Genomic DNA, 72,089 nt, shown 5'->3' on the forward strand with positions numbered 1-72,089 from the left:
TATTTGAAGATAAAATCTTTTTTCTTTGAAGAAGAAAGATCTAGCTGACTGAAATAAGTTCATGAGATGAAAACCAACAAAAATTGACAAGAACCACGAAAAGTTCTTGTATTTCAAGATAAAATCTTACTCTATTAAGGAAAAAACTTCCAGCTCGCTGAAATATGTTCATTTGCTGAAAACCATCAAAACCACGAAAAGTTCTTGTATTTGAAGATAAAATGTTTTTGCTTTGAAGAAGAAAGATCTAGCTGACTGAAATAAGTTCATTAGATGAAAACCAACAAAAATTGACAAGAACCACGAAACGTTCTTGTATTTTAAGATAAAATCTTACTCTATTAAGGAAAAAACTTCCAGCTCGCTGAAATATGTTCATTTGCTGAAAACCATCAAAACCACGAAAAGTTCTTGTATTTGAAGATAAAATGTTTTTGCTTTGAAGAAGAAAGATCTAGCTGACTGAAATAAGTTCATTAGATGAAAACCAACAAAAATTGACAAGAACCACGAAACGTTCTTGTATTTTAAGATAAAATCTTACTCTATTAAGGAAAAAACTTCCAGCTCGCTGAAATATGTTCATTTGCTGAAAACCATCAAAACCACGAAAAGTTCTTGTATTTGAAGATAAAATCTTTTTGCTTTGAAGAAGAAAGATCTAGCTGACTGAAATAAGTTCATTAGATGAAAACCAACAAAAATTGACAAGAACCACGAAAAGTTCTTGTATTTTAAGATAAAATCTTACTCTATTAAGGAAAAAACTTCCAGCTCGCTGAAATATGTTCATTTGCTGAAAACCATCAAAACCACGAAAAGTTCTTGTATTTGAAGATAAAATCTTTTTGCTTTGAAGAAGAAAGATCCAGCTGACTGAAATAAGTTCATTAGATGAAAACCAACAAAAATTGACAAGAACCACGAAAAGTTCTTGTATTTTAAGATAAAATCTTACTCTATTAAGGAAAAAACTTCCAGCTCGCTGAAATATGTTCATTTGCTGAAAACCATCAAAACCACGAAAAGTTCTTGTATTTGAAGATAAAATCTTTTTGCTTTGAAGAAGAAAGATCTAGCTGACTGAAATAAGTTCATTAGATGAAAACCAACAAAAATTGACAAGAACCACAAAAAGTTCTTGTATTTTAAGATAAAATCTTAGGCTATTAAAGAAAAAACTTCCAGCTCGCTGAAATATGTTCATTTGCTGAAAACCATCAAAACCACGAAAAGTTCTTGTATTTGAAGATAAAATCTTACGCTATTAAAGAAAAAACTCCCAGCTCGCTGAAATATGTACAGTTGCTAAAAACCAACAAAACCACGAAAATTTCTTGTATTTGAAGATAAAATCTTTTTTCTTTGAAGAAGAAAGATCTAGCTGACTGAAATAAGTTCATTAGATGAAAACCAACAAAAATTGACAAGAACCACGAAAAGTTCTTGTATTTTAAGATAAAATCTTACTCTATTAAGGAAAAAACTTCCAGCTCGCTGAAATATGTTCATTTGCTGAAAACCATCAAAACCACGAAAAGTTCTTGTATTTGAAGATAAAATCTTTTTGCTTTGAAGAAGAAAGATCTAGCTGACTGAAATAAGTTCATGAGATGAAAACCAACAAAAATTGACAAGAACCACGAAAAGTTCTTGTATTTTAAGATAAAATCTTACTCTATTAAGGAAAAAACTTCCAGCTCGCTGAAATATGTTCATTTGCTGAAAACCATCAAAAACACGAAAAGTTCTTGTATTTGAAGATAAAATCTTTTTGCTTTGAAGAAGAAAGATCTAGCTGACTGAAATAAGTTCATTAGATGAAAACCAACAAAAATTGACAAGAACCACGAAAAGTTCTTGTATTTTAAGATAAAATCTTACTCTATTAAGGAAAAAACTTCCAGCTCGCTGAAATATGTTCATTTGCTGAAAACCATCAAAACCACGAAAAGTTCTTGTATTTGAAGATAAAATCTTTTTGCTTTGAAGAAGAAAGATCTAGCTGACTGAAATAAGTTCATTAGATGAAAACCAACAAAAATTGACAAGAACCACGAAAAGTTCTTGTATTTTAAGATAAAATCTTACTCTATTAAGGAAAAAACTTCCAGCTCGCTGAAATATGTTCATTTGCTGAAAACCATCAAAACCACGAAAAGTTCTTGTATTTGAAGATAAAATCTTTTTGCTTTGAAGAAGAAAGATCTAGCTGACTGAAATAAGTTCATTAGATGAAAACCAACAAAAATTGACAAGAACCACGAAAAGTTCTTGTATTTTAAGATAAAATCTTAGGCTATTAAAGAAAAAACTTCCAGCTCGCTGAAATCTGTTCATTTGCTGAAAACCATCAAAACCACGAAAAGTTTTTGTATTTGAAGATAAAATCTTTTTGCTTTGAAGAAGAAAGATCTAGCTGACTGAAATAAGTTCATTCGATGAAAACCAACAAAATTTGACAAGAACCACGAAAACTTCTTGTATTTTAAGATAATATCTTACGCTATTAAAGAAAAAACTTCTGGCGCGCTGAAATATGTTCATTTACTGAAAACCAACAAAACCACGAAAAGTTCTTGTATTTGAAGATAAAATCTTTTTGCTTTGAAGAAGAAAGATCCAGCTGACTGAAAAAAGTTAATGAGATGAAAACCAACAAAAATTAACAAGAGCCACGAAAAGTTCTTGTATTTTAAGATAATATCTTACGCTATTAAAGAAAAAACTTCTGGCTCGCTGAAATATGTTCATTTGCTGAAAACCAACAAAACCACGAAAAGTTCTTGTATTTGAAGATGAAATATTTTTGCTTTGAAGAAGAAAGATCCAGCTGACTGAAATAAGTTCATTAGATGAAAACCAACAAAAATTGACAAGAACCACGAAAAGTTCTTGTATTTTAAGATAATATCTTACGCTATTAAAGAAAAAACTTCCAGCTCGCTGAAATATGTTCATTTGCTGAAAACCAACAAAACCACGAAAAGTTCTTGTATTTGAAGATGAAATCTTTTTGCTTTGAAGAAGAAAGATCCAGCTGACTGAAATAAGTTCATGAGATGAAAACCAACAAAAATTGACAAGAACCACGAAAAGTTCTTGTATTTTAAGATAAAATCTTACTCTATTAAGGAAAAAACTTCCAGCTCGCTGAAATATGTTCATTTGCTGAAAACCATCAAAACCACGAAAAGTTCTTGTATTTGAAGATAAAATCTTTTTGCTTTGAAGAAGAAAGATCTAGCTGACTGAAATAAGTTCATTAGATGAAAACCAACAAAAATTGACAAGAACCACGAAAAGTTCTTGTATTTTAAGATAAAATCTTATGCTACTAAAGAAAAAACTCCCAGCTCGCTGAAATATGTTCATTTGCTGAAAACCAACAAAACCACGAAAAGTTCTTGTATTTGAAGATAAAATCTTTTTTCTTTGAAGAAGAAAGATCCAGCTGACTGAAATAAGTTCATTAGATGAAAACCAACAAAAATTGACAAGAACCACGAAAAGTTCTTGTATTTTAAGATAAAATCTTACTCTATCAAGGAAAAAACTTCCAGCTCGCTGAAATATGTTCATTTGCTGAAAACCATCAAAACCACGAAAAGTTCTTGTATTTGAAGATAAAATCTTTTTGCTTTGAAGAAGAAAGATCGAGCTGACTGAAATAAGTTCATTAGATGAAAACCAACAAAAATTGACAAGAACCACGAAAAGTTCTTGTATTTTAAGATAAAATCTTACTCTATTAAGGAAAAAACTTCCAGCTCGCTGAAATCTGTTCATTTGCTGAAAACCATCAAAACCACGAAAAGTTCTTGTATTTGAAGATAAAATCTTTTTGCTTTGAAGAAGAAAGATCTAGCTGACTGAAATAAGTTCATTCGATGAAAACCAACAAAAATTGACAAGAACCACGAAAAGTTCTTGTATTTTAAGATAAAATCTTAGGCTATTAAAGAAAAAACTTCCAGCTCGCTGAAATCTGTTCATTTGCTGAAAACCATCAAAACCACGAAAAGTTTTTGTATTTGAAGATAAAATCTTTTTGCTTTGAAGAAGAAAGATCCAGCTGACTGAAATAAGTTCATTCGATGAAAACCAACAAAAATTGACAAGAACCATGAAAAGTTCTTGTATTTTAAGATAAAATCTTACTCTATTAAGGAAATAACTTCCAGCTCGCTGAAATATGTTCATTTGCTGAAAACCATCAAAACCACGAAAAGTTCTTGTATTTGAAGATAAAATCTTTTTGCTTTGAAGAAGAAAGATCGAGCTGACTGAAATAAGTTCATGAGATGAAAACCAACAAAAATTGACAAGAACCACGAAAAGTTCTTGTATTTTAAGATAAAATCTTACGCTATTAAAGAAAAAACTCCCAGCTCGCTGAAATATGTTCAGTTGCTGAAAACCAACAAAAACACGAAAAGTTCTTGTATTTGAAGATGAAATCTTTTTTCTTTGAAGAAGAAAGATCTAGCTGACTGAAATAGCTTCATGAGATGAAAACCAACAAAAATTGACAAGAACCACGAAAAGTTCTTGTATTTTAAGATAAAATCTTACTCTATTAAGGAAAAAACTTCCAGCTCGCTGAAATATGTTCATTTGCTGAAAACCATCAAAACCACGAAAAGCTCTTGTATTTGAAGATAAAATCTTTTTGCTTTGAAGAAGAAAGATCTAGCTGACTGAAATAAGTTCATTAGAAGAAAACCAACAAAAATTGACAAGAACCACGAAAAGTTCTTGTATTTTAAGATAAAATCGTACTCTATTAAGGAAAAAACTTCCAGCTCGCTGAAATATGTTCATTTGCTGAAAACCATCAAAACCACGAAAAGTTCTTGTATTTGAAGATAAAATCTTTTTGCTTTGAAGAAGAAAGATCTAGCTGACTGAAATAAGTTCATTCGATGAAAACCAACAAAAATTGACAAGAACCACGAAAAGTTCTTGTATTTTAAGATAAAATCTTACTCTATTAAGGAAAAAACTTCCAGCTCGCTGAAATATGTTCATTTGCTGAAAACCATCAAAACCACGAAAAGTTCTTGTATTTGAAGATAAAATCTTTTTGCTTTGAAGAAGAAAGATCTAGCTGACTGAAATAAGTTCATTAGATGAAAACCAACAAAAATTGACAAGAACCACGAAAAGTTCTTGTATTTTAAGATAAAATCTTACTCTATTAAGGAAAAAACTTCCAGCTCGCTGAAATATGTTCATTTGCTGAAAACCATCAAAACCACGAAAAGTTCTTGTATTTGAAGATAAAATCTTTTTGCTTTGAAGAAGAAAGATCTAGCTGACTGAAATAAGTTCATTAGATGAAAACCAACAAAAATTGACAAGAACCACGAAAAGTTCTTGTATTTTAAGATAAAATCTTACTCTATTAAGGAAAAAACTTCCAGCTCGCTGAAATATGTTCATTTGCTGAAAACCATCAAAACCACGAAAAGTTCTTGTATTTGAAGATAAAATCTTTTTGCTTTGAAGAAGAAAGATCTAGCTGACTGAAATAAGTTCATTAGATGAAAACCAACAAAAATTGACAAGAACCACGAAAAGTTCTTGTATTTTAAGATAAAATCTTACTCTATTAAGGAAAAAACTTCCAGCTCGCTGAAATATGTTCATTTGCTGAAAACCATCAAAACCACGAAAAGTTCTTGTATTTGAAGATAAAATCTTTTTGCTTTGAAGAAGAAAGATCTAGCTGACTGAAATAAGTTCATTAGATGAAAACCAACAAAAATTGACAAGAACCACGAAAAGTTCTTGTATTTTAAGATAAAATCTTACTGTATTAAGGAAAAAACTTCCAGCTCGCTGAAATATGTTCATTTGCTGAAAAACATCAAAACCACGAAAAGTTTTTGTATTTGAAGATAAAATCTTTTTGCTTTGAAGAAGAAAGATCTAGCTGACTGAAATAAGTTCATTAGATGAAAACCAACAAAAATTGACAAGAACCACGAAAAGTTCTTGTATTTTAAGATAAAATCTTACTCTATTAAGGAAAAAACTTCCAGCTCGCTGAAATATGTTCATTTGCTGAAAACCTTCAAAACCACGAAAAGTTCTTGTATTTGAAGATAAAATCTTTTTGCTTTGAAGAAGAAAGATCCAGCTGACTGAAATAAGTTCATTAGATGAGAACCAACAAAAATTGACAAGAACCACGAAAAGTTCTTGTATTTTAAGATAAAATCTTACTCTATTAAGGAAAAAACTTCCAGCTCGCTGAAATATGTTCATTTGCTGAAAACCATCAAAACCACGAAAAGTTCTTGTATTTGAAGATAAAATATTTTTGCTTTGAAGAAGAAAGATCTAGCTGACTGAAATAAGTTCATTAGATGAGAACCAACAAAAATTGACAAGAACCACGAAAAGTTCTTGTATTTTAAGATAAAATCTTAGGCTATTAAAGAAAAAACTTCCAGCTCGCTGAAATCTGTTCATTTGCTGAAAACCATCAAAACCACGAAAAGTTCTTGTATTTGAAGATAAAATCTTTTTGCTTTGAAGAAGAAAGATCTAGCTGACTGAAATAAGTTCATTAGATGAAAACCAACAAAAATTGACAAGAACCATGAAAAGTTCTTGTATTTTAAGATAAAATCTTACTCTATTAAGGAAAAAACTTCCAGCTCGCTGAAATATGTTCATTTGCTGAAAACCATCAAAACCACGAAAAGTTCTTGTATTTGAAGATAAAATCTTTTTGCTTTGAAGAAGAAAGATCTAGCTGACTGAAATAAGTTCATTAGATGAAAACCAACAAAAATTGACAAGAACCACGAAAAGTTCTTGTATTTTAAGATAAAATCTTACTCTATTAAGGAAAAAACTTCCAGCTCGCTGAAATATGTTCATTTGCTGAAAACCATCAAAACCATGAAAAGTTCTTGTATTTGAAGATAAAATCTTTTTGCTTTGAAGAAGAAAGATCGAGCTGACTGAAATAAGTTCATTAGATGAAAACCAACAAAAATTGACAAGAACCACGAAAAGTTCTTGTATTTTAAGATAAAATCTTACTCTATTAAAGAAAAAACTTCTGGCTCGCTGAAATATGTTCATTTGCTGAAAACCAACAAAACCACGAAAAGTTCTTGTATTTGAAGATAAAATCTTTTTGCTTTGAAGAAGAAAGATCTAGCTGACTGAAATAAGTTCATTAGATGAAAACCAACAAAAATTGACAAGAACCACGAAAAGTTCTTGTATTTTAAGATAAAATCTTACTCTATTAAGGAAAAAACTTCCAGCTCGCTGAAATATGTTCATTTGCTGAAAACCATCAAAACCACGAAAAGTTCTTGTATTTGAAGATAAAATCTTTTTTCTTTGAAGAAGAAAGATCCAGCTGACTGAAATAAGTTCATTAGATGAAAACCAACAAAAATTGACAAGAACCACGAAAAGTTCTTGTATTTTAAGATAAAATCTTAGGCTATTAAAGAAAAAACTTCCAGCTCGCTGAAATCTGTTCATTTGCTGAAAACCATCAAAACCACGAAAAGTTTTTGTATTTGAAGATAAAATCTTTTTGCTTTGAAGAAGAAAGATCCAGCTGACTGAAATAAGTTCATTAGATGAAAACCAACAAAAATTGACAAGAACCATGAAAAGTTCTTGTATTTTAAGATAAAATCTTACTCTATTAAGGAAAAAACTTCCAGCTCGCTGAAATATGTTCATTTGCTGAAAACCATCAAAACCACGAAAAGTTCTTGTATTTGAAGATAAAATCTTTTTGCTTTGAAGAAGAAAGATCTAGCTGACTGAAATAAGTTCATTAGATGAAAACCAACAAAAATTGACAAGAACCACGAAAAGTTCTTGTATTTTAAGATAAAATCTTACTGTATTAAGGAAAAAACTTCCAGCTCGCTGAAATATGTTCATTTGCTGAAAACCATCAAAACCACGAAAAGTTCTTGTATTTGAAGATAAAATCTTTTTGCTTTGAAGAAGAAAGATCTAGCTGACTGAAATAAGTTCATTCGATGAAAACCAACAAAAATTGACAAGAACCACGAAAAGTTCTTGTATTTTAAGATAAAATCTTACTCTATTAAGGAAAAAACTTCCAGCTCGCTGAAATCTGTTCATTTGCTGAAAACCAACAAAACCACCAAAAGTTCTTGTATTTGAAGATAAAATCTTTTTGCTTTGACGAAGAAAGATCTAGCTGACTGAAATAAGTTCATCAGATGAAAACCAACAAAAATTGACAAGAACCACGAAAAGTTCTTGTATTTTAAGATAAAATCTTAGGCTATTAAAGAAAAAACTTCCAGCTCGCTGAAATCTGTTCATTTGCTGAAAACCATCAAAACCACGAAAGGTTCTTCTATTTGAAGATAAAATCTTTTTGCTTTGAAGAAGAAAGATCTAGCTGACTGAAATAAGTTCATCAGATGAAAACCAACAAAATTTGACAAGAACCACGAAAACTTCTTGTATTTTAAGATAATATCTTACGCTATCAAAGAAAAAACTTCTGGCGCGCTGAAATATGTTCATTTACTGAAAACCAACAAAACCACGAAAAGTTCTTGCATTTGAAGATAAAATCTTTTTGCTTTGAAGAAGAAAGATCCAGCTGACTGAAATAAGTTCATTCGATGAAAACCAACAAAAATTGACAAGAACCACGAAAAGTTCTTGTATTTTAAGATAAAATCTTACTCTATTAAGGAAAAAACTTCCAGCTCGCTGAAATATGTTCATTTGCTGAAAACCATCAAAACCACGAAAAGTTCTTGTATTTGAAGATAAAATCTTTTTGCTTTCAAGAAGAAAGATCTCGCTGACTGAAATAAATTCATTAGATGAAAACCAACAAAAATTGACAAGAACCACGAAAAGTTCTTGTATTTTAAGATAAAATCTTACTCTATTAAGGAAAAAACTTCCAGCTCGCTGAAATATGTTCATTTGCTGAAAACCATCAAAACCACGAAAAGTTCTTGTATTTGAAGATAAAATCTTTTTGCTTTGAAGAAGAAAGATCTAGCTGACTGAAATAAGTTCATTAGATGAAAACCAACAAAATTTGACAAGAACCACGAAAACTTCTTGTATTTTAAGATAATATCTTACGCTATTAAAGAAAAAACTTCTGGCTCGCTGAAATATGTTCATTTGCTGAAAACCAACAAAACCACGAAAAGTTCTTGTATTTGAAGATAAAATCTTTTTGCTTTGAAGAAGAAAGATCCAGCTGACTGAAATAAGTTCATTCGATGAAAACCAACAAAAATTGACAAGAACCACGAAAAGTTCTTGTATTTTAAGATAAAATCTTAGGCTATTAAAGAAAAAACTTCCAGCTCGCTGAAATCTGTTCATTTGCTGAAAACCATCAAAACCACGAAAAGTTTTTGTATTTGAAGATAAAATCTTTTTGCTTTGAAGAAGAAAGATCCAGCTGACTGAAATAAGTTCATTAGATGAAAACCAACAAAAATTGACAAGAACCATGAAAAGTTCTTGTATTTTAAGATAAAATCTTACTCTATTAAGGAAAAAACTTCCAGCTCGCTGAAATATGTTCATTTGCTGAAAACCATCAAAACCACGAAAAGTTCTTGTATTTGAAGATAAAATCTTTTTGCTTTGAAGAAGAAAGATCTAGCTGACTGAAATAAGTTCATTAGATGAAAACCAACAAAAATTGACAAGAACCACGAAAAGTTCTTGTATTTTAAGATAAAATCTTACTGTATTAAGGAAAAAACTTCCAGCTCGCTGAAATATGTTCATTTGCTGAAAACCATCAAAACCACGAAAAGTTCTTGTATTTGAAGATAAAATCTTTTTGCTTTGAAGAAGAAAGATCTAGCTGACTGAAATAAGTTCATTCGATGAAAACCAACAAAAATTGACAAGAACCACGAAAAGTTCTTGTATTTTAAGATAAAATCTTACTCTATTAAGGAAAAAACTTCCAGCTCGCTGAAATCTGTTCATTTGCTGAAAACCAACAAAACCACCAAAAGTTCTTGTATTTGAAGATAAAATCTTTTTGCTTTGACGAAGAAAGATCTAGCTGACTGAAATAAGTTCATCAGATGAAAACCAACAAAAATTGACAAGAACCACGAAAAGTTCTTGTATTTTAAGATAAAATCTTAGGCTATTAAAGAAAAAACTTCCAGCTCGCTGAAATCTGTTCATTTGCTGAAAACCATCAAAACCACGAAAGGTTCTTCTATTTGAAGATAAAATCTTTTTGCTTTGAAGAAGAAAGATCTAGCTGACTGAAATAAGTTCATCAGATGAAAACCAACAAAATTTGACAAGAACCACGAAAACTTCTTGTATTTTAAGATAATATCTTACGCTATCAAAGAAAAAACTTCTGGCGCGCTGAAATATGTTCATTTACTGAAAACCAACAAAACCACGAAAAGTTCTTGCATTTGAAGATAAAATCTTTTTGCTTTGAAGAAGAAAGATCCAGCTGACTGAAATAAGTTCATTCGATGAAAACCAACAAAAATTGACAAGAACCACGAAAAGTTCTTGTATTTTAAGATAAAATCTTACTCTATTAAGGAAAAAACTTCCAGCTCGCTGAAATATGTTCATTTGCTGAAAACCATCAAAACCACGAAAAGTTCTTGTATTTGAAGATAAAATCTTTTTGCTTTCAAGAAGAAAGATCTCGCTGACTGAAATAAATTCATTAGATGAAAACCAACAAAAATTGACAAGAACCACGAAAAGTTCTTGTATTTTAAGATAAAATCTTACTCTATTAAGGAAAAAACTTCCAGCTCGCTGAAATATGTTCATTTGCTGAAAACCATCAAAACCACGAAAAGTTCTTGTATTTGAAGATAAAATCTTTTTGCTTTGAAGAAGAAAGATCTAGCTGACTGAAATAAGTTCATTAGATGAAAACCAACAAAATTTGACAAGAACCACGAAAACTTCTTGTATTTTAAGATAATATCTTACGCTATTAAAGAAAAAACTTCTGGCTCGCTGAAATATGTTCATTTGCTGAAAACCAACAAAACCACGAAAAGTTCTTGTATTTGAAGATAAAATCTTTTTGCTTTGAAGAAGAAAGATCCAGCTGACTGAAATAAGTTCATTCGATGAAAACCAACAAAAATTGACAAGAACCACGAAAAGTTCTTGTATTTTAAGATAAAATCTTACTCTATTAAGGAAAAAACTTCCAGCTCGCTGAAATATGTTCATTTGCTGAAAACCATCAAAACCACGAAAAGTTCTTGTATTTGAAGATAAAATCTTTTTGCTTTGAAGAAGAAAGACCTCGCTGACTGAAATAAGTTCATTAGATGAAAGCCAACAAAAATTGACAAGAACCACGGAAAGTTCTTGTATTTTAAGATAAAATCTTACTCTATTAAGGAAAAAAACTTCCAGCTCACTGAAATATGTTCATTTGCTGAAAACCATCAAAACCACGAAAAGTTCTTGTATTTGAAGATAAAATCTTTTTGCTTTGAAGAAGAAAGATCCAGCTGACTGAAATAAGTTCATTAGATGAAAACCAACAAAAATTGACAAGAACCACGAAAAGTTCTTGTATTTTAAGATAATATCTTACGCTATTAAAGAAAAAACTTCTGGCTCGCTGAAATATGTTCATTTGCTGAAAACCAACAAAACCACGAAAAGTTCTTGTATTTGAAGATGAAATCTTTTTGCTTTGAAGAAGAAAGATCCAGCTGACTGAAATAAGTTCATTAGATGAAAACCAACAAAAATTGACAAGAACCACGGAAAGTTCTTGTATTTTAAGATAAAATCTTACTCTATTAAGGAAAAAAACTTCCAGCTCACTGAAATATGTTCATTTGCTGAAAACCATCAAAACCACGAAAAGTTCTTGTATTTGAAGAAAAAATCTTTTTGCTTTGAAGAAGAAAGATCCAGCTGACTGAAATAAGTTCATTCGATGAAAACCAACAAAAATTGACAAGAACCACGAAAAGTTCTTGTATTTTAAGATAATATCTTACGCTATTTAAGAAAAAACTTCTGGCTCGCTGAAATATGTTCATTTGCTGAAAACCAACAAAACCACGAAAAGTTTTTGTATTTGAAGATAAAATCTTTTTGCTTTGAAGAAGAAAGATCGAGCTGACTGAAATAAGTTCATGAGATGAAAACCAACAAAAATTGACAAGAACCACGAAAAGGTCTTGTATTTTAAGATAAAATTTTACTGTATTAAGGAAAAAACTTCCAGCTCGCTGAAATATGTTCATTTGCTGAAAACCATCAAAACCACGAAAAGTTCTTGTATTTGAAGATAAAATCTTTTTGCTTTGAAGAAGAAAGATCTAGCTGACTGAAATAAGTTCATCAGATGAAAACCAACAAAAATTGACAAGAACCACGGAAAGTTCTTGTATTTTAAGATAAAATCTTACTCTATTAAGGAAAAAACTTCCAGCTCGCTGAAATATGTTCATTTGCTGAAAACCATCAAAACCACGAAAAGTTCTTGTATTTGAAGATAAAATCTTTTTGCTTTGAAGAAGAAAGATCCAGCTCACTGAAATAAGTTCATTAGATGAAAACCAACAAAAATTGACAAGAACCATGAAAAGTTCTTGTATTTTAAGATAAAATCTTACTCTATTAAGGAAAAAACTTCCAGCTCGCTGAAATATGTTCATTTGCTGAAAACCATCAAAACCACGAAAAGTTCTTGTATTTGAAGATAAAATCTTTTTGCTTTGAAGAAGAAAGATCTAGCTGACTGAAATAAGTTCATTAGATGAAAACCAACAAAAATTGACAAGAACCACGTAAAGTTCTTGTATTTTAAGATAAAATCTTAGGCTATTAAAGAAAAAACTTCCAGCTCGCTGAAATCTGTTCATTTGCTGAAAACCATCAAAACCACGAAAGGTTCTTGCATTTGAAGATAAAATCTTTTTGCTTTGAAGAAGAAAGATCTAGCTGACTGAAATAAGTTCATTAGATGAAAACCAACAAAATTTGACAAGAACCACGAAAACTTCTTGTATTTTAAGATAATATCTTACGCTATTAAAGAAAAAACTTCTGGCGCGCTGAAATATGTTCATTTACTGAAAACCAACAAAACCACGAAAACTTCTTGTATTTTAAGATAAAATCTTACTCTATTAAGGAAAAAACTTCCAGCTCGCTGAAATATGTTCATTTGCTGAAAACCATCAAAACCACGAAAAGTTTTTGTATTTGAAGATAAAATCTTTTTGCTTTGAAGAAGAAAGATCTAGCTGACTGAAATAAGTTCATTAGATGAAAACCAACAAAAATTGACAAGAACCACGAAAACTTCTTGTATTTTAAGATAATATCTTACGCTATTAAAGAAAAAACTTCTGGCTCGCTGAAATATGTTCATTTGCTGAAAACCAACAAAACCACGAAAAGTTCTTGTATTTGAAGATAAAATATTTTTCTTTGAAGAAGAAAGATCCAGCTGACTGAAATAAGTTCATTAGATGAAAACCAACAAAAATTGACAAGAACCACGAAAAGTTCTTGTATTTTAAGATAAAATCTTACTCTATTAAGGAAAAAACTTCCAGCTCGCTGAAATATGTTCATTTGCTGAAAACCATCAAAACCACGAAAAGTTCTTGTATTTGAAGATAAAATCTTTTTGCTTTGAAGAAGAAAGATCTAGCTGACTGAAATAAGTTCATTAGATGAAAACCAACAAAAATTGACAAGAACCACGAAAAGTTCTTGTATTTTAAGATAAAATCTTACTCTATTAAGGAAAAAACTTCCAGCTCGCTGAAATATGTTCATTTGCTGAAAACCATCAAAACCATGAAAAGTTCTTGTATTTGAAGATAAAATCTTTTTGCTTTGAAGAAGAAAGATCTAGCTGACTGAAATAAGTTCATTAGATGAAAACAAACAAAAATTGACAACAACCACGAAAAGTTCTTGTATTTTAAGATAAAATCTTACTCTATTAAGGAAAAAACTTCCAGCTCGCTGAAATCTGTTCATTTGCTGAAAACCAACAAAACCACGAAAAGTTCTTGTATTTGAAGATAAAATCTTTTTGCTTTGAAGAAGAAAGATCTAGCTGACTGAAATAAGTTCATTAGATGAAAACCAACAAAAATTGACAAGAACCACGAAAAGTTCTTGTATTTTAAGAAAAACTCTTAGGCTATTAAAGAAAAAACTTCCAGCTCGCTGAAATCTGTTCATTTGCTGAAAACCATCAAAACCATGAAAAGTTTTTGTATTCGAAGATAAAATCTTTTTGCTTTGAAGAAGAAAGATCTAGCTGACTGAAATAAGTTCATGAGATGAAAACCAACAAAAATTGACAAGAACCATGAAAAGTTCTTGTATTTTAAGATAAAATCTTACTCTATTAAGGAAAACACTTCCAGCTCGCTGAAATATGTTCATTTGCTGAAAACCATCAAAACCACGAAAAGTTCTTGTATTTGAAGATAAAATCTTTTTGCTTTGAAGAAGAAAGATCTAGCTGACTGAAATAAGTTCATTAGATGAAAACCAACAAAAATTGACAAGAACCACGGAAAGTTGTTGCATTTTAAGATAAAATCTTACTCTATTAAGGAAAAAACTTCCAGCTCGCTGAAATATGTTCATTTGCTGAAAACCATCAAAACCACGAAAAGTTCTTGTATTTGAAGATAAAATCTTTTTGCTTTGAAGAAGAAAGATCCAGCTGACTGAAATAAGTTCATTAGATGAAAACCAACAAAAATTGACAAGAACCACGGAAAGTTCTTGTATTTTAAGATAAAATCTTACTCTATTAAGGAAAAAACTTCCAGCTCGCTGAAATATGTTCATTTGCTGAAAACCATCAAAACCACGAAAAGTTCTTGTATTTGAAGATAAAATCTTTTTGCTTTGAAGAAGAAAGATCTAGCTGACTGAAATAAGTTCATTAGATGAAAACCAACAAAAATTGACAAGAACCACGTAAAGTTCTTGTATTTTAAGATAAAATCTTAGGCTATTAAAGAAAAAACTTCCAGCTCGCTGAAATGTGTTCATTTGCTGAAAACCATCAAAACCACGAAAGGTTCTTGTATTTGAAGATAAAATCTTTTTGCTTTGAAGAAGAAAGATCTCGCTGACTGAAATAAGTTCATTAGATGAAAACCAACAAAATTTGACAAGAACCACGAAAACCTCTTGTATTTTAAGATAATATCTTACGCTATTAAAGAAAAAACTTCTGGCGCGCTGAAATATGTTCATTTACTGAAAACCAACAAAACCACGAAAACTACTTGTATTTTAAGATAAAATCTTACTCTATTAAGGAAAAAACTTCCAGCTAGCTGAAATATGTTCATTTGCTGAAAACCATCAAAACCACGAAAAGTTTTTGTATTTGAAGATAAAATCTTTTTGCTTTGAAGAAGCAAGATCTAGCTGACTGAAATAAGTTCATGAGATGAAAACCAACAAAAATTGACAAGAACCACGAAAACTTCTTGTATTTTAAGATAATATCTTAGGCTATTAAAGAAAAAACTTCTGGCTCGCTGAAATATGTTCATTTGCTGAAAACCAACAAAACCACGAAAAGTTCTTGTATTTGAAGATAAAATCTTTTTTCTTTGAAGAAGAAAGATCCAGCTGACTGAAATAAGTTCATTAGATGAAAACCAACAAAAATTGACAAGAACCACGAAAAGTTCTTGTATTTTAAGATAAAATCTTACTCTATTAAGGAAAAAACTTCCAGCTCACTGAAATATGTTCATTTGCTGAAAACCAACAAAACCACGAAAAGTTTTTGTATTTGAAGATAAAATCTTTTTGCTTTGAAGAAGAAAGATCTAGCTGACTGAAATAAGTTCATTCGATGCAAACCAACAAAAATTGACAAGAACCACGAAAAGTTCTTGTATTTTAAGATAAAATTTTACTGTATTAAGGAAAAAACTTCCAGCTCGCTGAAATATGTTCATTTGCTGAAAACCATCAAAACCACGAAAAGTTCTTGTATTTGAAGATGAAATCTTTTTGCTTTGAAGAAGAAAGATCTAGCTGACTGAAATAAGTTCATTAGATGAAAACCAACAAAAATTGACAAGAACCACGGAAAGTTCTTGTATTTTAAGATAAAATCTTACTCTATTAAGGAAAAAACTTCCAGCTCGCTGAAATATGTTCATTTGCTGAAAACCATCAAAACCACAAAACGTTCTTGTATTTGAAGATAAAATCTTTTTGCTTTGAAGAAGAAAGATCCAGCTGACTGAAATAAGTTCATTAGATGAAAACCAACAAAAATTGACAAGAACCACGGAAAGTTCTTGTATTTTAAGATAAAATCTTACTCTATTAAGGAAAAAACTTCCAGCTCGCTGAAATATGTTCATTTGCTGAAAACCATCAAAACCACGAAAAGTTCTTGTATTTGAAGATAAAATCTTTTTGCTTTGAAGAAGAAAGATCTAGCTGACTGAAATAAGTTCATTAGATGAAAACCAACAAAAATTGACAAGAACCACGTAAAGTTCTTGTATTTTAAGATAAAATCTTAGGCTATTAAAGAAAAAACTTCCAGCTCGCTGAAATCTGTTCATTTGCTGAAAACCATCAAAACCACGAAAGGTTCTTGTATTTGAAGATAAAATCTTTTTGCTTTGAAGAAGAAAGATCTAGCTGACTGAAATAAGTTCATGAGATGAAAACCAACAAAAATTGACAAGAACCACGAAAACTTCTTGTATTTTAAGATAATATCTTACGCTATTAAAGAAAAAACTTCTAGCTCGCTGAAATATGTTCATTTGCTGAAAACCAACAAAACCACGAAAAGTTCTTGTATTTGAAGATAAAATCTTTTTTCTTTGAAGAAGAAAGATCCAGCTGACTGAAATAAGTTCATCAGATGAAAACCAACAAAAATTGACAAGAACCACGGAAAGTTCTTGTATTTTAAGATAAAATCTTACTCTATTAAGGAAAAAAACTTCCAGCTCACTGAAATATGTTCATTTGCTGAAAACCATCAAAACCACGAAAAGTTCTTGTATTTGAAGAAAAAATCTTTTTGCTTTGAAGAAGAAAGATCCAGCTGACTGAAATAAGTTCATTAGATGAAAACCAACAAAAATTGACAAGAACCACGAAAAGTTCTTGTATTTTAAGATAATATCTTACGCTATTAAAGAAAAAACTTCTGGCTCGCTGAAATATGTTCATTTGCTGAAAACCAACAAAACCACGAAAAGTTTTTGTATTTGAAGATAAAATCTTTTTGCTTTGAAGAAGAAAGATCGAGCTGACTGAAATAAGTTCATGAGATGAAAACCAACAAAAATTGACAAGAACCACTTAAAGGTCTTGTATTTTAAGATAAAATTTTACTGTATTAAGGAAAAAACTTCCAGCTCGCTGAAATATGTTCATTTGCTGAAAACCATCAAAACCACGAAAAGTTCTTGTATTTGAAGATAAAATCTTTTTGCTTTGAAGAAGAAAGATCTAGCTGACTGAAATAAGTTCATTAGATGAAAACCAACAAAAATTGACAAGAACCACGGAAAGTTCTTGTATTTTAAGATAAAATCTTACTCTATTAAGGAAAAAACTTCCAGCTCGCTGAAATATGTTCATTTGCTGAAAACCATCAAAACCACGAAAAGTTCTTGTATTTGAAGATAAAATCTTTTTGCTTTGAAGAAGAAAGATCCAGCTCACTGAAATAAGTTCATTAGATGAAAACCAACAAAAATTGACAAGAACCATGAAAAGTTCTTGTATTTTAAGATAAAATCTTACTCTATTAAGGAAAAAACTTCCAGCTCGCTGAAATATGTTCATTTGCTGAAAACCATCAAAACCACGAAAAGTTCTTGTATTTGAAGATAAAATCTTTTTGCTTTGAAGAAGAAAGATCTAGCTGACTGAAATAAGTTCATTAGATGAAAACCAACAAAAATTGACAAGAACCACGTAAAGTTCTTGTATTTTAAGATAAAATCTTAGGCTATTAAAGAAAAAACTTCCAGCTCGCTGAAATCTGTTCATTTGCTGAAAACCATCAAAACCACGAAAGGTTCTTGTATTTGAAGATAAAATCTTTTTGCTTTGAAGAAGAAAGATCGAGCTGACTGAAATAAGTTCATTAGATGAAAACCAACAAAATTTGACAAGAACCACGAAAACTTCTTGTATTTTAAGATAATATCTTACGCTATTAAAGAAAAAACTTCTGGCGCGCTGAAATATGTTCATTTACTGAAAACCAACAAAACCACGAAAACTTCTTGTATTTTAAGATAAAATCTTACTCTATTAAGGAAAAAACTTCCAGCTCGCTGAAATATGTTCATTTGCTGAAAACCATCAAAACCACGAAAAGTTTTTGTATTTGAAGATAAAATCTTTTTGCTTTGAAGAAGAAAGATCCAGCTGACTGAAATAAGTTCATGAGATGAAAACCAACAAAAATTGACAAGAACCACGAAAACTTCTTGTATTTTAAGATAATATCTTACGCTATTAAAGAAAAAACTTCTGGCTCGCTGAAATATGTTCATTTGCTGAAAACCAACAAAACCACGAAAAGTTCTTGTATTTGAAGATAAAATATTTTTCTTTGAAGAAGAAAGATCCAGCTGACTGAAATAAGTTCATTAGATGAAAACCAACAAAAATTGACAAGAACCACGAAAAGTTCTTGTATTTTAAGATAAAATCTTACTCTATTAAGGAAAAAACTTCCAGCTCGCTGAAATATGTTCATTTGCTGAAAACCATCAAAACCACGAAAAGTTCTTGTATTTGAAGATAAAATCTTTTTGCTTTGAAGAAGAAAGATCTGGCTGACTGAAATAAGTTCATTAGATGAAAACCAACAAAAATTGACAAGAACCACGAAAACTTCTTGTATTTTAAGATAAAATCTTACTCTATTAAGGAAAAAACTTCCAGCTCGCTGAAATATGTTCATTTGCTGAAAACCATCAAAACCACGAAAAGTTCTTGTATTTGAAGATAAAATCTTTTTGCTTTGAAGAAGAAAGATCTAGCTGACTGAAATAAGTTCATTAGATGAAAACCAACAAAAATTGACAAGAACCACGAAAAGTTCTTGTATTTTAAGATAAAATCTTACTCTATTAAGGAAAAAACTTCCAGCTAGCTGAAATATGTTCATTTGCTGAAAACCATCAAAACCATGAAAAGTTCTTGTATTTGAAGATAAAATCTTTTTGCTTTGAAGAAGAAAGATCTAGCTGACTGAAATAAGTTCATTAGATGAAAACAAACAAAAATTGACAACAACCACGAAAAGTTCTTGTATTTTAAGATAAAATCTTACTCTATTAAGGAAAAAACTTCCAGCTCGCTGAAATCTGTTCATTTGCTGAAAACCAACAAAACCACGAAAAGTTCTTGTATTTGAAGATAAAATCTTTTTGCTTTGAAGAAGAAAGATCTAGCTGACTGAAATAAGTTCATTAGATGAAAACCAACAAAAATTGACAAGAACCACGAAAAGTTCTTGTATTTTAAGAAAAACTCTTAGGCTATTAAAGAAAAAACTTCCAGCTCGCTGAAATCTGTTCATTTGCTGAAAACCATCAAAACCATGAAAAGTTTTTGTATTCGAAGATAAAATCTTTTTGCTTTGAAGAAGAAAGATCTAGCTGACTGAAATAAGTTCATTGGATGAAAACCAACATAAATTGACAAGAACCATGAAAAGTTCTTGTATTTTAAGATAAAATCTTACTCTATTAAGGAAAACACTTCCAGCTCGCTGAAATATGTTCATTTGCTGAAAACCATCAAAACCACGAAAAGTTCTTGTATTTGAAGATAAAATCTTTTTGCTTTGAAGAAGAAAGATCTAGCTGACTGAAATAAGTTCATTCGATGAAAACCAACAAAAATTGACAAGAACCACGAAAAGTTCTTGTATTTTAAGATAAAATCTTACTCTATTAAGGAAAAAACTTCCAGCTCGCTGAAATATGTTCATTTGCTGAAAACCATCAAAACCACGAAAAGTTCTTGTATTTGAAGATAAAATCTTTTTGCTTTGAAGAAGAAAGATCGAGCTGACTGAAATAAGTTCATGAGATGAAAACCAACAAAAATTGACAAGAACCACGAAAAGTTCTTGTATTTTAAGATAAAATCTTACTCTATTAAGGAAAAAACTTCCAGCTCACTGAAATATGTTCATTTGCTGAAAACCAACAAAACCACGAAAAGTTTTTGTATTTGAAGATAAAATCTTTTTGCTTTGAAGAAGAAAGATCTAGCTGACTGAAATAAGTTCATTAGATGAAAACCAACAAAAATTGACAAGAACCACGAAAAGTTCTTGTATTTTAAGATAAAATTTTACTGTATTAAGGAAAAAACTTCCAGCTCGCTGAAATATGTTCATTTGCTGAAAACCATCAAAACCACGAAAAGTTCTTGTATTTGAAGATAAAATCTTTTTGCTTTGAAGAAGAAAGATCTAGCTGACTGAAATAAGTTCATTAGATGAAAACCAACAAAAATTGACAAGAACCACGGAAAGTTCTTGCATTTTAAGATAAAATCTTACTCTATTAAGGAAAAAACTTCCAGCTCGCTGAAATATGTTCATTTGCTGAAAACCATCAAAACCACGAAAAGTTCTTGTATTTGAAGATAAAATCTTTTTGCTTTGAAGAAGAAAGATCCAGCTGACTGAAATAAGTTCATTAGATGAAAACCAACAAAAATTGACAAGAACCACGGAAAGTTCTTGTATTTTAAGATAAAATCTTACTCTATTAAGGAAAAAACTTCCAGCTCGCTGAAATATGTTCATTTGCTGAAAACCATCAAAACCACGAAAAGTTCTTGTATTTGAAGATAAAATCTTTTTGCTTTGAAGAAGAAAGATCTAGCTGACTGAAATAAGTTCATTAGATGAAAACCAACAAAAATTGACAAGAACCACGTAAAGTTCTTGTATTTTAAGATAAAATCTTAGGCTATTAAAGAAAAAACTTCCAGCTCGCTGAAATATGTTCATTTGCTGAAAACCATCAAAACCACGAAAGGTTCTTGTATTTGAAGATAAAATCTTTTTGCTTTGAAGAAGAAAGATCTAGCTGACTGAAATAAGTTCATTAGATGAAAACCAACAAAATTTGACAAGAACCACGAAAACTTCTTGTATTTTAAGATAATATCTTACGCCATTAAAGAAAAAACTTCTGGCGCGCTGAAATATGTTCATTTACTGAAAACCAACAAAACCACGAAAACTTCTTGTATTTTAAGATAAAATCTTACTCTATTAAGGAAAAAACTTCCAGCTCGCTGAAATATGTTCATTTGCTGAAAACCATCAAAACCACGAAAAGTTTTTGTATTTGAAGATAAAATCTTTTTGCTTTGAAGAAGAAAGATCTCGCTGACTGAAATAAGTTCATGAGATGAAAACCAACAAAAATTGACAAGAACCACGAAAAGTTCTTGTATTTTAAGATAAAATCTTACTCTATTAAGGAAAAAACTTCCAGCTCGCTGAAATATGTTCATTTGCTGAAAACCATCAAAACCACGAAAAGTTCTTGTATTTGAAGATAAAATCTTTTTGCTTTGAAGAAGAAAGATCTAGCTGACTGAAATAAGTTCATTAGATGAAAACCAACAAAAATTGACAAGAACCACGAAAAGTTCTTGTATTTTAAGATAAAATCTTACTCTATTAAGGAAAAAACTTCCAGCTCGCTGAAATATGTTCATTTGCTGAAAACCATCAAAACCACGAAAAGTTCTTGTATTTGAAGATAAAATCTTTTTGCTTTGAAGAAGAAAGATCCAGCTGACTGAAATAAGTTCATTAGATGAAAACCAACAAAAATTGACAAGAACCACGGAAAGTTCTTGTATTTTAAGATAAAATCTTACTCTATTAAGGAAAAAACTTCCAGCTCGCTGAAATATGTTCATTTGCTGAAAACCATCAAAACCACGAAAAGTTCTTGTATTTGAAGATAAAATCTTTTTGCTTTGAAGAAGAAAGATCTAGCTGACTGAAATAAGTTCATTAGATGAAAACCAACAAAAATTGACAAGAACCACGTAAAGTTCTTGTATTTTAAGATAAAATCTTAGGCTATTAAAGCAAAAACTTCCAGCTCGCTGAAATCTGTTCATTTGCTGAAAACCATCAAAACCACGAAAGGTTCTTGTATTTGAAGATAAAATCTTTTTGCTTTGAAGAAGAAAGATCTAGCTGACTGAAATAAGTTCATTAGATGAAAACCAACAAAATTTGACAAGAACCACGAAAACTTCTTGTATTTTAAGATAATATCTTACGCCATTAAAGAAAAAACTTCTGGCGCGCTGAAATATGTTCATTTACTGAAAACCAACAAAACCACGAAAACTTCTTGTATTTTAAGATAAAATCTTACTCTATTAAGGAAAAAACTTCCAGCTCGCTGAAATATGTTCATTTGCTGAAAACCATCAAAACCACGAAAAGTTTTTGTATTTGAAGATAAAATCTTTTTGCTTTGAAGAAGAAAGATCTAGCTGACTGAAATAAGTTCATGAGATGAAAACCAACAAAAATTGACAAGAACCACGAAAACTTCTTGTATTTTAAGATAATATCTTACGCTATTAAAGAAAAAACTTCTAGCTCGCTGAAATATGTTCATTTGCTGAAAACCAACAAAACCACGAAAAGTTCTTGTATTTGAAGATAAAATCTTTTTTCTTTGAAGAAGAAAGATCCAGCTGACTGAAATCAGTTCATCAGATGAAAACCAACAAAAATTGACAAGAACCACGAAAACTTCTTGTATTTTAAGATAAAATCTTACTCTATTAAGGAAAAAACTTCCAGCTCGCTGAAATATGTTCATTTGCTGAAAACCATCAAAACCACGAAAAGTTCTTGTATTTGAAGATAAAATCTTTTTGCTTTGAAGAAGAAAGATCTAGCTGACTGAAATAAGTTCATTAGATGAAAACCAACAAAAATTGACAAGAACCACGAAAAGTTCTTGTATTTTAAGATAAAATCTTACTCTATTAAGGAAAAAACTTCCAGCTCGCTGAAATATGTTCATTTGCTGAAAACCATCAAAACCATGAAAAGTTCTTGTATTTGAAGATAAAATCTTTTTGCTTTGAAGAAGAAAGATCTGGCTGACTGAAATAAGTTCATTAGATGAAAACCAACAAAAATTGACAACAACCACGAAAAGTTCTTGTATTTTAAGATAAAATCTTACTCTATTAAGGAAAAAACTTCCAGCTCGCTGAAATCTGTTCATTTGCTGAAAACCAACAAAACCACGAAAAGTTCTTGTATTTGAAGATAAAATCTTTTTGCTTTGAAGAAGAAAGATCTAGCTGACTGAAATAAGTTCATTAGATGAAAACCAACAAAAATTGACAAGAACCACGAAAAGTTCTTGTATTTTAAGATAAAATCTTAGGCTATTAAAGAAAAAACTTCCAGCTCGCTGAAATCTGTTCATTTGCTGAAAACCATCAAAACCACGAAAAGTTCTTGTATTTGAAGATAAAATCTTTTTGCTTTGAAGAAGAAAGATCCAGCTGACTGAAATAAGTTCATTAGATGAAAACCAACAAAAATTGACAAGAACCACGAAAAGTTCTTGTATTTTAAGATAAAATCTTACTCTATTAAGGAAAAAACTTCCAGCTCGCTGAAATATGTTCATTTGCTGAAAACCATCAAAACCATGAAAAGTTCTTGTATTTGAAGATAAAATCTTTTTGCTTTGAAGAAGAAAGATCTAGCTGACTGAAATAAGTTCATTAGATGAAAACCAACAAAAATTGACAACAACCACGAAAAGTTGTTGTATTTTAAGATAAAATCTTACTCTATTAAGGAAAAAACTTCCAGCTCGCTGAAATCTGTTCATTTGCTGAAAACCAACAAAACCACGAAAAGTTCTTGTATTTGAAGATAAAATCTTTTTGCTTTGAAGAAGAAAGATCTAGCTGACTGAAATAAGTTCATTAGATGAAAACCAACAAAAATTGACAAGAACCACGAAAAGTTCTTGTATTTTAAGATAAAATCTTAGGCTATTAAAGAAAAAACTTCCAGCTCGCTGAAATCTGTTCATTTGCTGAAAACCATCAAAACCACGAAAAGTTTTTGTATTTGAAGATAAAATCTTTTTGCTTTGAAGAAGAAAGATCTAGCTGACTGAAATAAGTTCATGAGATGAAAACCAACATAAATTGACAAGAACCATGAAAAGTTCTTGTATTTTAAGATAAAATCTTACTCTATTAAGGAAAAAACTTCCAGCTCGCTGAAATATGTTCATTTGCTGAAAACCATCAAAACCACGAAAAGTTCTTGTATTTGAAGATAAAATCTTTTTGCTTTGAAGAAGAAAGATCTAGCTGACTGAAATAAGTTCATTAGATGAAAACCAACAAAAATTGACAAGAACCACGAAAAGTTCTTGTATTTTAAGATAAAATCTTACTCTATTAAGGAAAAAACTTCCAGCTCGCTGAAATATGTTCATTTGCTGAAAACCATCAAAACCACGAAAAGTTCTTGTATTTGAAGATAAAATCTTTTTGCTTTGAAGAAGAAAGATCTAGCTGACTGAAATAAGTTCATTAGATGAAAACCAACAAAAATTGACAAGAACCACGAAAACTTCTTGTATTTTAAGATAATATCTTACGCTATTAAAGAAAAAACTTCTTGTCAATTTTTGTTGGTTTTCATCTAATGAACTTATTTCAGTCAGCTAGATCTTTCTTCTTCAAAGCAAAAAGATTTTATCTTCAAATACAAAAACTTTTCGTGGTTTTGATGTTTTTCAGCAAATGAACAGATTTCAGCGAGCTGGAAGTTTTTTCCTTAATAGAGTAAGATTTTATCTTAAAATACAAGAACTTTTCGTGGTTGTTGTCAATTTTTGTTGGTTTTCATCTGATGAACTTATTTCAGTCAGCTAGATCTTTCTTCTTCAAAGCAAAAAGATTTTATCTTCAAATACAAGAACTTTTCATGGTTTTGATGGTTTTCAGCAAATGAACATATTTCAGCGAGCTGGAAGTTTTTTCCTTAATAGAGTAAGATTTTATCTTAAAATACAAGAACTTTTCGTGGTTCTTGTCAATTTTTGTTGGTTTTCATCTAATGAACTTATTTCAGTCAGCTAGATCTTTCTTCTTCAAAGCAAAAAGATTTTATCTTCAAATACAAGAACTTTTCGTGGTTTTGATGGTTTTCAGCAAATGAACATATTTCAGCGAGCTGGAAGTTTTTTCCTTAATAGAGTAAGATTTTATCTTAAAATACAAGAAGTTTTCGTGGTTCTTGTCAATTTTTGTTGGTTTTCATCTGATGAACTGATTTCAGTCAGCTGGATCTTTCTTCTTCAAAGAAAAAAGATTTTATCTTCAAATACAAGAACTTTTCGTGGTTTTGTTGGTTTTCAGCAAATGAACATATTTCAGCGAGCTAGAAGTTTTTTCTTTAATAACGTAAGATATTATCTTAAAATACAAGAAGTTTTCGTGGTTCTTGTCAATTTTTGTTGGTTTTCATCTCATGAACTTATTTCAGTCAGCTAGATCTTTCTTCTTCAAAGCAAAAAGATTTTATCTTCAAATACAAAAACTTTTCGTGGTTTTGATGGTTTTCAGCAAATGAACATATTTCAGCGAGGTGGAAGTTTTTTCCTTAATAGAGTAAGATTTTATCTTAAAATACAAGAAGTTTTCGTGGTTTTGTTGGTTTTCAGTAAATGAACATATTTCAGCGCGCCAGAAGTTTTTTCTTTAATGGCGTAAGATATTATCTTAAAATACAAGAAGTTTTCGTGGTTCTTGTCAAATTTTGTTGGTTTTCATCTAATGAACTTATTTCAGTCAGCTAGATCTTTCTTCTTCAAAGCAAAAAGATTTTATCTTCAAATACAAGAACCTTTCGTGGTTTTGATGGTTTTCAGCAAATGAACAGATTTCAGCGAGCTGGAAGTTTTTTCTCTAATAGCCTAAGATTTTATCTTAAAATACAAGAACTTTACGTGGTTCTTGTCAATTTTTGTTGGTTTTCATCTAATGAACTTATTTCAGTCAGCTAGATCTTTCTTCTTCAAAGCAAAAAGATTTTATCTTCAAATACAAGAACTTTTCGTGGTTTTGATGGTTTTCAGCAAATGAACATATTTCAGCGAGCTGGAAGTTTTTTCCTTAATAGAGTAAGATTTTATCTTAAAATACAAGAACTTTCCGTGGTTCTTGTCAATTTTTGTTGGTTTTCATCTAATGAACTTATTTCAGTCAGCTGGATCTTTCTTCTTCAAAGCAAAAAGATTTTATCTTCAAATACAAGAACTTTTCGTGGTTTTGATGGTTTTCAGCAAATGAACATATTTCAGCGAGCTGGAAGTTTTTTCCTTAATAGAGTAAGATTTTATCTTAAAATACAAGAACTTTTCGTGGTTCTTGTCAATTTTTGTTGGTTTTCATCTAATGAACTTATTTCAGTCAGCTAGATCTTTCTTCTTCAAAGCAAAAAGATTTTATCTTCAAATACAAGAACTTTTCGTGGTTTTGATGGTTTTCAGCAAATGAACATATTTCAGCGAGCTGGAAGTTTTTTCCTTAATAGAGTAAGATTTTATCTTAAAATACAAGAAGTTTTCGTGGTTCTTGTCAATTTTTGTTGGTTTTCATCTGATGAACTGATTTCAGTCAGCTGGATCTTTCTTCTTCAAAGAAAAAAGATTTTATCTTCAAATACAAGAACTTTTCGTGGTTTTGTTGGTTTTCAGCAAATGAACATATTTCAGCGAGCTAGAAGTTTTTTCTTTAATAGCGTAAGATATTATCTTAAAATACAAGAAGTTTTCGTGGTTCTTGTCAATTTTTGTTGGTTTTCATCTCATGAACTTATTTCAGTCAGTTAGATCTTTCTTCTTCAAAGCAAAAAGATTTTATCTTCAAATACAAAAACTTTTCGTGGTTTTGATGGTTTTCAGCAAATGAACATATTTCAGCGAGCTGGAAGTTTTTTCCTTAATAGAGTAAGATTTTATCTTAAAATACAAGAAGTTTTCGTGGTTTTGTTGGTTTTCAGTAAATGAACATATTTCAGCGCGCCAGAAGTTTTTTCTTTAATGGCGTAAGATATTATCTTAAAATACAAGAAGTTTTCGTGGTTCTTGTCAAATTTTGTTGGTTTTCATCTAATGAACTTATTTCAGTCAGCTAGATCTTTCTTCTTCAAAGCAAAAAGATTTTATCTTCAAATACAAGAACCTTTCGTGGTTTTGATGGTTTTCAGCAAATGAACAGATTTCAGCGAGCTGGAAGTTTTTTCTTTAATAGCCTAAGATTTTATCTTAAAATACAAGAACTTTACGTGGTTCTTGTCAATTTTTGTTGGTTTTCATCTAATGAACTTATTTCAGTCAGCTAGATCTTTCTTCTTCAAAGCAAAAAGATTTTATCTTCAAATACAAGAACTTTTCGTGGTTTTGTTGGTTTTCAGCAAATGAACAGATTTCAGCGAGCAAGAAGTTTTTTCTTTTATAGCGTAAGATTTTATCTTAAAATACTTTTCGTGGTTCTTGTCAACTTTTGTTCGTTTTCATCTCATGAAGTTATTTCAGTCAGCTAGATCTTTCTTCTTCAAAGCAAAAAGATTTTATCTTCAAATACAAGAACTTTTCGCGGTTTTGATGGTTTTCAGCAAATGAACATATTTCAGCGAGCTGGAAGTTTTTTCCTTAATAGAGTAAGATTTTATCTTAAAATACAAGAAGTTTTCGTGGTTTTGTTGGTTTTCAGTAAATGAACATATTTCAGCGCGCCAGAAGTTTTTTCTTTAATGGCGTAAGATATTATCTTAAAATACAAGAAGTTTTCGTGGTTCTTGTCAAATTTTGTTCGTTTTCATCTAATGAACTTATTTCAGTCAGCTAGATCTTTCTTCTTCAAAGCAAAAAGATTTTATCTTCAAATACAAGAACCTTTCGTGGTTTTGATGGTTTTCAGCAAATGAACAGATTTCAGCGAGCTGGAAGTTTTTTCTTTAATAGCCTAAGATTTTATCTTAAAATACAAGAACTTTACGTGGTTCTTGTCAATTTTTGTTGGTTTTCATCTCATGAACTTATTTCAGTCAGCTAGATCTTTCTTCTTCAAAGCAAAAAGATTTTATCTTCAAATACAAGAACTTTTCGTGGTTTTGTTGGTTTTCAGCAAATGAACAGATTTCAGCGAGCAAGAAGTTTTTTCTTTTATAGCGTAAGATTTGATCTTAAAATACTTTTCGTGGTTCTTGTCAACTTTTGTTCGTTTTCATCTCATGAAGTTATTTCAGTCAGCTAGATCTTTCTTCTTCAAAGCAAAAAGATTTTATCTTCAAATACAAGAACTTTTCGCGGTTTTGATGGTTTTCAGCAAATGAACATATTTCAGCCAGCTGGATGTTTTTTCCTTAATGGAGTAAGATTTTATCTTAAAATACAAGAACTTTTCGTGGTTCTTGTCAATTTTTGTTCGTTTTCATCTAATGAACTTATTTCAGTCAGCTGGATCTTTCTTCTTCAAAGCAAAAAGATTTTATCTTCAAATACAAGAACTTTTCGTGGTTTTATTGGTTTTCAGCAAATGAACATATTTCAGCGAGCTGGGAGTTTTTTCTTTAATAGCGTAAGATTTTATCTTAAAATACAAGAACTTTTCGTGGTTCTTGTCAATTTTTGTTGGTTTTCATCTAATGAACTTATTTCAGTCAGCTAGATCTTTCTTCTTCAAAGCAAAAAGATTTTATCTTCAAATACAAGAACTTTTCGTGGTTTTGTTGGTTTTCAGCAAATAAACATATTTCAGCGAGCTGGGAGTTTTTTCCTTAATAGCGTAAGATTTTATCTTAAAATACAAGAACTTTTCGTGGTTCTTGTCAATTTTTGTTGGTTTTCATCTCATGAACTTATTTCAGTCAGCCAGATCTTTCTTCTTCAAAGCAAAAAGAGTTTATCTTCAAATACAAGAACTTTTTGTGGATTTGTTGGTTTTCAGCAAATGAACAGATTTCAGTGAGCTGGGAGTTTTTTCCTTAATAGCGTAAGATTTTATCTTAAAATACAAGAACTTTTCGTGGTTCTTGTCAATTTTTGTTGGTTTTCATCTGATGAACTTATTTCAGTCAGCTAGATCTTTCTTCTTCAAAGCAAAAAGATTTTATCTTCAAATACAAGAACTTTTCGTGGTTTTGTTGGTTTTCAGCAAATGAACAGATTTCAGCGAGCAAGAAGTTTTTTCTTTAATAGCGTAAGGTTTTATCTTAAAATACAAGAACTTTTCATGGTCCTTGTCAATTTTTGTTGGTTTTCATCTGATGAACTTATTTCAGTCAGCTGGATCTTTCTTCTTCAAAGCAAAAAGATTTTATCTTCAAATACAAGAACTTTTCGTGGTTTTATTGGTTTTCAGCAAATAAACATATTTAAGCGAGCTGGAGCTTTTTCCTTAATAGCGTAAGATTTTATCTTAAAATACAAGAACTTTTCGTGGTTCTTGTCAATTTTTGTTGGTTTTCATCTAATGAACTTATTTCATGTCAGCTAGATCTTTCTTCTTCAAAGCAAAAAGATTTTATCTTCAAATACAAGAACTTTTCGTGGTTTTGTAGGTTTTCAGGAAATGAACCTATTTCAGCGAGCTGGGAGTTTTTTCTTCAATAGCGTAAGATTTTATCTTAAAATACAAGAACTTTTCGTGGTTCTTGTCAATTTTTGTTGGTTTTCATCTAATGAACTTATTTCAGTCAGCCAGATCTTTCTTCTTCAAAGCAAAAAGATTTTATCTTCAAATACAAGAACTTTTCGTGGTTTTGTTGGTTTTCAGCAACGGAACAGATTTCAGCGAGCTGGGAGTTTTTTCCTTAGTAGCGTAAGATTTTATCTTCAAATACAAGAACTTTTCGTGGTTCTTGTCAATTTTTGTTGGTTTTCATCTGATGAACTTATTTCAGTCAGCTAGATCTTTCTTCTTCAAAGCAAAAAGATTTTATCTTCAAATACAAGAACTTTTCGTGGTTTTGTTGGTTTTCAGCAAATGAACAGATTTCAGCGAGCAAGAAGTTTTTTCTTTAATAGCGTAAGATTTTATCTTAAAATACAAGAACTTTTCGTGGTTCTTGTCAATTTTTGTTCGTTTTCATCTAATGAAGTTATTTCAGTCAGCTCGATCTTTCTTCTTCAAAGTAAAAAGATTTTATCTTCAAATACAAGAACTTTTCGTGGTTTTGATGTTTTTCAGCAAATGAACATATTTCAGCGAGCTGGAAGTTTTTTCCTTAATAGAGTAAGATTTTATCTTAAAATACAAGAACTTTTCGTGGTTCTTGTCAATTTTTGTTGGTTTTCATCCAATGAACTTATTTCAGTCAGCTAGATCTTTCTTCGTCAAAGCAAAAAGATTTTATCTTCAAATACAAGAACTTTTTGTGGTTTTGTTGGTTTTCAGGAAATGAACAGATTTCAGCGAGCTGGGAGTTTTTTCCTCAATAGAGTAAGATTTTATCTAAAAATACAAGAACTTTTCGTCGTTCTTGTCAATTTTTGTTGGTTTTCATCTCATGAACTTATTTCAGTCAGCTAGATCTTTCTTCTTCAAAGCAAAAAGATTTTATCTTCAAATACAAGAACTTTTCGTGGTTTTGTAGGTTTTCAGCAAATGAACAGATTTCAGCGAGCAGGAAGTTTTTTCTTTAATAGCGTAAGATTTTATCTTAAAATACAAGAACTTTTCTTGGTTCTTGTCAATTTTTGTTGGTTTTCATCCAATGAACTTATTTCAGTCAGCTGGATCTTTCTTCTTCAAAGCAAAAAGATTTTATCTTCAAATACAAGAACTTTTCGTGGTTTTGTTGGTTTTCAGCAAATGAACAGATTTCAGCGAGCAAGAAGTTTTTTCTTTAATAGCGTAAGATGTTATCTTAAAATACAAGAACTTTTCGTGGTTCTTGTCAATTTTTGTTCGTTTTCATCTAATGAAGTTATTTCAGTCAGCTCGATCTTTCTTCTTCAAAGCAAAAAGATTTTATCTTCAAATACAAGAACTTTTCGTGGTTTTGATGGTTTTCAGCAAATGAATATATTTCAGCGAGCTGGAAGTTTTTTCCTTAATAGAGTAAGATTTTATCTTAAAATACAAGAACATTTCGTGGTTCTTGTCAATTTTTGTTCATTTTCATCCAATGAACTTATTTCAGTCAGCTAGATCTTTCTTCGTCAAAGCAAAAAGATTTTATCTTCAAATACAAGAACTTTTTGTGGTTTTGTTGGTTTTCAGCAAATGAACAGATTTCAGCGAGCTGGGAGTTTTTTCTTTAATAGCGTAAAATTTTATCTAAAAATACAAGAACTTTTCGTGGTTCTTGTCAATTTTTGTTGGTTTTCATCTAATGAACTTATTTCAGTCAGCTAGATCTTTCTTCTTCAAAGCAAAAAGATTTTATCTTCAAATACAAGAACTTTTCGTGGTTTTGATGGTTTTCAGCAAATGAACATATTTCAGCGAGCTGGAAGTTTTTTCCTTAATAGAGTAAGATATTATCTTAAAATACAAGAACTTTTCGTGGTTCTTGTCAATTTTTGTTGGTTTTCATCTCATGAACTTGTTTCAGTCAGCCAGATCTTACTTCTTCAAAGCAAAAAGATTTTATCTTCAAATACAAGAACTTTTCGTGGTTTTGTTGGTTTTCAGCAAAAGAACATATTTCAGCGAGCTGGGAGTTTTTTCTTTAATAGCGTAAGATTTTATCTTAAAATACAAGAACTTTTCGTGATTCTTGTCAATTTTTGTTGATTTTCATCTGATGAACTAATTTCAGTCAGCTAGATCTTTCTTCTTCAAAGCAAAAAGATTTTATCTTCAAATACAAGAACTTTTCGTGGTTTTGTTGGTTTTCAGCAAATGAACAGATTTCAGCGAGCAAGAAGTTTTTTCTTTTATAGCGTAAGATTTTATCTTAACATACTTTTCGTGGTTCTTGTCAACTTTTGTTCGTTTTCATCTAATGAAGTTATTTCAGTCAGCTAGATCTTTCTTCTTCAAAGCAAAAAGATTTTATCTTCAAATACAAGAACTTTTCGTGGTTTTGTTGGTTTTCAGCAAATGAACAGATTTCAGCGAGCAAGAAGTTTTTTCTTTTATAGCGTAAGATTTTATCTTAACATACTTTTCGTGGTTCTTGTCAACTTTTGTTCGTTTTCATCTAATGAAGTTATTTCAGTCAGCTAGATCTTTCTTCTTCAAAGCAAAAAGATTTTATCTTCAAATACAAGAACTTTTCGCGGTTTTGATGGTTTTCAGCAAATGAACATATTTCAGCCAGCTGGATGTTTTTTCCTTAATGGAGTAAGATTTTATCTTAAAGTACAAGAACTTTTCGTGGTTCTTGTCAATTTTTGTTCGTTTTCATCCAATGAACTTATTTCAGTCAGCTGGATCTTTCTTCTTCAAAGCAAAAAGATTTTATCTTCAAATACAAGAACTTTTCGTGGTTTTATTGGTTTTCAGCAAATGAACATATTTCAGCGAGCTGGGAGTTTTTTCCTTAATCGCGTAAGATTTTATCTTAAAATACAAGAACTTTTCGTGGTTCTTGTCAATTTTTGTTGGTTTTCATCTAATGAACTTATTTCAGTCAGCTAGATCTTTCTTCTTCAAAGCAAAAAGATTTTATCTTCAAATACAAGAACTTTTCGCGGTTTTGATGGTTTTCAGCAAATGAACATATTTCAGCCAGCTGGATGTTTTTTCCTTAATGGAGTAAGATTTTATCTTAAAGTACAAGAACTTTTCGTGGTTCTTGTCAATTTTTGTTCGTTTTCATCCAATGAACTTATTTCAGTCAGCTGGATCTTTCTTCTTCAAAGCAAAAAGATTTTATCTTCAAATACAAGAACTTTTCGTGGTTTTATTGGTTTTCAGCAAATGAACATATTTCAGCGAGCTGGGAGTTTTTTCCTTAATCGCGTAAGATTTTATCTTAAAATACAAGAACTTTTCGTGGTTCTTGTCAATTTTTGTTGGTTTTCATCTAATGAACTTATTTCAGTCAGCTAGATCTTTCTTCTTCAAAGCAAAAAGATTTTATCTTCAAATACAAGAACTTTTCGTGGTTTTGTTGGTTTTCAGCAAATAAACATATTTAAGCGAGCTGGGAGTTTTTTCCTTAATAGCGTAAGATTTTATCTTAAAATACAAGAACTTTTCGTGGTTCTTGTCAATTTTTGTTGGTTTTCATCTAATGAACTTATTTCATGTCAGCGAGATCTTTCTTCTTCAAAGCAAAAAGATTTTATCTTCAAATACAAGAACTTTTCGTGGATTTGTTGGTTTTCAGCAAATGAACAGATTTCAGCGAGCAAGAAGTTTTTTCTTTAATAGCGTAAGGTTTTATCTTAAAATACAAGAACTTTTCGTGTTTCTTGTCAATTTTCGTTGGATTTCATCCAATCAACTTATTTCAGTCAGCTGGATCTTTCTTCTTCAAAGCAAAAAGATTTTATCTTCAAATACAAGAACTTTTCGCGGTTTTGATGGTTTTCAGCAAATGAACATATTTCAGCCAGCTGGATGTTTTTTCCTTAATGGAGTAAGATTTTATCTTAAAATACAAGAACTTTTCGTGGTTCTTGTCAATTTTTGTTCGTTTTCATCTAATGAACTTATTTCAGTCAGCTGGATCTTTCTTCTTCAAAGCAAAAAGATTTTATCTTCAAATACAAGAACTTTTCGTCGTTTTATTGGTTTTCAGCAAATGAACAGATTTCAGCGAGCTGGGAGTTTTTTCTTTAATAGCGTAAGATTTTATCTTAAAATACAAGAACTTTTCGTGGTTCTTGTCAATTTTTGTTGGTTTTCATCCAATGAACTTATTTCAGTCAGCTAGATCTTTCTTCTTCAAAGCAAAAAGATTTTATCTTCAAATACAAGAACTTTTCGTGGTTTTGTTGGTTTTCAGCAAATAAACATATTTCAGCGAGCTGGGAGTTTTTTCCATAATAGCGTAAGATTTTATCTTAAAATACAAGAACTTTTCGTGGTTCTTGTCAATTTTCGTTGGTTTTCATCTAATGAACTTATTTCAGTCAGCCAGATCTTTCTTCTTCAAAGCAAAAAGATTTTATCTTCAAATACAAGAACTTTTTGTGGATTTGTTGGTTTTCAGCAAATGAACAGATTTCAGTGAGCTGGGAGTTTTTTCCTTAATAGCGTAAGATTTTATCTTAAAATACAAGAACTTTTCGTGGTTCTTGTCAATTTTTGTTGGTTTTCATCTGATGAACTTATTTCAGTCAGCTAGATCTTTCTTCTTCAAAGCAAAAAGATTTTATCTTCAAATACAAGAACTTTTCGTGGTTTTGTTGGTTTTCAGCAAATGAACAGATTTCAGCGAGCAAGAAGTTTTTTCTTTAATAGCGTAAGATTTTATCTTAAAATACAAGAACTTTTCGTGGTTCTTGTCAATTTTTGTTCGTTATCATCTAATGAAGTTATTTCAGTCAGCTCGATCTTTCTTCTTCAAAGTAAAAAGATTTTATCTTCAAATACAAGAACTTTTCGTGGTTTTGATGGTTTTCAGCAAATGAACATATTTCAGCGAGCTGGAAGTTTTTTCCTTAATAGAGTAAGATTTTATCTTAAAATACAAGAACTTTTCGTGGTTCTTGTCAATTTTTGTTGGTTTTCATCCAATGAACTTATTTCAGTCAGCTGGATCTTTCTTCGTCAAAGCAAAAAGATTTTATCTTCAAATACAAGAACTTTTTGTGGTTTTGTTGGTTTTCAGGAAATGAACAGATTGAAATATAGCAAGAAGTTTTTTCTTTTATAGCGTAAGATTTTATCTTAAAATACTTTTCGTGGTTCTTGTCAACATTTGTTCGTTTTCATCTAATGAAGTTATTTCAGTCAGCTAGATCTTTCTTCTTCAAAGCAAAAAGATTGTATCTTCAAATACAAGAACTTTTCGCGGTTTTGATGGTTTTCAGCAAATGAACATATTTCAGCCAGCTGGATGTTTTTTCCTTAATGGAGTAAGATTTTATCTTAAAATACAAGAACTTTTCGTGGTTCTTGTCAATTTTTGTTCGTTTTCATCTAATGAACTTATTTCAGTCAGCTGGATCTTTCTTCTTCAAAGCAAAAAGATTTTATCTTCAAATACAAGAACTTTTCGTGGTTTTATTGGTTTTCAGCAAATGAACATATTTCAGCGAGCTGGAAGTTTTTTCCTTAATAGAGTAAGATTTTATCTTAAAATACAAGAACTTTTCGTGGTTCTTGTCAATTTTTGTTGGTTTTCATCTCATGAACTTATTTCAGTCAGCGAGATCTTTCTTCTTCAAAGCAAAAAGATTTTATCTTCAAATACAAGAACTTTTCGTGGTTTTGTTGGTTTTCAGCAAATAAACATATTTCAGCGAGCTGGGAGTTTTTTCCATAATAGCGTAAGATTTTATCTTAAAATACAAGAACTTTTCGTGGTTCTTGTCAATTTTCGTTGGTTTTCATCTAATGAACTTATTTCAGTCAGCCAGATCTTTCTTCTTCAAAGCAAAAAGATTTTATCTTCAAATACAAGAACTTTTTGTGGATTTGTTGGTTTTCAGCAAATGAACAGATTTCAGTGAGCTGGGAGTTTTTTCCTTAATAGCGTAAGATTTTATCTTAAAATACAAGAACTTTTCGTGGTTCTTGTCAATTTTTGTTGGTTTTCATCTGATGAACTTATTTCAGTCAGCTAGATCTTTCTTCTTCAAAGCAAAAAGATTTTATCTTCAAATACAAGAACTTTTCGTGGTTTTGTTGGTTTTCAGCAAATGAACAGATTTCAGCGAGCAAGAAGTTTTTTCTTTAATAGCGTAAGATTTTATCTTAAAATACAAGAACTTTTCGTGGTTCTTGTCAATTTTTGTTCGTTATCATCTAATGAAGTTATTTCAGTCAGCTCGATCTTTCTTCTTCAAAGTAAAAAGATTTTATCTTCAAATACAAGAACTTTTCGTGGTTTTGATGGTTTTCAGCAAATGAACATATTTCAGCGAGCTGGAAGTTTTTTCCTTAATAGAGTAAGATTTTATCTTAAAATACAAGAACTTTTCGTGCTTCTTGTCAATTTTTGTTGGTTTTCATCCAATGAACTTATTTCAGTCAGCTAGATCTTTCTTCGTCAAAGCAAAAAGATTTTATCTTCAAATACAAGAACTTTTTGTGGTTTTGTTGGTTTTCAGGAAATGAACAGATTGAAATATAGCAAGAAGTTTTTTCTTTTATAGCGTAAGATTTTATCTTAAAATACTTTTCGTGGTTCTTGTCAACATTTGTTCGTTTTCATCTAATGAAGTTATTTCAGTCAGCTAGATCTTTCTTCTTCAAAGCAAAAAGATTGTATCTTCAAATACAAGAACTTTTCGCGGTTTTGATGGTTTTCAGCAAATGAACATATTTCAGCCAGCTGGATGTTTTTTCCTTAATGGAGTAAGATTTTATCTTAAAATACAAGAACTTTTCGTGGTTCTTGTCAATTTTTGTTCGTTTTCATCTAATGAACTTATTTCAGTCAGCTGGATCTTTCTTCTTCAAAGCAAAAAGATTTTATCTTCAAATACAAGAACTTTTCGTGGTTTTATTGGTTTTCAGCAAATGAACATATTTCAGCGAGCTGGAAGTTTTTTCCTTAATAGAGTAAGATTTTATCTTAAAATACAAGAACTTTTCGTGGTTCTTGTCAATTTTTGTTGGTTTTCATCTCATGAACTTATTTCAGTCAGCGAGATCTTTCTTCTTCAAAGCAAAAAGATTTTATCTTCAAATACAAGAACTTTTCGTGGTTTTGTTGGTTTTCAGCAAATAAACATATTTCAGCGAGCTGGGAGTTTTTTCCATAATAGCGTAAGATTTTATCTTAAAATACAAGAACTTTTCGTGGTTCTTGTCAATTTTCGTTGGTTTTCATCTAATGAACTTATTTCAGTCAGCCAGATCTTTCTTCTTCAAAGCAAAAAGATTTTATCTTCAAATACAAGAACTTTTTGTGGATTTGTTGGTTTTCAGCAAATGAACAGATTTCAGTGAGCTGGGAGTTTTTTCCTTAATAGCGTAAGATTTTATCTTAAAATACAAGAACTTTTCGTGGTTCTTGTCAATTTTTGTTGGTTTTCATCTGATGAACTTATTTCAGTCAGCTAGATCTTTCTTCTTCAAAGCAAAAAGATTTTATCTTCAAATACAAGAACTTTTCGTGGTTTTGTTGGTTTTCAGCAAATGAACAGATTTCAGCGAGCTGGGAGTTTTTTCTTTAATAGCGTAAAATTTTATCTAAAAATACAAGAACTTTTCGTGGTTCTTGTCAATTTTTGTTGGTTTTCATCTAATGAACTTATTTCAGTCAGCTAGATCTTTCTTCTTCAAAGCAAAAAGATTTTATCTTCAAATACAAGAACTTTTCGTGGTTTTGATGGTTTTCAGCAAATGAACATATTTCAGCGAGCTGGAAGTTTTTTCCTTAATAGAGTAAGATATTATCTTAAAATACAAGAACTTTTCGTGGTTCTTGTCAATTTTTGTTGGTTTTCATCTCATGAACTTGTTTCAGTCAGCCAGATCTTACTTCTTCAAAGCAAAAAGATTTTATCTTCAAATACAAGAACTTTTCGTGGTTTTGTTGGTTTTCAGCAAAAGAACATATTTCAGCGAGCTGGGAGTTTTTTCTTTAATAGCGTAAGATTTTATCTTAAAATACAAGAACTTTTCGTGATTCTTGTCAATTTTTGTTGATTTTCATCTGATGAACTAATTTCAGTCAGCTAGATCTTTCTTCTTCAAAGCAAAAAGATTTTATCTTCAAATACAAGAACTTTTCGTGGTTTTGTTGGTTTTCAGCAAATGAACAGATTTCAGCGAGCAAGAAGTTTTTTCTTTTATAGCGTAAGATTTTATCTTAACATACTTTTCGTGGTTCTTGTCAACTTTTGTTCGTTTTCATCTAATGAAGTTATTTCAGTCAGCTAGATCTTTCTTCTTCAAAGCAAAAAGATTTTATCTTCAAATACAAGAACTTTTCGTGGTTTTGTTGGTTTTCAGCAAATGAACAGATTTCAGCGAGCAAGAAGTTTTTTCTTTTATAGCGTAAGATTTTATCTTAACATACTTTTCGTGGTTCTTGTCAACTTTTGTTCGTTTTCATCTAATGAAGTTATTTCAGTCAGCTAGATCTTTCTTCTTCAAAGCAAAAAGATTTTATCTTCAAATACAAGAACTTTTCGCGGTTTTGATGGTTTTCAGCAAATGAACATATTTCAGCCAGCTGGATGTTTTTTCCTTAATGGAGTAAGATTTTATCTTAAAGTACAAGAACTTTTCGTGGTTCTTGTCAATTTTTGTTCGTTTTCATCCAATGAACTTATTTCAGTCAGCTGGATCTTTCTTCTTCAAAGCAAAAAGATTTTATCTTCAAATACAAGAACTTTTCGTGGTTTTATTGGTTTTCAGCAAATGAACATATTTCAGCGAGCTGGGAGTTTTTTCCTTAATCGCGTAAGATTTTATCTTAAAATACAAGAACTTTTCGTGGTTCTTGTCAATTTTTGTTGGTTTTCATCTAATGAACTTATTTCAGTCAGCTAGATCTTTCTTCTTCAAAGCAAAAAGATTTTATCTTCAAATACAAGAACTTTTCGCGGTTTTGATGGTTTTCAGCAAATGAACATATTTCAGCCAGCTGGATGTTTTTTCCTTAATGGAGTAAGATTTTATCTTAAAGTACAAGAACTTTTCGTGGTTCTTGTCAATTTTTGTTCGTTTTCATCCAATGAACTTATTTCAGTCAGCTGGATCTTTCTTCTTCAAAGCAAAAAGATTTTATCTTCAAATACAAGAACTTTTCGTGGTTTTATTGGTTTTCAGCAAATGAACATATTTCAGCGAGCTGGGAGTTTTTTCCTTAATCGCGTAAGATTTTATCTTAAAATACAAGAACTTTTCGTGGTTCTTGTCAATTTTTGTTGGTTTTCATCTAATGAACTTATTTCAGTCAGCTAGATCTTTCTTCTTCAAAGCAAAAAGATTTTATCTTCAAATACAAGAACTTTTCGTGGTTTTGTTGGTTTTCAGCAAATAAACATATTTAAGCGAGCTGGGAGTTTTTTCCTTAATAGCGTAAGATTTTATCTTAAAATACAAGAACTTTTCGTGGTTCTTGTCAATTTTTGTTGGTTTTCATCTAATGAACTTATTTCATGTCAGCGAGATCTTTCTTCTTCAAAGCAAAAAGATTTTATCTTCAAATACAAGAACTTTTCGTGGATTTGTTGGTTTTCAGCAAATGAACAGATTTCAGCGAGCAAGAAGTTTTTTCTTTAATAGCGTAAGGTTTTATCTTAAAATACAAGAACTTTTCGTGTTTCTTGTCAATTTTCGTTGGATTTCATCCAATCAACTTATTTCAGTCAGCCAGATCTTTCTTCTTCAAAGCAAAAAGATTTTATCTTAAAATACAAGAACTTTTCGTGGTTCTTGTCAATTTTTCTTCGTTTTCATCGAATGAAGTTATTTCAGTCAGCTAGATCTTTCTTCTTCAAAGCAAAAAGATTTTATCTTCAAATACAAGAACTTTTCGTGGTTTTGTTGGTTTTCAGGAAATGAACCTATTTCAGCGAGCTGGGAGTTTTTTCTTTAATCGCGTAAGATTTTATCTTAAAATACAAGAACTTTTCGTGGTTCTTGTCAATTTTTGTTGGTTTTCATCTAATGAACTTATTTCATGTCAGCTAGATCTTTCTTCTTCAAAGCAAAAAGATTTTATCTTCAAATACAATAACTTTTCGTGGATTTGTTGGTTTTCAGCAAATGAACAGATTTCAGCGAGCAAGAAGTTTTTTCTTTAATAGCGTAAGGTTTTATCTTAAAATACAAGAACTTTTCGTGTTTCTTGTCAATTTTCGTTGGATTTCATCCAATCAACTTATTTCAGTCAGCCAGATCTTTCTTCTTCAAAGCAAAAAGATTTTATCTTAAAACACAAGAACTTTTCGTGTTTCTTGTCAATTTTTCTTCGTTTTCATCGAATGAAGTTATTTCAGTCAGCTAGATCTTTCTTCTTCAAAGCAAAAAGATTTTATCTTCAAATACAAGAACTTTTCGTGGTTTTGTTGGTTTTCAGGAAATGAACCTATTTCAGCGAGCTGGGAGTTTTTTCTTTAATAGCGTAAGATTTTATCTTAAAATACAAGAACTTTGCGTGGTTCTTGTCAATTTTTGTTGGTTTTCATCTAATGAACTTATTTCAGTCAGCCAGATCTTTCTTCTTCAAAGCAAAAAGATTTTATCTTCAAATACAAGAACTTTTCGTGGTTTTGTTGGTTTTCAGCAAATGAACAGATTTCAGTGAGCTGGGAGTTTTTTCCTTAATAGCGTAAGATTTTATCCTCAAATACAAGAACTTTTCGTGGTTCTTGTCAATTTTTGTTGGTTTTGATCTGATCAACTTATTTCAGTCAGCGAGATCTTTCTTCTTCAAAGCAAAAAGATTTTATCTTCAAATACAAGAACTTTTCGTGGTTTTGTTGGTTTTCAGCAAATGAACAGATTTCAGCGAGCTGGGAGTTTTTTCTTTAATAGCGTAAAATTTTATCTAAAAATACAAGAACTTTTCGTGGTTCTTGTCAATTTTTGTTGGTTTTCATCTAATGAACTTATTTCAGTCAGCTGGATCTTTCTTCTTCAAAGCAAAAAGATTTTATCTTCAAATACAAGAACTTTTCGTGGTTTTGATGGTTTTCAGCAAATGAACATATTTCAGCGAGCTGGAAGTTTTTTCCTGAATAGAGTAAGATTTTATCTTAAAATACAAGAACTTTTCGTGGTTCTTGTCAATTTTTGTTGGTTTTCATCTAATGAACTTGTTTCAGTCAGCCAGATCTTACTTCTTCAAAGCAAAAAGATTTTATCTTCAAATACAAGAACTTTTCGTGGTTTTGTTGGTTTTCTGCAAATGAACATATTTCAGTGGGCTGGGAGTTTTTTCTTTAATAGCGTAAGATTTTATCTTAAAATACAAGAACTTTTCGTGGTTCTTGTCAATTTTTGTTGATTTTCATCTGATGAACTTATTTCAGTCAGCTAGATCTTACTTCTTCAAAGCAAAAAGATTTTATCTTCAAATACAAGAACTTTTCGTGGTTTTGTTGGTTTTCAGCAAATGAACAGATTTCAGCGAGCAAGAAGTTTTTTCTTTTATAGCGTAAGATTTTATGTTAAAATACTTTTCGTGGTTCTTGTCAACTTTTGTTCGTTTTCATCTCATGAAGTTATTTCAGTCAGCGAGATCTTTCTTCTTCAAAGCAAAAAGATTTTATCTTCAAATACAAGAACTTTTCGCGGTTTTGATGGTTTTCAGCAAATGAACATATTTCAGCCAGCTGGATGTTTTTTCCTTAATGGAGTAAGATTTTATCTTAAAATACAAGAACTTTTCGTGGTTCTTGTCAATTTTTGTTCGTTTTCATCTAATGAACTTATTTCAGTCAGCTGGATCTTTCTTCTTCAAAGCAAAAAGATTTTATCTTCAAATACAAGAACTTTTCGTCGTTTTATTGGTTTTCAGGAAATGAACCTATTTCAGCGAGCTGGGAGTTTTTTCTTTAATAGCGTAAGATTTTATCTTAAAATACAAGAACTTTTCGTGGTTCTTGTCAATTTTTGTTGGTTTTCATCTAATGAACTTATTTCATGTCAGCTAGATCTTTCTTCTTCAAAGCAAAAAGATTTTATCTTCAAATACAAGAACTTTTCGTGGATTTGTTGGTTTTCAGCAAATGAACAGATTTCAGCGAGCAAGAAGTTTTTTCTTTAATAGCGTAAGGTTTTATCTTAAAATACAAGAACTTTTCGTGTTTCTTGTCAATTTTCGTTGGATTTCATCCAATCAACTTATTTCAGTCAGCCAGATCTTTCTTCTTCAAAGCAAAAAGATTTTATCTTAAAATACAAGAACTTTTCGTGTTTCTTGTCAATTTTTCTTCGTTTTCATCGAATGAAGTTATTTCAGTCAGCTAGATCTTTCTTCTTCAAAGCAAAAAGATTTTATCTTCAAATACAAGAACTTTTCGTGGTTTTGTTGGTTTTCAGGAAATGAACCTATTTCAGCGAGCTGGGAGTTTTTTCTTTAATAGCGTAAGATTTTATCTTAAAATACAAGAACTTTTCGTGGTTCTTGTCAATTTTTGTTGGTTTTCATCTAATGAACTTATTTCAGTCAGCCAGATCTTTCTTCTTCAAAGCAAAAAGATTTTATCTTCAAATACAAGAACTTTTCGTGGTTTTGTTGGTTTTCAGCAAATGAACAGATTTCAGTGAGCTGGGAGTTTTTTCCTTAATAGCGTAAGATTTTATCCTAAAATACAAGAACTTTTCGTGGTTCTTGTCAATTTTTGTTGGTTTTGATCTGATCAACTTATTTCAGTCAGCGAGATCTTTCTTCTTCAAAGCAAAAAGATTTTATCTTCAAATACAAGAACTTTTCGTGGTTTTGTTGGTTTTCAGCAAATGAACAGATTTCAGCGAGCAAGAAGTTTTTTCTTTAATAGCGTAAGATTTTATCTTAAAATATAAGAACATTTCGTGGTTCTTGTCAATTTTTGTTGGTTTTCATCTAATGAACTTATTTCAGTCAGCTGGATCTTTCTTCTTCAAAGCAAAAAGATTTTATCTTCAAATACAAGAACTTTTCGTGGTTTTGATGGTTTTCAGCAAATGAACATATTTCAGCGAGCTGGAAGTTTTTTCCTGAATAGAGTAAGATTTTATCTTAAAATGCAAGAACTTTTCGTGGTTCTTGTCAATTTTTGTTGGTTTTCATCTAATGAACTTATTTCAGTCAGCTAGATCTTTCTTCTTCAAAGCAAAAAGATTTTATCTTCAAATACAAGAACTTTTCGTGGTTTTGTTGGTTTTCTGCAAATGAACATATTTCAGTGGGCTGGGAGTTTTTTCTTTAATAGCGTAAGATTTTATCTTAAAATACAAGAACTTTTCGTGGTTCTTGTCAATTTTTGTTGATTTTCATCTGATGAACATATTTCAGTCAGCTGGATCTTTCTTCTTCAAAGCAAAAAGATTTTATCTTCAAATACAAGAACTTTTCGTGGTTTTGTTGGTTTTCAGCAAATGAACAGATTTCAGCGAGCAAGAAGTTTTTTCTTTTATAGCGTAAGATTTTATGTTAAAATACTTTTCGTGGTTCTTGTCAACTTTTGTTCGTTTTCATCTCATGAAGTTATTTCAGTCAGCGAGATCTTTCTTCTTCAAAGCAAAAAGATTTTATCTTCAAATACAAGAACTTTTCGCGGTTTTGATGGTTTTCAGCAAATGAACATATTTCAGCCAGCTGGATGTTTTTTCCTTAATGGAGTAAGATTTTATCTTAAAATACAAGAACTTTTCGTGGTTCTTGTCAATTTTTGTTCGTTTTCATCTAATGAACTTATTTCAGTCAGCTGGATCTTTCTTCTTCAAAGCAAAAAGATTTTATCTTCAAATACAAGAACTTTTCGTCGTTTTATTGGTTTTCAGCAAATGAACAGATTTCAGCGAGCTGGGAGTTTTTTCTTTAATAGCGTAAGATTTTATCTTAAAATACAAGAACTTTTCGTGGTTCTTGTCAATTTTTGTTGGTTTTCATCCAATGAACTTATTTCAGTCAGCTAGATCTTTCTTCTTCAAAGCAAAAAGATTTTATCTTCAAATACAAGAACTTTTCGTGGTTTTGTTGGTTTTCAGCAAATAAACATATTTCAGCGAGCTGGGAGTTTTTTCCATAATAGCGTAAGATTTTATCTTAAAATACAAGAACTTTTCGTGGTTCTTGTCAATTTTCGTTGGTTTTCATCTAATGAACTTATTTCAGTCAGCCAGATCTTTCTTCTTCAAAGCAAAAAGATTTTATCTTCAAATACAAGAACTTTTTGTGGATTTGTTGGTTTTCAGCAAATGAACAGATTTCAGTGAGCTGGGAGTTTTTTCCTTAATAGCGTAAGATTTTATCTTAAAATACAAGAACTTTTCGTGGTTCTTGTCAATTTTTGTTGGTTTTCATCTGATGAACTTATTTCAGTCAGCTAGATCTTTCTTCTTCAAAGCAAAAAGATTTTATCTTCAAATACAAGAACTTTTCGTGGTTTTGTTGGTTTTCAGCAAATGAACAGATTTCAGCGAGCAAGAAGTTTTTTCTTTAATAGCGTAAGATTTTATCTTAAAATACAAGAACTTTTCGTGGTTCTTGTCAATTTTTGTTCGTTATCATCTAATGAAGTTATTTCAGTCAGCTCGATCTTTCTTCTTCAAAGTAAAAAGATTTTATCTTCAAATACAAGAACTTTTCGTGGTTTTGATGGTTTTCAGCAAATGAACATATTTCAGCGAGCTGGAAGTTTTTTCCTTAATAGAGTAAGATTTTATCTTAAAATACAAGAACTTTTCGTGGTTCTTGTCAATTTTTGTTGGTTTTCATCCAATGAACTTATTTCAGTCAGCTAGATCTTTCTTCGTCAAAGCAAAAAGATTTTATCTTCAAATACAAGAACTTTTTGTGGTTTTGTTGGTTTTCAGGAAATGAACAGATTGAAATATAGCAAGAAGTTTTTTCTTTTATAGCGTAAGATTTTATCTTAAAATACTTTTCGTGGTTCTTGTCAACATTTGTTCGTTTTCATCTAATGAAGTTATTTCAGTCAGCTAGATCTTTCTTCTTCAAAGCAAAAAGATTGTATCTTCAAATACAAGAACTTTTCGCGGTTTTGATGGTTTTCAGCAAATGAACATATTTCAGCCAGCTGGATGTTTTTTCCTTAATGGAGTAAGATTTTATCTTAAAATACAAGAACTTTTCGTGGTTCTTGTCAATTTTTGTTCGTTTTCATCTAATGAACTTATTTCAGTCAGCTGGATCTTTCTTCTTCAAAGCAAAAAGATTTTATCTTCAAATACAAGAACTTTTCGTGGTTTTATTGGTTTTCAGCAAATGAACATATTTCAGCGAGCTGGAAGTTTTTTCCTTAATAGAGTAAGATTTTATCTTAAAATACAAGAACTTTTCGTGGTTCTTGTCAATTTTTGTTGGTTTTCATCTCATGAACTTATTTCAGTCAGCGAGATCTTTCTTCTTCAAAGCAAAAAGATTTTATCTTCAAATACAAGAACTTTTCGTGGTTTTGTTGGTTTTCAGCAAATGAACAGATTTCAGCGAGCAAGAAGTTTTTTCTTTAATAGCGTAAGATTTTATCTTAAAATATAAGAACATTTCGTGGTTCTTGTCAATTTTTGTTCGTTATCATCCAATGAACTTATTTCAGTCAGCTAGATCTTTCTTCTTCAAAGCAAAAAGATTTTATCTTCAAATACAAGAACTTTTCGTGGTTTTGATGGTTTTCAGCAAATGAACATATTTCAGCGAGCTGGAAGTTTTTTCCTTAATACAGTAAGATTTTATCTTAAAATACAAGAACTTTTCGTGGTTCTTGTCAATTTTTGTTGGTTTTCATCTGATGAACTTATTTCAGTCAGCTAGATCTTTCTTCTTCAAAGCAAAAAGATTTTATCTTCAAATAAGTTCATTAGATGAAAACCAACAAAAATTGACAAGAACCATGAAAAGTTCTTGTATTTTAAGATAAAATCTTAGGCTATTAAAGAAAAAACTTCCAGCTCGCTGAAATCTGTTGATTTGCTGAAAACCATCAAAACCACGAAAAGTTTTTGTATTTGAAGATAAAATCTTTTTGCTTTGAAGAAGAAAGATCGAGCTGACTGAAATAAGTTCATGAGATGAAAACCAACAAAAATTGACAAGAACCATGAAAAGTTCTTGTATTTTAAGATAAAATCTTACTCTATTAAGGAAAAAACTTCCAGCTCGCTGAAATATGTTCATTTGCTGAAAACCATCAAAACCACGAAAATTTCTTGTATTTGAAGATAAAATCTTTTTGCTTTGAAGAAGAAAGATCTAGCTGACTGAAATAAGTTCATGAGATGAAAACCAACAAAAATTGACAAGAACCACGAAAAGTTCTTGTATTTTAAGATAAAATCTTACTCTATTAAGGAAAAAACTTCCAGCTCGCTGAAATATGTTCATTTGCTGAAAACCATCAAAACCACGAAAAGTTCTTGTATTTGAAGATAAAATCTTTTTGCTTTGAAGAAGAAAGATCTAGCTGACTGAAATAAGTTCATGAGATGAAAACCAACAAAAATTGACAAGAACCACGAAAAGTTCTTGTATTTTAAGATAAAATCTTACTCTATTAAGGAAAAAACTTCCAGCTCGCTGAAATATGTTCATTTGCTGAAAACCATCAAAACCACGAAAATTTCTTGTATTTGAAGATAAAATCTTTTTGCTTTGAAGAAGAAAGATCTAGCTGACTGAAATAAGTTCATTAGATGAAAACCAACAAAAATTGACAAGAACCACGAAAAGTTCTTGTATTTTAAGATAAAATCTTACTCTATTAAGGAAAAAACTTCCAGCTCGCTGAAATATGTTCATTTGCTGAAAACCATCAAAACCACGAAAAGTTCTTGTATTTGAAGATAAAATCTTTTTGCTTTGAAGAAGAAAGATCTAGCTGACTGAAATAAGTTCATTAGATGAAAACCAACAAAAATTGACAAGAACCACGAAAAGTTCTTGTATTTTAAGATAAAATCTTACGCTATTAAAGAAAAAACTTCCAGCTCGCTGAAATCTGTTCATTTGCTGAAAACCATCAAAACCACGAAAAGTTTTTGTATTTGAAGATAAAATCTTTTTGCTTTGAAGAAGAAAGATCCAGCTGACTGAAATAAGTTCATTAGATGAAAACCAACAAAATTTGACAAGAACCACGAAAACTTCTTGTATTTTAAGATAATATCTTACGCTATTAAAGAAAAAACTTCTGGCGCGCTGAAATATGTTCATTTACTGAAAACCAACAAAACCACGAAAAGTTCTTGTATTTGAAGATAAAATCTTTTTGCTTTGAAGAAGAAAGATCCAGCTGACTGAAATAAGTTCATTAGATGAAAACCAACAAAGATTGACAAGAGGCACGAAAAGTTCTTGTATTTTAAGATAATATCTTACGCTATTAAAGAAAAAACTTCTGGCTCGCTGAAATATGTTCATTTGCTGAAAACCAACAAAACCACGAAAAGTTCTTGTATTTGAAGATGAAATCTTTTTGCTTTGAAGAAGAAAGATCCAGCTGACTGAAATAAGTTCATTAGATGAAAACCAACAAAAATTGACAAGAACCACGAAAAGTTCTTGTATTTTAAGATAATACTTTTCGTGGTTCTTGTCAATTTTTGTTGGTTTTCATCTAATGAACTTGTTTCAGTCAGCCAGATCTTCTTCAAAGCAAAAAGATTTTATCTTCAAATACAAGAACTTTTCGTGGTTTTGTTGGTTTTCTGCAAATGAACATATTTCAGTGGGCTGGGAGTTTTTTCTTTAATAGCGTAAGATTTTATCTTAAAATACAAGAACTTTTCGTGGTTCTTGTCAATTTTTGTTGATTTTCATCTGATGAACATATTTCAGTCAGCTGGATCTTTCTTCTTCAAAGCAAAAAGATTTTATCTTCAAATACAAGAACTTTTCGTGGTTTTGTTGGTTTTCAGCAAATGAACAGATTTCAGCGAGCAAGAAGTTTTTTCTTTTATAGCGTAAGATTTTATGTTAAAATACTTTTCGTGGTTCTTGTCAACTTTTGTTCGTTTTCATCTCATGAAGTTATTTCAGTCAGCGAGATCTTTCTTCTTCAAAGCAAAAAGATTTTATCTTCAAATACAAGAACTTTTCGCGGTTTTGATGGTTTTCAGCAAATGAACATATTTCAGCCAGCTGGATGTTTTTTCCTTAATGGAGTAAGATTTTATCTTAAAATACAAGAACTTTTCGTGGTTCTTGTCAATTTTTGTTCGTTTTCATCTAATGAACTTATTTCAGTCAGCTGGATCTTTCTTCTTCAAAGCAAAAAGATTTTATCTTCAAATACAAGAACTTTTCGTCGTTTTATTGGTTTTCAGCAAATGAACAGATTTCAGCGAGCTGGGAGTTTTTTCTTTAATAGCGTAAGATTTTATCTTAAAATACAAGAACTTTTCGTGGTTCTTGTCAATTTTTGTTGGTTTTCATCCAATGAACTTATTTCAGTCAGCTAGATCTTTCTTCTTCAAAGCAAAAAGATTTTATCTTCAAATACAAGAACTTTTCGTGGTTTTGTTGGTTTTCAGCAAATAAACATATTTCAGCGAGCTGGGAGTTTTTTCCATAATAGCGTAAGATTTTATCTTAAAATACAAGAACTTTTCGTGGTTCTTGTCAATTTTCGTTGGTTTTCATCTAATGAACTTATTTCAGTCAGCCAGATCTTTCTTCTTCAAAGCAAAAAGATTTTATCTTCAAATACAAGAACTTTTTGTGGATTTGTTGGTTTTCAGCAAATGAACAGATTTCAGTGAGCTGGGAGTTTTTTCCTTAATAGCGTAAGATTTTATCTTAAAATACAAGAACTTTTCGTGGTTCTTGTCAATTTTTGTTGGTTTTCATCTGATGAACTTATTTCAGTCAGCTAGATCTTTCTTCTTCAAAGCAAAAAGATTTTATCTTCAAATACAAGAACTTTTCGTGGTTTTGTTGGTTTTCAGCAAATGAACAGATTTCAGCGAGCAAGAAGTTTTTTCTTTAATAGCGTAAGATTTTATCTTAAAATACAAGAACTTTTCGTGGTTCTTGTCAATTTTTGTTCGTTATCATCTAATGAAGTTATTTCAGTCAGCTCGATCTTTCTTCTTCAAAGTAAAAAGATTTTATCTTCAAATACAAGAACTTTTCGTGGTTTTGATGGTTTTCAGCAAATGAACATATTTCAGCGAGCTGGAAGTTTTTTCCTTAATAGAGTAAGATTTTATCTTAAAATACAAGAACTTTTCGTGGTTCTTGTCAATTTTTGTTGGTTTTCATCCAATGAACTTATTTCAGTCAGCTAGATCTTTCTTCGTCAAAGCAAAAAGATTTTATCTTCAAATACAAGAACTTTTTGTGGTTTTGTTGGTTTTCAGGAAATGAACAGATTGAAATATAGCAAGAAGTTTTTTCTTTTATAGCGTAAGATTTTATCTTAAAATACTTTTCGTGGTTCTTGTCAACATTTGTTCGTTTTCATCTAATGAAGTTATTTCAGTCAGCTAGATCTTTCTTCTTCAAAGCAAAAAGATTGTATCTTCAAATACAAGAACTTTTCGCGGTTTTGATGGTTTTCAGCAAATGAACATATTTCAGCCAGCTGGATGTTTTTTCCTTAATGGAGTAAGATTTTATCTTAAAATACAAGAACTTTTCGTGGTTCTTGTCAATTTTTGTTCGTTTTCATCTAATGAACTTATTTCAGTCAGCTGGATCTTTCTTCTTCAAAGCAAAAAGATTTTATCTTCAAATACAAGAACTTTTCGTGGTTTTATTGGTTTTCAGCAAATGAACATATTTCAGCGAGCTGGGAGTTTTTTCTTTAATAGCGTAAGATTTTATCTTAAAATACAAGAACTTTTCGTGGTTCTTGTCAATTTTTGTTGGTTTTCATCTCATGAACTTATTTCAGTCAGCTGGATCTTTCTTCTTCAAAGCAAAAAGATTTTATCTTCAAATACAAGAACTTTTCGTGGTTTTGTTGGTTTTCAGCAAATGAACAGATTTCAGCGAGCAAGAAGTTTTTTCTTTAATAGCGTAAGATTTTATCTTAAAATATAAGAACATTTCGTGGTTCTTGTCAATTTTTGTTCGTTATCATCCAATGAAGTTATTTCAGTCAGCTCGATCTTTCTTCTTCAAAGTAAAAAGATTTTATCTTCAAATACAAGAACTTTTCGTGGTTTTGATGGTTTTCAGCAAATGAACATATTTCAGCGAGCTGGAAGTTTTTTCCTTAATATAGTAAGATTTTATCTTAAAATACAAGAACTTTTCGTGGTTCTTGTCAATTTTTGTTGGTTTTCATCCAATGAACTTATTTCAGTCAGCTAGATCTTTCTTCGTCAAAGCAAAAAGATTTTATCTTCAAATACAAGAACTTTTTGTGGTTTTGTTGGTTTTCAGGAAATGAACAGATTTCAGCGAGCTGGGAGTTTTTTCTTTAATAGCGTAAAATTTTATCTAAAAATACAAGAACTTTTCGTGGTTCTTGTCAATTTTTGTTGGTTTTCATCTAATGAACTTATTTCAGTCAGCTGGATCTTTCTTCTTCAAAGCAAAAAGATTTTATCTTCAAATACAAGAACTTTTCGTGGTTTTGATGGTTTTCAGCAAATGAACATATTTCAGCGAGCTGGAAGTTTTTTCCTGAATAGAGTAAGATTTTATCTTAAAATACAAGAACTTTTCGTGGTTCTTGTCAATTTTTGTTGGTTTTCATCTAATGAACTTGTTTCAGTCAGCCAGATCTTACTTCTTCAAAGCAAAAAGATTTTATCTTCAAATACAAGAACTTTTCGTGGTTTTGTTGGTTTTCTGCAAATGAACATATTTCAGTGGGCTGGGAGTTTTTTCTTTAATAGCGTAAGATTTTATCTTAAAATACAAGAACTTCTCGTGGTTCTTGTCAATTTTTGTTGATTTTCATCTGATGAACTTATTTCAGTCAGCTAGATCTTACTTCTTCAAAGCAAAAAGATTTTATCTTCAAATACAAGAACTTTTCGTGGTTTTGTTGGTTTTCAGCAAATGAACAGATTTCAGCGAGCAAGAAGTTTTTTCTTTTATAGCGTAAGATTTTATGTTAAAATACTTTTCGTGGTTCTTGTCAACTTTTGTTCGTTTTCATCTCATGAAGTTATTTCAGTCAGCGAGATCTTTCTTCTTCAAAGCAAAAAGATTTTATCTTCAAATACAAGAACTTTTCGCGGTTTTGATGGTTTTCAGCAAATGAACATATTTCAGCCAGCTGGATGTTTTTTCCTTAATGGAATAAGATTTTATCTTAAAATACAAGAACTTTTCGTGGTTCTTGTCAATTTTTGTTCGTTTTCATCTAATGAACTTATTTCAGTCAGCTGGATCTTTCTTCTTCAAAGCAAAAAGATTTTATCTTCAAATACAAGAACTTTTCGTCGTTTTATTGGTTTTCAGCAAATGAACAGATTTCAGCGAGCTGGGAGTTTTTTCTTTAATAGCGTAAGATTTTATCTTAAAATACAAGAACTTTTCGTGGTTCTTGTCAATTTTTGTTGGTTTTCATCTAATGAACTTATTTCAGTCAGCGAGGTCTTTCTTCTTCAAAGCAAAAAGATTTTATCTTCAAATACAAGAACTTTTCGTGGTTTTGATGGTTTTCAGCAAATGAACATATTTCAGCGAGCTGGAAGTTTTTTCCTTAATAGAGTAAGATTTTATCTTAAAATACAAGAACTTTTCGTGGTTCTTGTCAATTTTTGTTGGTTTTCATCTAATGAACTTATTTCAGTCAGCCAGATCTTTCTTCTTCAAAGCAAAAAGATTTTATCTTCAAATACAAGAACTTTTTGTGGATTTGTTGGTTTTCAGCAAATGAACAGATTTCAGTGAGCTGGGAGTTTTTTCCTTAATAGCGTAAGATTTTATCTTAAAATACAAGAACTTTTCGTGGTTCTTGTCAATTTTTGTTGGTTTTCATCTGATGAACTTATTTCAGTCAGCTAGATCTTTCTTCTTCAAAGCAAAAAGATTTTATCTTCAAATACAAGAACTTTTCGTGGTTTTGTTGGTTTTCAGCAAATGAACAGATTTCAGCGAGCAAGAAGTTTTTTCTTTAATAGCGTAAGATTTTATCTTAAAATACAAGAACTTTTCGTGGTTCTTGTCAATTTTTGTTCGTTATCATCTAATGAAGTTATTTCAGTCAGCTCGATCTTTCTTCTTCAAAGTAAAAAGATTTTATCTTCAAATACAAGAACTTTTCGTGGTTTTGATGGTTTTCAGCAAATGAACATATTTCAGCGAGCTGGAAGTTTTTTCCTTAATATAGTAAGATTTTATCTTAAAATACAAGAACTTTTCGTGGTTCTTGTCAATTTTTGTTGGTTTTCATCCAATGAACTTATTTCAGTCAGCTAGATCTTTCTTCGTCAAAGCAAAAAGATTTTATCTTCAAATACAAGAACTTTTTGTGGTTTTGTTGGTTTTCAGGAAATGAACAGATTTCAGCGAGCTGGGAGTTTTTTCTTTAATAGCGTAAAATTTTATCTAAAAATACAAGAACTTTTCGTGGTTCTTGTCAATTTTTGTTGGTTTTCATCCAATGAACTTATTTCAGTCAGCTAGATCTTTCTTCTTCAAAGCAAAAAGATTTTATCTTCAAATACAAGAACTTTTCGTGGTTTTGATGGTTTTCAGCAAATGAACATATTTCAGCGAGCTGGAAGTTTTTTCCTTAATAGAGTAAGATTTTATCTTAAAATACAAGAACTTTTCGTGGTTCTTGTCAATTTTTGTTGGTTTTCATCTAATGAACTTGTTTCAGTCAGCCAGATCTTACTTCTTCAAAGCAAAAAGATTTTATCTTCAAATACAAGAACTTTTTGTGGTTTTGTTGGTTTTCAGCAAATGAACATATTGAAATATAGCAAGAAGTTTTTTCTTTTATAGCGTAAGATTTTATCTTAAAATACTTTTCGTGGTTCTTGTCAACTTTTGTTCGTTTTCATCTAATGAAGTTATTTCAGTCAGCTAGATCTTTCTTCTTCAAAGCAAAAAGATTGTATCTTCAAATACAAGAACTTTTCGCGGTTTTGATGGTTTTCAGCAAATGAACATATTTCAGCCAGCTGGATGTTTTTTCCTTAATGGAGTAAGATTTTATCTTAAAATACAAGAACTTTTCGTGGTTCTTGTCAATTTTTGTTCGTTTTCATCTAATGAACTTATTTCAGTCAGCTGGATCTTTCTTCTTCAAAGCAAAAAGATTTTATCTTCAAATACAAGAACTTTTCGTGGTTTTATTGGTTTTCAGCAAATGAACATATTTCAGCGAGCTGGGAGTTTTTTCTTTAATAGCGTAAGATTTTATCTTAAAATACAAGAACTTTTCGTGGTTCTTGTCAATTTTTGTTGGTTTTCATCTAATGAACTTATTTCAGTCAGCTAGATCTTTCTTCTTCAAAGCAAAAAGATTTTATCTTCAAATACAAGAACTTTTCGTGGTTTTGTTGGTTTTCAGCAAATAAACATATTTCAGCGAGCTGGGAGTTTTTTCCTTAATAGCGTAAGATTTTATCTTAAAATACAAGAACCTTTCGTGGTTCTTGTCAATTTTTGTTGGTTTTCATCGAATGAACTTATTTCAGTCAGCTAGATCTTTCTTCTTCAAAGCAAAAAGATTTTATCTTCAAATACAAGAACTTTTTGTGGATTTGTTGGTTTTCAGCAAATGAACAGATTTCAGCGAGCAAGAAGTTTTTTCTTTAATAGCGTAAGGTTTTATCTTAAAATACAAGAACTTTTCGTGTTTCTTGTCAATTTTTGTTGGTTTTCATCCAATCAACTTATTTCAGTCAGCCAGATCTTTCTTCTTCAAAGCAAAAACATTTTATCTTAAAATACAAGAACTTTTCGTGTTTCTTGTCAATTTTTCTTCGTTTTCATCGAATGAAGTTATTTCAGTCAGCTGGATCTTTCTTCTTCAAAGCAAAAAGATTTTATCTTCAAATACAAGAACTTTTCGTGGTTTTGTTGGTTTTCAGCAAATGAACCTATTTCAGCGAGCTGTGAGTTTTTTCCTTACGCTATTAAAGAAAAAACTCCCAGCTCGCTGAAATCTGTTGATTTGCTGAAAACCAACAAAACCACGAAAAGTTCTTGTATTTGAAGAGAAAATCTTTTTGCTTTGACGAAGAAAGATCTAGCTGACTGAAATAAGTTCATTGGATGAAAACCAACAAAAATTGACAAGAACCACAAAAAGTTCTTGTATTTTAAGATAAAATCTTACTGTATTAAGGAAAAAACTTCCAGCTCGCTGAAATATGTTCATTTGCTGAAAACCATCAAAACCACGAAAAGTTCTTGTATTTGAAGATAAAATCTTTTTGCTTTGAAGAAGAAAGATCTAGCTGACTGAAATAAGTTCATTAGATGAAAACCAACAAAAATTGACAAGAACCATGAAAAGTTCTTGTATTTTAAGATAAAATCTTACTCTGTTAAGGAAAAAACTTCCAGCTCGCTGAAATATGTTCATTTGCTGAAAACCATCAAAACCACGAAAAGTTCTTGTATAGAAGATAAAATCTTTTTGCTTTGAAGAAGAAAGATCTAGCTGACTGAAATAAGTTCATTAGATGAAAACCAACAAAAATTGACAAGAACCACGAAAAGTTCTTGTATTTTAAGATAAAATCTTAGGCTATTAAAGAAAAAACTTCCAGCTCGCTGAAATCTGTTCATTTGCTGAAAACCATCAAAACCACGAAAAGTTTTTGTATTTGAAGATAAAATCTTTTTGCTTTGAAGAAGAAAGATCTAGCTGACTGAAATAAGTTCATCAGATGAAAACCAACAAAAATTGACAAGAACCACGAAAAGTTCTTGTATTTTAAGATAAAATCTTACTGTATTAAGGAAAAAACTTCCAGCTCGCTGAAATATGTTCATTTGCTGAAAACCATCAAAACCACGAAAAGTTCTTGTATTTGAAGATAAAATCGTTTTGCTTTGAAGAAGAAAGATCTAGCTGACTGAAATAAGTTCATTAGATGAAAACCAACAAAAATTGACAAGAACCACGAAAAGTTCTTGTATTTTAAGATAAAATCTTACGCTATTAAAGAAAAAACTCCCAGCTCGCTGAAATATGTTCAGTTCCTGAAAACCAACAAAACCACGAAAATTTCTTGTGTTTGAAGATAAAATCTTTTTTCTTTGAAGAAAGATCTAGCTGACTGAAATAAGTTCATGAGATGAAAACCAACAAGAATTGACAAGAACCACGAAAAGTTCTTGTATTTTAAGATAAAATCTTACTCTATTAAGGAAAAAACTTCCAGCTCGCTGAAATATGTTCATTTGCTGAAAACCATCAAAACCACGAAAAGTTCTTGTATTTGAAGATAAAATCTTTTTGCTTTGAAGAAGAAAGATCTAGCTGACTGAAATAAGTTCATTCGATGAAAACCAACAAAAATTGACAAGAACCACGAAAAGTTCTTGTATTTTAAGATAAAATCTTACTCTATTAAGGAAAAAACTTCCAGCTCGCTGAAATATGTTCATTTGCTGAAAACCATCAAAACCACGAAAAGTTCTTGTATTTGAAGATAAAATCTTTTTCCTTTGAAGAAGAAAGATCTAGCTGACTGAAATAAGTTCATTAGATGAAAACCAACAAAAATTGACAAGAACCACGAAAAGTTCTTGTATTTTAAGATAAAATCTTACTGTATTAAGGAAAAAACTTCCAGCTCGCTGAAATATGTTCATTTGCTGAAAACCATCAAAACCACGAAAAGTTCTTGTATTTGAAGATAAAATCTTTTTGCTTTGAAGAAGAAAGATCTAGCTGACTGAAATAAGTTCATTAGATGAAAACCAACAAAAATTGACAAGAACCATGAAAAGTTCTTGTATTTTAAGATAAAATCTTACTCTATTAAGGAAAAAACTTCCAGCTCGCTGAAATATGTTCATTTGCTGAAAAACATCAAAACCACGAAAAGTTCTTGTATTTGAAGATAAAATCTTTTTGCTTTGAAGAAGAAAGATCTAGCTGACTGAAATAAGTTCATTAGATGAAAACCAACAAAAATTGACAAGAACCACGAAAAGTTCTTCTATTTTAAGATAAAATCTTAGGCTATTAAAGAAAAAACTTCCAGCTCGCTGAAATCTGTTGATTTGCTGAAAACCATCAAAACCACGAAAAGTTTTTGTATTTGAAGATAAAATCTTTTTGCTTTGAAGAAGAAAGATCGAGCTGACTGAAATAAGTTCATGAGATGAAAACCAACAAAAATTGACAAGAACCATGAAAAGTTCTTGTATTTTAAGATAAAATCTTACTCTATTAAGGAAAAAACTTCCAGCTCGCTGAAATATGTTCATTTGCTGAAAACCATCAAAACCACGAAAATTTCTTGTATTTGAAGATAAAATCTTTTTGCTTTGAAGAAGAAAGATCTAGCTGACTGAAATAAGTTCATGAGATGAAAACCAACAAAAATTGACAAGAACCACGAAAAGTTCTTGTATTTTAAGATAAAATCTTACTCTATTAAGGAAAAAACTTCCAGCTCGCTGAAATATGTTCATTTGCTGAAAACCATCAAAACCACGAAAAGTTCTTGTATTTGAAGATAAAATCTTTTTGCTTTGAAGAAGAAAGATCTAGCTGACTGAAATAAGTTCATGAGATGAAAACCAACAAAAATTGACAAGAACCACGAAAAGTTCTTGTATTTTAAGATAAAATCTTACTCTATTAAGGAAAAAACTTCCAGCTCGCTGAAATATGTTCATTTGCTGAAAACCATCAAAACCACGAAAATTTCTTGTATTTGAAGATAAAATCTTTTTGCTTTGAAGAAGAAAGATCTAGCTGACTGAAATAAGTTCATTAGATGAAAACCAACAAAAATTGACAAGAACCACGAAAAGTTCTTGTATTTTAAGATAAAATCTTACTCTATTAAGGAAAAAACTTCCAGCTCGCTGAAATATGTTCATTTGCTGAAAACCATCAAAACCACGAAAAGTTCTTGTATTTGAAGATAAAATCTTTTTGCTTTGAAGAAGAAAGATCTAGCTGACTGAAATAAGTTCATTAGATGAAAACCAACAAAAATTGACAAGAACCACGAAAAGTTCTTGTATTTTAAGATAAAATCTTACGCTATTAAAGAAAAAACTTCCAGCTCGCTGAAATCTGTTCATTTGCTGAAAACCATCAAAACCACGAAAAGTTTTTGTATTTGAAGATAAAATCTTTTTGCTTTGAAGAAGAAAGATCCAGCTGACTGAAATAAGTTCATTAGATGAAAACCAACAAAATTTGACAAGAACCACGAAAACTTCTTGTATTTTAAGATAATATCTTACGCTATTAAAGAAAAAACTTCTGGCGCGCTGAAATATGTTCATTTACTGAAAACCAACAAAACCACGAAAAGTTCTTGTATTTGAAGATAAAATCTTTTTGCTTTGAAGAAGAAAGATCCAGCTGACTGAAATAAGTTCATTAGATGAAAACCAACAAAGATTGACAAGAGGCACGAAAAGTTCTTGTATTTTAAGATAATATCTTACGCTATTAAAGAAAAAACTTCTGGCTCGCTGAAATATGTTCATTTGCTGAAAACCAACAAAACCACGAAAAGTTCTTGTATTTGAAGATGAAATCTTTTTGCTTTGAAGAAGAAAGATCCAGCTGACTGAAATAAGTTCATTAGATGAAAACCAACAAAAATTGACAAGAACCACGAAAAGTTCTTGTATTTTAAGATAATATCTTACGCTATTAAAGAAAAAACTTCTGGCTCGCTGAAATATGTTCATTTGCTGAAAACCAACAAAACCACGAAAAGTTCTTGTATTTGAAGATAAAATCTTTTTGCTTTGAAGAAGAAAGATCCAGCTGACTGAAATAAGTTCATGAGATGAAAACCAACAAAAATTGACAAGAACCACGAAAAGTTCTTGTATTTTAAGATAAAATCTTACTCTATTAAGGAAAAAACTTCCAGCTCGCTGAAATATGTTCATTTGCTGAAAACCATCAAAACCACGAAAAGTTCTTGTATTTGAAGATAAAATCTTTTTGCTTTGAAGAAGAAAGATCTAGCTGACTGAAATAAGTTCATTAGATGAAAACCAACAAAAATTGACAAGAACCACGAAAAGTTCTTGTATTTTAAGATAAAATCTTACTCTATTAAGGAAAAAACTTCCAGCTCGCTGAAATATGTTCATTTGCTGAAAACCATCAAAACCACGAAAAGTTCTTGTATTTGAAGATAAAATCTTTTTGCTTTGAAGAAGAAAGATCTAGCTGACTGAAATAAGTTCATTAGATGAAAACCAACAAAAATTGACAAGAACCACGAAAAGTTCTTGTATTTTAAGATAAAATCTTACGCTATTAAAGAAAAAACTTCCAGCTCGCTGAAATCTGTTCATTTGCTGAAAACCATCAAAACCACGAAAAGTTTTTGTATTTGAAGATAAAATCTTTTTGCTTTGAAGAAGAAAGATCCAGCTGACTGAAATAAGTTCATTAGATGAAAACCAACAAAATTTGACAAGAACCACGAAAACTTCTTGTATTTTAAGATAATATCTTACGCTATTAAAGAAAAAACTTCTGGCGCGCTGAAATATGTTCATTTACTGAAAACCAACAAAACCACGAAAAGTTCTTGTATTTGAAGATAAAATCTTTTTGCTTTGAAGAAGAAAGATCCAGCTGACTGAAATAAGTTCATTAGATGAAAACCAACAAAGATTGACAAGAGGCACGAAAAGTTCTTGTATTTTAAGATAATATCTTACGCTATTAAAGAAAAAACTTCTGGCTCGCTGAAATATGTTCATTTGCTGAAAACCAACAAAACCACGAAAAGTTCTTGTATTTGAAGATGAAATCTTTTTGCTTTGAAGAAGAAAGATCCAGCTGACTGAAATAAGTTCATTAGATGAAAACCAACAAAAATTGACAAGAACCACGAAAAGTTCTTGTATTTTAAGATAATATCTTACGCTATTAAAGAAAAAACTTCTGGCTCGCTGAAATATGTTCATTTGCTGAAAACCAACAAAACCACGAAAAGTTCTTGTATTTGAAGATAAAATCTTTTTGCTTTGAAGAAGAAAGATCCAGCTGACTGAAATAAGTTCATGAGATGAAAACCAACAAAAATTGACAAGAACCACGAAAAGTTCTTGTATTTTAAGATAAAATCTTACTCTATTAAAGAAAAAACTTCCAGCTCGCTGAAATCTGTTCATTTGCTGAAAACCATCAAAACCACGAAAAGTTCTTGTATTTGAAGATAAAATCTTTTTGCTTTGAAGAAGAAAGATCCAGCTGACTGAAATAAGTTCATTAGATGAAAACCAACAAAAATTGACAAGAGGCACGAAAAGTTCTTGTATTTTAAGATAATATCTTACGCTATTAAAGAAAAAACTTCTGGCTCGCTGAAATATGTTCATTTGCTGAAAACCAACAAAACCACGAAAAGTTCTTGTATTTGAAGATGAAATCTTTTTGCTTTGAAGAAGAAAGATCCAGCTGACTGAAATAAGTTCATCAGATGAAAACCAACAAAAATTGACAAGAACCACGAAAAGTTCTTGTATTTTAAGATAATATCTTACGCTATTAAAGAAAAAACTTCTGGCTCGCTGAAATATGTTCATTTGCTGAAAACCAACAAAACCACGAAAAGTTCTTGTATTTGAAGATAAAATCTTTTTGCTTTGAAGAAGAAAGATCCAGCTGACTGAAATAAGTTCATGAGATGAAAACCAACAAAAATTGACAAGAACCACGAAAAGTTATTGTATTTTAAGATAAAATCTTACTCTATTAAGGAAAAAACTTCCAGCTCGCTGAAATATGTTCATTTGCTGAAAACCATCAAAACCACGAAAAGTTCTTGTATTTGAAGATAAAATCTTTTTGCTTTGAAGAAGAAAGATCCAGCTGACTGAAATAAGTTCATTAGATGAAAACCAACAAAAATTGACAAGAACCACGAAAAGTTCTTGTATTTTAAGATAAAATCTTACGCTATTAAAGAAAAAACTCCCAGCTCGCTGAAATATGTTCATTTGCTGAAAACCAACAAAACCACGAAAAGTTCTTGTATTTGAAGATAAAATCTTTTTTCTTTGAAGAAGAAAGATCTAGCTGACTGAAATAAGTTCATTAGATGAAAACCAACAAAAATTGACAAGAACCACGAAAAGTTCTTGTATTTTAAGATAAAATCTTACTCTATTAAGGAAAAAACTTCCAGCTCGCTGAAATATGTTCATTTGCTGAAAACCATCAAAACCACGAAAAGTTCTTGTATTTGAAGATAAAATCTTTTTGCTTTGAAGAAGAAAGATCCAGCTGACTGAAATAAGTTCATGAGATGAAAACCAACAAAAATTGACAAGAACCACGAAAAGTTCTTGTATTTTAAGATAAAATCTTACTCTATTAAGGAAAAAACTTCCAGCTCGCTGAAATATGTTCATTTGCTGAAAACCATCAAAACCACGAAAAGTTCTTGTATTTGAAGATAAAATCTTTTTGCTTTGAAGAAGAAAGATCCAGCTGACTGAAATAAGTTCATTAGATGAAAACCAACAAAAATTGACAAGAACCACGAAAAGTTCTTGTATTTTAAGATAAAATCTTACGCTATTAAAGAAAAAACTCCCAGCTCGCTGAAATATGTTCATTTGCTGAAAACCAACAAAACCACGAAAAGTTCTTGTATTTGAAGATAAAATCTTTTTTCTTTGAAGAAGAAAGATCTAGCTGACTGAAATAAGTTCATTAGATGAAAACCAACAAAAATTGACAAGAACCACGAAAAGTTCTTGTATTTTAAGATAAAATCTTACTCTATTAAGGAAAAAACTTCCAGCTCGCTGAAATATGTTCATTTGCTGAAAACCATCAAAACCACGAAAAGTTCTTGTATTTGAAGATAAAATCTTTTTTCTTTGAAGAAGAAAGATCGAGCTGACTGAAATAAGTTCATGAGATGAAAACCAACAAAAATTGACAAGAACCACGAAAAGTTCTTGTATTTTAAGATAAAATCTTAGGCTATTGAAGAAAAAACTTCCAGCTCGCTGAAATCTGTTCATTTGCTGAAAACCATCAAAACCACGAAAAGTTTTTGTATTTGAAGATAAAATCTTTTTGCTTTGAAGAAGAAAGATCTAGCTGACTGAAATAAGTTCATCAGATGAAAACCAACAAAAATTGACAAGAACCACGAAAAGTTCTTGTATTTTAAGATAAAATCTTACTCTATTAAGGAAAAAACTTCCAGCTCGCTGAAATCTGTTCATTTGCTGAAAACCAACAAAACCACCAAAAGTTCTTGTATTTGAAGATAAAATCTTTTTGCTTTGACGAAGAAAGATCTAGCTGACTGAAATATGTTCATCAGATGAAAACCAACAAAAATTGACAAGAACCACGAAAAGTTCTTGTATTTTAAGATAATATCTTACGCTATTAAAGAAAAAACTTCCAGCTCGCTGAAATCTGTTCATTTGCTGAAAACCATCAAAACCACGAAAGGTTCTTGTATTTGAAGATAAAATCTTTTTGCTTTGAAGAAGAAAGATCTAGCTGACTGAAATAAGTTCATTGGATGAAAACCAACAAAATTTGACAAGAACCACGAAAACTTCTTGTATTTTAAGATAATATCTTACGCTATTAAAGAAAAAACTTCTGGCGCGCTGAAATATGTTCATTTACTGAAAACCAACAAAACCACGAAAAGTTCTTGTATTTGAAGATAAAATCTTTTTGCTTTGAAGAAGAAAGATCCAGCTGACTGAAATAAGTTCATTAGATGAAAACCAACAAAGATTGACAAGAGGCACGAAAAGTTCTTGTATTTTAAGATAATATCTTACGCTATTAAAGAAAAAACTTCTGGCTCGCTGAAATATGTTCATTTGCTGAAAACCAACAAAACCACGAAAAGTTCTTGTATTTGAAGATGAAATCTTTTTGCTTTGAAGAAGAAAGATCCAGCTGACTGAAATAAGTTCATTAGATGAAAACCAACAAAAATTGACAAGAACCACGAAAAGTTCTTGTATTTTAAGATAATATCTTACGCTATTAAAGAAAAAACTTCTGGCTCGCTGAAATATGTTCATTTGCTGAAAACCAACAAAACCACGAAAAGTTCTTGTATTTGAAGATAAAATCTTTTTGCTTTGAAGAAGAAAGATCCAGCTGACTGAAATAAGTTCATGAGATGAAAACCAACAAAGATTGACAAGAACCACGAAAAGTTCTTGTATTTTAAGATAAAATCTTACTCTATTAAAGAAAAAACTTCCAGCTCGCTGAAATCTGTTCATTTGCTGAAAACCATCAAAACCACGAAAAGTTCTTGTATTTGAAGATAAAATCTTTTTGCTTTGAAGAAGAAAGATCCAGCTGACTGAAATAAGTTCATTAGATGAAAACCAACAAAAATTGACAAGAGGCACGAAAAGTTCTTGTATTTTAAGATAATATCTTACGCTATTAAAGAAAAAACTTCTGGCTCGCTGAAATATGTTCATTTGCTGAAAACCAACAAAACCACGAAAAGTTCTTGTATTTGAAGATGAAATCTTTTTGCTTTGAAGAAGAAAGATCCAGCTGACTGAAATAAGTTCATCAGATGAAAACCAACAAAAATTGACAAGAACCACGAAAAGTTCTTGTATTTTAAGATAATATCTTACGCTATTAAAGAAAAAACTTCTGGCTCGCTGAAATATGTTCATTTGCTGAAAACCAACAAAACCACGAAAAGTTCTTGTATTTGAAGATAAAATCTTTTTGCTTTGAAGAAGAAAGATCCAGCTGACTGAAATAAGTTCATGAGATGAAAACCAACAAAAATTGACAAGAACCACGAAAAGTTCTTGTATTTTAAGATAAAATCTTACTCTATTAAGGAAAAAACTTCCAGCTCGCTGAAATATGTTCATTTGCTGAAAACCATCAAAACCACGAAAAGTTCTTGTATTTGAAGATAAAATCTTTTTGCTTTGAAGAAGAAAGATCCAGCTGACTGAAATAAGTTCATTAGATGAAAACCAACAAAAATTGACAAGAACCACGAAAAGTTCTTGTATTTTAAGATAAAATCTTACGCTATTAAAGAAAAAACTCCCAGCTCGCTGAAATATGTTCATTTGCTGAAAACCAACAAAACCACGAAAAGTTCTTGTATTTGAAGATAAAATCTTTTTTCTTTGAAGAAGAAAGATCGAGCTGACTGAAATAAGTTCATTAGATGAAAACCAACAAAAATTGACAAGAACCACGAAAAGTTCTTGTATTTTAAGATGAAATCTTACTCTATTAAGGAAAAAACTTCCAGCTCGCTGAAATATGTTCATTTGCTGAAAACCATCAAAACCACGAAAAGTTCTTGTATTTGAAGATAAAATCTTTTTGCTTTGAAGAAGAAAGATCGAGCTGACTGAAATAAGTTCATGAGATGAAAACCAACAAAAATTGACAAGAACCACGAAAAGTTCTTGTATTTTAAGATAAAATCTTACTCTATTAAGGAAAAAACTTCCAGCTCGCTGAAATATGTTCATTTGCTGAAAACCATCAAAACCACGAAAAGTTCTTGTATTTGAAGATAAAATCTTTTTGCTTTGAAGAAGAAAGATCTAGCTGACTGAAATAAGTTGATTGGATGAAAACCAACAAAAATTGACAAGAACCACGAAAAGTTCTTGTATTTTAAGATAAAATCTTAGGCTATTAAAGAAAAAACTTCCAGCTCGCTGAAATCTGTTCATTTGCTGAAAACCATCAAAACCACGAAAAGTTTTTGTATTTGAAGATAAAATCTTTTTGCTTTGAAGAAGAAAGATCTAGCTGACTGAAATAAGTTCATCAGATGAAAACCAACAAAAATTGACAAGAACCACGAAAAGTTCTTGTATTTTAAGATAAAATCTTACTCTATTAAGGAAAAAACTTCCAGCTCGCTGAAATCTGTTCATTTGCTGAAAACCAACAAAACCACCAAAAGTTCTTGTATTTGAAGATAAAATCTTTTTGCTTTGACGAAGAAAGATCTAGCTGACTGAAATATGTTCATCAGATGAAAACCAACAAAAATTGACAAGAACCACGAAACGTTCTTGTATTTTAAGATAATATCTTACGCTATTAAAGAAAAAACTTCCAGCTCGCTGAAATCTGTTCATTTGCTGAAAACCATCAAAACCACGAAAGGTTCTTGTATTTGAAGATAAAATCTTTTTGCTTTGAAGAAGAAAGATCGAGCTGACTGAAATAAGTTCATTGGATGAAAACCAACAAAATTTGACAAGAACCACGAAAACTTCTTGTATTTTAAGATAATATCTTACGCTATTAAAGAAAAAACTTCTGGCGCGCTGAAATATGTTCATTTACTGAAAACCAACAAAACCACGAAAAGTTCTTGTATTTGAAGATAAAATCTTTTTGCTTTGAAGAAGAAAGATCCAGCTGACTGAAATAAGTTCATTAGATGAAAACCAACAAAGATTGACAAGAGGCACGAAAAGTTCTTGTATTTTCAGATAATATCTTACGCTATTAAAGAAAAAACTTCTGGCTCGCTGAAATATGTTCATTTGCTGAAAACCAACAAAACCACGAAAAGTTCTTGTATTTGAAGATGAAATCTTTTTGCTTTGAAGAAGAAAGATCCAGCTGACTGAAATAAGTTCATTAGATGAAAACCAACAAAAATTGACAAGAACCACGAAAAGTTCTTGTATTTTAAGATAATATCTTACGCTATTAAAGAAAAAACTTCTGGCTCGCTGAAATATGTTCATTTGCTGAAAACCAACAAAACCACGAAAAGTTCTTGTATTTGAAGATAAAATCTTTTTGCTTTGAAGAAGAAAGATCCAGCTGACTGAAATAAGTTCATGAGATGAAAACCAACAAAAATTGACAAGAACCACGAAAAGTTCTTGTATTTTAAGATAAAATCTTACTCTATTAAGGAAAAAACTTCCAGCTCGCTGAAATATGTTCATTTGCTGAAAACCATCAAAACCACGAAAAGTTCTTGTATTTGAAGATAAAATCTTTTTGCTTTGAAGAAGAAAGATCTAGCTGACTGAAATAAGTTCATTAGATGAAAACCAACAAAAATTGACAAGAACCACGAAAAGTTCTTGTATTTTAAGATAAAATCTTACGCTATTAAAGAAAAAACTCCCAGCTCACTGAAATATGTTCATTTGCTGAAAACCAACAAAACCACGAAAAGTTCTTGTATTTGAAGATAAAATCTTTTTGCTTTGAAGAAGAAAGATCGAGCTGACTGAAATAAGTTCATTCGATGAAAACCAACAAAAATTGACAAGAACCACGAAAAGTTCTTGTATTTTAAGATAAAATCTTACTCTATTCAGGAAAAAACTTCCAGCTCGCTGAAATATGTTCATTTGCTGAAAACCATCAAAACCACGAAAAGTTCTTGTATTTGAAGATAAAATCTTTTTGCTTTGAAGAAGAAAGATCGAGCTGACTGAAATAAGTTCATTCGATGAAAACCAACAAAAATTGACAAGAACCACGAAAAGTTCTTGTATTTTAAGATAAAATCTTAGGCAATGAAAGAAAAAACTTCCAGCTCGCTGAAATCTGTTCATTTGCTGAAAACCATCAAAACCACGAAAAGTTTTTGTATTTGAAGATAAAATCTTTTTGCTTTGAAGAAGAAAGATCTAGCTGACTGAAATAAGTTCATGAGATGAAAACCAACAAAAATTGACAAGAACCATGAAAAGTTCTTGTATTTTAAGATAAAATCTTACTCTATTAAGGAAAAAACTTCCAGCTCGCTGAAATATGTTCATTTGCTGAAAACCATCAAAACCACGAAAAGTTCTTGTATTTGAAGATAAAATCTTTTTGCTTTGAAGAAGAAAGATCTTGCTGACTGAAATAAGTTCATTAGATGAAAACCAACAAAAATTGACAAGAACCACGAAAAGTTCTTGTATTTTAAGATAAAATCTTACTGTATTAAGGAAAAAACTTCCAGCTCGCTGAAATATGTTCATTTGCTGAAAACCATCAAAACCACGAAAAGTTCTTGTATTTGAAGATAAAATCTTTTTGCTTTGAAGAAGAAAGATCTAGCTGACTGAAATAAGTTCATCAGATGAAAACCAACAAAAATTGACAAGAACCACGAAAAGTTCTTGTATTTTAAGATAAAATCTTACTCTATTAAGGAAAAAACTTCCAGCTCGCTGAAATCTGTTCATTTGCTGAAAACCAACAAAACCACCAAAAGTTCTTGTATTTGAAGATAAAATCTTTTTGCTTTGACGAAGAAAGATCTAGCTGACTGAAATAAGTTCATCAGATGAAAACCAACAAAAATTGACAAGAACCACGAAAAGTTCTTGTATTTTAAGATAAAATCTTAGGCTATTAAAGAAAAAACTTCCAGCTCGCTGAAATCTGTTCATTTGCTGAAAACCATCAAAACCACGAAAGGTTCTTGTATTTGAAGATAAAATCTTTTTGCTTTGAAGAAGAAAGATCTAGCTGACTGAAATAAGTTCATTAGATGAAAACCAACAAAATTTGACAAGAACCACGAAAACTTCTTGTATTTTAAGATAATATCTTACGCTATTAAAGAAAAAACTTCTGGCGCGCTGAAATATGTTCATTTACTGAAAACCAACAAAACCACGAAAAGTTCTTGCATTTGAAGATAAAATCTTTTTGCTTTGAAGAAGAAAGATCCAGCTGACTGAAATAAGTTCATTAGATGAAAACCAACAAAAATTGACAAGAGCCACGAAAAGTTCTTGTATTTTAAGATAATATCTTACGCTATTAAAGAAAAAACTTCTGGCTCGCTGAAATATGTTCATTTGCTGAAAACCAACAAAACCACGAAAAGTTCTTGTATTTGAAGATGAAATCTTTTTGCTTTGAAGAAGAAAGATCCAGCTGACTGAAATAAGTTCATTAGATGAAAACCAACAAAAATTGACAAGAACCACGAAAAGTTCTTGTATTTTAAGATAATATCTTACGCTATTAAAGAAAAAACTTCTGGCTTGCTGAAATATGTTCATTTGCTGAAAACCAACAAAACCACGAAAAGTTCTTGTATTTGAAGATAAAATCTTTTTGCTTTGAAGAAGAAAGATCCAGCTGATTGAAATAAGTTCATGAGATGAAAACCAACAAAAATTGACAAGAACCACGAAAAGTTCTTGTATTTTAAGATAAAATCTTACGCTATTAAAGAAAAAACTTCTGGCGCGCTGAAATATGTTCATTTACTGAAAACCAACAAAACCACGAAAAGTTCTTGTATTTGAAGATAAAATCTTTTTGCTTTGAAGAAGAAAGATCCAGCTGACTGAAATAAGTTCATTAGATGAAAACCAACAAAAATTGACAAGAGGCACGAAAAGTTCTTGTATTTTAAGATAATATCTTACGCTATTAAAGAAAAAACTTCTGGCTCGCTGAAATATGTTCATTTGCTGAAAACCAACAAAACCACGAAAAGTTCTTGTATTTGAAGATGAAATCTTTTTGCTTTGAAGAAGAAAGATCCAGCTGACTGAAATAAGTTCATTAGATGAAAACCAACAAAAATTGACAAGAACCACGAAAAGTTCTTGTATTTTAAGATAAAATCTTACGCTATTAAAGAAAAAACTTCTGGCTCGCTGAAATATGTTCATTTGCTGAAAACCAACAAAACCACGAAAAGTTCTTGTATTTGAAGATAAAATCTTTTTGCTTTGAAGAAGAAAGATCCAGCTGACTGAAATAAGTTCATGAGATGAAAACCAACAAAAATTGACAAGAACCACGAAAAGTTCTTGTATTTTAAGATAAAATCTTACTCTATTAAGGAAAAAACTTCCAGCTCGCTGAAATATGTTCATTTGCTGAAAACCATCAAAACCACGAAAAGTTCTTGTATTTGAAGATAAAATCTTTTTGCTTTGAAGACGAAAGATCTAGCTGACTGAAATAAGTTCATTAGATGAAAACCAACAAAAATTGACAAGAACCATGAAAAGTTCTTGTATTTTAAGATAAAATCTTACTGTATCAAGGAAAAAACTTCCAGCTCGCTGAAATATGTTCATTTGCTGAAAACCATCAAAACCACGAAAAGTTCTTGTATTTGAAGATAAAATCTTTTTGCTTTGAAGAAGAAAGATCCAGCTGACTGAAATAAGTTCATTAGATGAAAACCAACAAAAATTGACAAGAACCACGAAAAGTTCTTGTATTTTAAGATAAAATCTTACTGTATTAAGGAAAAAACTTCCAGCTCGCTGAAATATGTTCATTTGCTGAAAACCATCAAAACCACGAAAAGTTCTTGTATTTGAAGATAAAATCTTTTTGCTTTGAAGAAGAAAGATCTAGCTGACTGAAATAAGTTCATTAGATGAAAACCAACAAAAATTGACAAGAACCACGAAAAGTTCTTGTATTTTAAGATAAAATCTTACGCTATTAAAGAAAAAACTCCCAGCTCGCTGAAATATGTACAGTTGCTGAAAACCAACAAAACCACGAAAAGTTCTTGTATTTGAAGATAAAATCTTTTTGCTTTGAAGAAGAAAGATCGAGCTGACTGAAATAAGTTCATTCGATGAAAACCAACAAAAATTGACAAGAACCACGAAAAGTTCTTGTATTTTAAGATAAAATCTTACTCTATTAAGGAAAAAACTTCCAGCTCGCTGAAATATGTTCATTTGCTGAAAACCATCAAAACCACGAAAAGTTCTTGTATTTGAAGATAAAATCTTTTTGCTTTGAAGAAGAAAGATCTAGCTGACTGAAATAAGTTCATTAGATGAAAACCAACAAAAATTGACAAGAACCACGAAAAGTTCTTGTATTTTAAGATAAAATCTTACTCTATTAAGGAAAAAACTTCCAGCTCGCTGAAATATGTTCATTTGCTGAAAACCATCAAAACCACGAAAAGTTCTTGTATTTGAAGATAAAATCTTTTTGCTTTGAAGAAGAAAGATCTAGCTGACTGAAATAAGTTCATTAGATGAAAACCAACAAAAATTGACAAGAACCACGAAAAGTTCTTGTATTTTAAGATAAAATCTTACTCTATTAAGGAAAAAACTTCCAGCTCGCTGAAATATGTTCATTTGCTGAAAACCATCAAAACCACGAAAAGTTCTTGTATTTGAAGATAAAATCTTTTTGCTTTGAAGAAGAAAGATCTAGCTGACTGAAATAAGTTCATGAGATGAAAACCAACAAAAATTGACAAGAACCACGAAAAGTTCTTGTATTTTAAGATAATATCTTACGCTATTAAAGAAAAAACTTCTGGCTCGCTGAAATATGTTCATTTGCTGAAAACCAACAAAACCACGAAAAGTTCTTGTATTTGAAGATAAAATCTTTTTGCTTTGAAGAAGAAAGATCCAGCTGACTGAAATAAGTTCATTCGATGAAAACCAACAAAAATTGACAAGAACCACGAAAAGTTCTTGTATTTTAAGATAAAATCTTACTCTATTAAGGAAAAAACTTCCAGCTCGCTGAAATATGTTCATTTGCTGAAAACCATCAAAACCATGAAAAGTTCTTGTATTTGAAGATAAAATCTTTTTGCTTTGAAGAAGAAAGATCTAGCTGACTGAAATAAGTTCATTAGATGAAAACCAACAAAAATTGACAAGAACCACGAAAAGTTCTTGTATTTTAAGATAAAATCTTACGCTATTAAAGAAAAAACTCCCAGCTCACTGAAATATGTTCATTTGCTGAAAACCAACAAAACCACGAAAAGTTCTTGCATTTGAAGATAAAATCTTTTTGCTTTGAAGAAGAAAGATCGAGCTGACTGAAATAAGTTCATTCGATGAAAACCAACAAAAATTGACAAGAACCACGAAAAGTTCTTGTATTTTAAGATAAAATCTTACTCTATTCAGGAAAAAACTTCCAGCTCGCTGAAATATGTTCATTTGCTGAAAACCATCAAAACCACGAAAAGTTCTTGTATTTGAAGATAAAATCTTTTTGCTTTGAAGAAGAAAGATCGAGCTGACTGAAATAAGTTCATTCGATGAAAACCAACAAAAATTGACAAGAACCACGAAAAGTTCTTGTATTTTAAGATAAAATCTTAGGCAATGAAAGAAAAAACTTCCAGCTCGCTGAAATCTGTTCATTTGCTGAAAACCATCAAAACCACGAAAAGTTTTTGTATTTGAAGATAAAATCTTTTTGCTTTGAAGAAGAAAGATCTAGCTGACTGAAATAAGTTCATGAGATGAAAACCAACAAAAATTGACAAGAACCATGAAAAGTTCTTGTATTTTAAGATAAAATCTTACTCTATTAAGGAAAAAACTTCCAGCTCGCTGAAATATGTTCATTTGCTGAAAACCATCAAAACCACGAAAAGTTCTTGTATTTGAAGATAAAATCTTTTTGCTTTGAAGAAGAAAGATCTAGCTGACTGAAATAAGTTCATTAGATGAAAACCAACAAAAATTGACAAGAACCACGAAAAGTTCTTGTATTTTAAGATAAAATCTTACTGTATTAAGGAAAAAACTTCCAGCTCGCTGAAATATGTTCATTTGCTGAAAACCATCAAAACCACGAAAAGTTCTTGTATTTGAAGATAAAATCTTTTTGCTTTGAAGAAGAAAGATCTAGCTGACTGAAATAAGTTCATCAGATGAAAACCAACAAAAATTGACAAGAACCACGAAAAGTTCTTGTATTTTAAGATAAAATCTTACTCTATTAAGGAAAAAACTTCCAGCTCGCTGAAATCTGTTCATTTGCTGAAAACCAACAAAACCACCAAAAGTTCTTGTATTTGAAGATAAAATCTTTTTGCTTTGACGAAGAAAGATCTAGCTGACTGAAATAAGTTCATCAGATGAAAACCAACAAAAATTGACAAGAACCACGAAAAGTTCTTGTATTTTAAGATAAAATCTTAGGCTATTAAAGAAAAAACTTCCAGCTCGCTGAAATCTGTTCATTTGCTGAAAACCATCAAAACCACGAAAGGTTCTTGTATTTGAAGATAAAATCTTTTTGCTTTGAAGAAGAAAGATCTAGCTGACTGAAATAAGTTCATTAGATGAAAACCAACTAAATTTGACAAGAACCACGAAAACTTCTTGTATTTTAAGATAATATCTTACGCTATTAAAGAAAAAACTTCTGGCGCGCTGAAATATGTTCATTTACTGAAAACCAACAAAACCACGAAAATTTCTTGCATTTGAAGATAAAATCTTTTTGCTTTGAAGAAGAAAGATCCAGCTGACTGAAATAAGTTCATTAGATGAAAACCAACAAAAATTGACAAGAGCCACGAAAAGTTCTTGTATTTTAAGATAATATCTTACGCTATTAAAGAAAAAACTTCTGGCTCGCTGAAATATGTTCATTTGCTGAAAACCAACAAAACCACGAAAAGTTCTTGTATTTGAAGATGAAATCTTTTTGCTTTGAAGAAGAAAGATCCAGCTGACTGAAATAAGTTCATTAGATGAAAACCAACAAAAATTGACAAGAACCACGAAAAGTTCTTGTATTTTAAGATAATATCTTACGCTATTAAATAAAAAACTTCTGGCTTGCTGAAATATGTTCATTTGCTGAAAACCAACAAAACCACGAAAAGTTCTTGTATTTGAAGATAAAATCTTTTTGCTTTGAAGAAGAAAGATCCAGCTGATTGAAATAAGTTCATGAGATGAAAACCAACAAAAATTGACAAGAACCACGAAAAGTTCTTGTATTTTAAGATAAAATCTTACGCTATTAAAGAAAAAACTTCTGGCGCGCTGAAATATGTTCATTTACTGAAAACCAACAAAACCACGAAAAGTTCTTGTATTTGAAGATAAAATCTTTTTGCTTTGAAGAAGAAAGATCCAGCTGACTGAAATAAGTTCATTAGATGAAAACCAACCAAAATTGACAAGAGGCACGAAAAGTTCTTGTATTTTAAGATAATATCTTACGCTATTAAAGAAAAAACTTCTGGCTCGCTGAAATATGTTCATTTGCCGAAAACCAACAAAACCACGAAAAGTTCTTGTATTTGAAGATGAAATCTTTTTGCTTTGAAGAAGAAAGATCCAGCTGACTGAAATAAGTTCATTAGATGAAAACCAACAAAAATTGACAAGAACCACGAAAAGTTCTTGTATTTTAAGATAAAAT

The sequence above is a fragment of the Heptranchias perlo genome, unplaced genomic scaffold (genome assembly GCF_035084215.1).
Source record: "Heptranchias perlo isolate sHepPer1 unplaced genomic scaffold, sHepPer1.hap1 HAP1_SCAFFOLD_85, whole genome shotgun sequence".
In the NCBI taxonomy this organism is placed as follows: domain Eukaryota; kingdom Metazoa; phylum Chordata; class Chondrichthyes; order Hexanchiformes; family Hexanchidae; genus Heptranchias; species Heptranchias perlo.